The sequence below is a fragment of the Eublepharis macularius genome, chromosome 4, assembly GCF_028583425.1.
Source record: "Eublepharis macularius isolate TG4126 chromosome 4, MPM_Emac_v1.0, whole genome shotgun sequence".
NCBI classification, from domain to species: domain Eukaryota; kingdom Metazoa; phylum Chordata; class Lepidosauria; order Squamata; family Eublepharidae; genus Eublepharis; species Eublepharis macularius.
In genome coordinates, this window is record NC_072793.1 from 33,582,361 (window position 1) to 33,643,308 (window position 60,948).

Below are 60,948 nucleotides of genomic sequence, written 5' to 3' on the forward strand. Positions count from 1 at the left end.
AAATTTCCAGGTTCAGAGGGCTTATAGCACTCCACATGACTTTCTGGACACAAACGCTGAGGAAGATCATTTCCCAGAAATAATTGGTGGTGCGTTGTTGGGTACTGGACTAGATAGCTCTCTGCTGTAAAGCAGGAGGAATCGTCTTATACTGTGTTCTTGTGAAGTTTCTCATACATCTGGCAAAACTGGTCCAAGTACCTGAACAAACACAGAAAAACATGTAGGTTGGAGCTACAGTCATTTATCTTCCATGCCACAGAAATTTATTAGCACACTATTTTGAATGACTTCTCTGTAAACAGACTCCTTGTTATTTTGAAAAAGAGTAACTTCTCCATTTGTAGTAGTGGGTGAGAAAAAGAACAATTCTATTTTTTTTAAAAAAAATTATTTCTAAATATGGATTTCCTAACTCCTTGCTCAGTGCCTTTCTACATTTTTATGCTAAATGCAATGCAATTCATTATTTTTCCACTGTGATTTGACTCTTCAGATTTTCTTCCCTGGTTGCCAGGTACAACAGGAATTGTTGGGGTTAACAAAAAAAGGTAGCCTTACTTTGTGCAGGCATACACACCTGAGTCATACTCTCACGTGCAACACATGTAATGCCTGACAGTTTGGTATGGGCAGATTCTTGGCACGTTTTTTCTTTTCATGCTACTTTTCCATTAAAAAAAATACACTCAGAGTGAAATCCTAAGCAGGTCTACTCAGAATCCTATTCGGGTCTATTCAATGGGGCTTACTCCTAGGAAAGTGTTTTTAGGATTGCACCCTCAGTTTTGGAACAGTAGTTATAATGCTGTTAGTATTGCAGAGGTATTCTTTTCTCTTTTTTATTAACACGTAATGTCACAGAAAGATTTGTTTAAACAGAAGAATAATGTTCTTACGATAATATATTCTACCAACCATTACTAAAGGTTCACTTCTATTTGATTGATTAAAGGGTTCCATATTGCTTCAAGTTGTAATATGCTGGTAATGCAGTATTCTTGATTAACGTTCATCAGGTATGTTCATGTGACAGATCATTATGCTATCATTATCAATAGGAACAGCCTTTGTCACTTAACAGGAGGCAGATCCAGGCACACACACAATTTCCACTTCTGAAGTTCTTCATGGTCTTGTCTTCTTTAGCTCCTAGTCCCTTGTGTTCATTTTCCTCACTCTTTAAAGCTTTAGGAACTCTTCTGTTTGTATTTTTCTACCTCCCGATGTTCTTCCCATTTCCTTCCTCCCCCATAAAAAAGCCTTAAAGCATCCTTTCTTTTGTTTGAAATTGATACCCCACTTTTTAACACAGGAAGTCCATGTTTATAAAATTTTTAAAAATCAGAGCCAGTTTGGTGTAGTGGTTAAGAGTGCCGGGACTCTAATCTAGAGAACCAGGTTTGATTCCCCACTTTTTCACTTGAAGCCAGCTGGGTGACCTTGGGTCAGTCACAACTTATCAGAGCTCTCTCAGCTCCACCCACCTCACAGGGTGATTGTCGTGAAGATAACAACACACTTGTGAACCACTCTGAGTGGGTGTTAAGTTATCCTAAAGCGTGGTATATAAATAAAAATTATTACTATTATTAAAATAAAGCAGCAAAACAATAACTGAACAAAAGCAGCACCCAAAAGAACTGCGCTAATGTAATACTAGTTGATTTTTTAAAAGTTCCTTGAGCATTAGTTTCCCTTGTCTCCTAAAGAACAGCAATGTAGGCAGCAGATAGGCCTGCCTTAAGAGGGCCTTCCACCAGCACTGGAGCTTTCAGACACATGGCTCCACCTTCTGTTACCAACACTCAACAAAAGAGGCACCCACAGCAGAGAGCCAAGCTACAAGTGACGAATGACACTTGCCTGGCAAGTGAACAGACACGCGTGTATTCTTCCCTGTTCACTTGCCATTCACTTGCGCTCCACTTGAGCAAGTGAATGCCAAGTGAACAGGGAGGAATACACGCGAGTCTGTTCACTTGCCAGGCAAATGTCATTCGTCACTTGTAGCTTGGTTCAGAGTTTCAGAAGATGATCTCAGTGGTTGGGAACTCATGGGAGAGAAACTGCTCCTTTAGAATCCGGAGACAGACTCTTCAATGCTTTAAAGGTCAAACTGGCTCATTGCATCAGGCTCCAAAACCACTGCAGTTAAAAAACATAATACCCAAAGTTTTAATAGTTTCCCTCTTGAGCATACTTTTGTCTTTACCTGGTTACACTGTTTTGCTACTGCTGTGAATTGCATTCTTATGGAGTTTAAGTCTTTAAAATTAGCATTCTCCAACTTTATGGGGACAGCTTTCCAACGTAAAACAAAATATGAGCAACGTGTTTCTGAACATACATCCCTTTTGAAGTGGTTTTTATGTTTAATTGCTTCTGGATGCCACAGAAAATACTCTAAGTAGACTGAAAGCATTTTTGCCTTGATGAATAACTACTTGAGCCTAGAAACTTTTTTTGAAAAACAGATGTTACATGGATGGGAGCGCCCCCCGCCCCCAAAGATGAATACACAGATGAAAGAAACTGCCTGGATCATCTGCTTTGAACCAGAAAACAGTTAACTTGGAATTACTTTTGTTACTTCAAAATTAGAGCCCTGTGGAGCAGAGCGGTAAGCTGCAGTACTGCAGCCCAAGCTCTGCTCACGACCTGAGTTCCATCCTGGCGGAAGCTGGGATCAAACAGCCAGCTCAAAGTTGACTCAGCCTTCCATCCTTTAATGAGTACCCAGTTTCCTGGGGGTAAAGTGTAGATGACTGGGGAAGGCAAGGGCAAACCACCCCGTAACAGAAGTCTGCCAAGAAAACGTTCTGATGCGACGTCCTCCCATGGGTAAATAATGACTTGGTGCTTGCACAGGGGACTACCTTTACCTTTACCTACTTCAAATTACTTTTTAAAAACTAGGTTGCCTTTTATCTGTTGGATTTGAGTCCAGTGGCACCTTAATGACCAGTTTCTCACTTATAATAATGTACTTCCCAACAATGACATGGACTCTGGGACCAGAGCTTGCAAGAAACCAAGAGGCCAACTCTGTCCCATATTCACTCTGAAAAGACAATCATTCTTCCCTTTTCCTTTTATTCCCTTAGCTCATTGATTAACAAATCCCAAGCAGCAAAAAGTTCTTTTTCATCATTTTTTGGACGCAAGGGATAGGACTGAGACAAATTTTACTACTGCCAAAGTACTCTTAGGATCATTATCTCTCAACAAATAAAACAGTGTTTCTGAGGTGTAGGGAAGTGATTGATCAGTAATAAGTGGCTTCCCATATAGTAATCTCTGATATTCTCATACAAATGGCATTCAAGCAAGACGTGAAAGGATGTATCAATCCTATAGAGACCACAGGGTACATTCTGTCAGAGTAAGGTATATTCAAAAATTTTCTTTCTAAAATCATAGATGGTAGATAATATTCAATCTTGCAAATAAAAAAGCTCTGAAACAACATTGAATGGTTAAATAATACATACAGGGATGTAAAGACTTTGGAGGAGTAATGCCAAAGAACAAGGGGAAACAGATACGTCAAGCTCTAAATATCAAACTTCCATGGTCAATTTCTAAAACAAGATTTTTAAAGAGAAAGCTTTTGCCATCTATGTGCTATGTTCCAGCTGGGTTCCGGTGAATAATACACAGACAGCTTTGTTTTGGTTGGAATAGACACAACTTTATTGATTACAGCAGATTGGAGCATTGGCCAGACATATGGGCAACAGATCCTCCGTTGGCATTGAAAGGCCTCATGCTGTTCAATGCATACCACACCAGCCCAATACTGGCCCTATGGGACGGCAAGCCGTGTTCCACCACCAGCCATGCTGGTCGGTCCTTGCCTCCCTTTTCCACTGGCGTGAGCCGCCCAACTGTTGCACTCACCCTTTAAGGATTCGGCCCAATACCTCAAAACTGCCAAATCCTTAAAGTTGTGACAGGCCCACAGCTGCCCTAGTTGAGTGGTGGGTGGGCGGGAAAGCCTCCTGCTCCTGTCAGAGCATCTCTGGAATGGCGCCAACCACATTGCACCCCACTCTTTGGAAGAGGCCTCCTGCGTTCCTCCTCTTCCGCTTCTGACTGTGCCTCCACTTCAGCCTTGCCCTCAGTGGCAACCCTGCCCACGGTGAGTCTGCGAGCTTCTTTTGATCTGCCCAGTCAGTCATTAGTCAGTTGTCATACTGACTAATGACAGTTTCTCATCCAATGCTTTCATCCAAACTGATTTGAAAGTATCTTGTTTCAAGGCAGCTCCCCCTACCCCCCAATACCCTGCAATCACTGGACCTAACAACACTAGTTATACCATCTCAGGTTCATTCACTTGTTCATCTTCCAATGTTATATATGCTGTCAAGGGTCAGCAATGCCCTTCTATGCTATACACTGGACAAACAGGTCAGTCCCTGTGCAAAAGAATAAATGGACATAAATCTGACATTAGAACTCGCAACACTCAAAAACCAGTGGGAGAACATTTTAATCTTCCAGGAAATTCCACTGCCAACCTAAAAATGGCTGTCCTCAGAGAAACTTCAAGGGGAGATGGCAACATGAGATTGCTGAAATCGAGTTCATCAACATGAGATTGCTGAAATCGAGTTCATCCACATGAGATTGCTGAAATCGAGTTCATTCACAAACTCAGAACAATGGGGCCCTGGGGCTACATAGAGACTTAGGAGCCTTATCTCATTACTGATGCTAATTTCTGCCCTAATCAAGCTACATTTTACCTTTGCATCCTGATGCCCTCTCTTGTAAACTCCCCTCCCACTTTTTGCAGGGATATAAAGGGTCGGGGATCTCCATTTCAATTTGCGTCTGAAGACAGAAGTTCCGGCTCTCTAAAGCTTACACCCTGAAAATCTAGTTGGTCTCTCTGGACTCAAATCCTGCTGTTCTACTGCAGATCAACATGGGTACCCACCTAAAACTTCCCAACTATGGAAATTCAGGTGATCAAGTGTGCTGTTAGTCTGCAACCCAGCTGCAACTCAGCATTTCAGAGCAGATTATCTGCTGAACTTGCATGTTGCTCATTACTATGCCTATGTGTAAAAATGCTATTAAGCACTCAGGCATGAGAACTTCTGCCTTTCCATGTCCAGTGTTAGGAAAGGCTTGAATAAACCTAAAAAATGCAACATAATGTAGTTTATAATTCCAGAGACGTGACCCTGTTATTCTAAATTTTAATGTTGATCTATATTCAATAGTTTAAAATTCCTGTTGCCTCAGTAGAGTAGCAATCTACCATGGCATACCTGCATGACACAACTAGTTATGCTGTCAAAGTTCACATGTAACAATACGCTTTTATTGCCCACTAGCAAGAAAGCCCATTGCAGGGAAAAATACAACGGGTTCTAGAAAGGGGAGGGGGCCGATGGATATTGCCTCCACCTCCGTGCCTGATCCAGGCTGGGTGAAGCTGGGGAGTGGGCATTGCCACCTCCTCCACTCCTGATTCTGGCTGGGTGAAGGCAGGGGCGAGCATTGCCACCTGCTCTGCTCCTGATCCCAGTTGGGTGAAGGCAGGAGGCAGGTATTGCTACATGCTCCGCTCCTGATCCTGGCTGGGTGAAGGCAGCAGACAAACATTGGCACCTGCTCCTTTCCTTATCCTGGCCGTGTGAAGGTGAGGGGGGGGGAGGCATTGCCACATGCTTTGCTCTTTATCTCAGCAAGGTGAAGGCTGGGGCAGGCACTGCCATCTGCTCCACTCCTGATCTTGGCTGGGAGAAGTCAAGGAGGCACATTGCCATCTGCTCCGCTCCTGATCCTGGCTGGGTAAAGGTGGAGGGGGCAGGCATTGCCACCTACTCTACTCCTTATCCCAGCCAGGTGAAGGGCATTGCCACCTGCTCCACACTTGATCCCAGCCAGATGAAGGTGGGGGTGGGCATTGTCCCCTGCTCCATGCGTGATCCCAGCCAGGTGAAGGCGGGGAGCAGGCATTGCCACCTTCTCTGTTCCTGATCTCAGCTAGAAGGCTGGGGGCTGGCATTGCCACTTACTCCTCTCCTGATCCCAGCCGGCTGAAGGCAGCAGACAAGTATTGCCTCCTGCTCTGTACCTGATCCCAGCCGGGTGAAGGCCAGGGGTTGGCGTTGCCTCCTGCTCCGCTCCTGATCCCTGCTGAGTGAAGGTGGGCATTTCCACCTATTCTGCTCCTGATCCCAGCCGGTTGAAGGCTGAGAGGGGGTAGGCACTGCCTCCTGCTCTGTGCCTGATCCCAGCCAAGTAAAGTCGGGGGCAGGCATTGCCACCTACTCCACTCCTGATCCCAGCCAAGTGAAGGCCCTGGGTGTGTGTGTGTAGGTGCTGTCTGCTCCACTCCTGATCCCTGTCAGGTAAAGGTGGAAGGTGGGCATTGCCACCTGCTCCACTCCTGATCCCGGCTTTGGTTTCCTGCCATGGCAGCCCTCTGGAGGCGCACCCTCTGGAGGCGCACCAGGGTAGGAAGTGAGTTGTCTGGAATACACTCTTTTATATAGTAGGATAATACTTGTTATTACACCCCCAATGTTTTCTATTATAAGTCAGGCAGTATTAACTCTGGCCTTCAGATGTGTCTTCTGAGTGGACTTTTGATCCTGTTCAGCCCATGTTTAGGCTAAACAGTTGAGGCCTTTAGTAGTAGCCCCTGCTGATGCCTGCCCAGTGTTGATTTTAGACTTCAGTGAGAAACTGTCCCTTCCTGCCTGAGAGCTGAAGAGCAACTTTCACCTTCCATGGTTTGGTCACAAGTACAGGCTTAACATTAAGATTAGATCCTCCATTGTGTCATTCAGGTGGCTTCTACAGACAAGCCCTAGCATAGAACTAGCTTCTAAATCAAGCTGGTATAACAGCTGTCTTATAGATTACAGACCAAAAATTATTTGGGCAAGAGGGGAAACAATGCTCAGCCATACTTTGAACGTGGTGAGATAGTAGCTGCCACCTATCTGTTGCATTCAGACCAGGGATAGCTAACTAGATGCCCAAATCTGCCTCTAGTGATCCTAAGTGAACTGTAGCCAAGGTACAATGACTAGTTTTCTTGATTTTACATCCTTCAAGAAAATGCTTTTCAAAAGTTGAGATACTCTACACATTAATACTACATTGTTTTGGGCTTTATACATGATTACTTAGCACATTTGCCTTACAAGTGTGAAGCTGTTGCCATTAGGAATCTGGCCACATTTGGTAATTAAACAAAATGCTTCTAGCCCACTGTTGTCTGATGAAATAGTCTTAACAGTTGATTCGGTTTCGTTTTCGCAGCCATGTCGGACGCTCCTCTCGGCAGGTCCGAGAGGAAGCGGCCGAGCCGCCTGGCCGGGCGGCTGATCTGCAAAGGTTAGCCCCCAGACTCTCAGGCAGGGAGTCTGAGTCCGGGACGCAGCGGGAAGAGCCCTCTGACAGATCGAGGCAGGGGGTAAATCGCCCGTTTGTCCCTATGGAGGCTGGCAGACGAGCGCGGCACCTAGTGTGCTGCCGGGCTATAGAAAACGGCAAGGAGCAAGATTAGGCGAAAGCCTGCAAGTAAGCGAATCCCTTCTGTTACTACAAGCGTTGTGAGGAGTGGTGGGGTCTGAAGGTTAGAAGACTTGGATTTTCCCCCCCTCATAGAGTCTCGGAAGATTGGCGGTTCCCCCCCCCCCCTAAAATGGCAGCAAGAAAGCAGAGTCCTTCTCTTGGCAAGTCAGTTACGGCGGCCTTGCAGAGGGGCGAGACGCTTGAAGAACTGGTTAAAAGAGCGGTTATGGAAGCCATAAAACCCTTTGTTGACAAGCTGAATGAAACAGATCAAAGGGTGGGCTTAATTGAAAGCGATGTGAAAGCCATTAAAGAATCAGCGGGGGGGGGGGGGCAGAGAAGTCTGCCCGGGAAAGTGCGTCACTTACGAGAGCAACGAACAGGGAATTAAAGTTGGTGGAAAACCAGCTGATCGGACTGCAAGTGGAGCGAACACAAACCGTTTTGCGTCTCCAGAATGTTAAAGAGGAGGAAAAAGAGGATTTATGGGATCTTGCCTCGGAACTTTTAGCGACACCCGCGAGGGCAACTAAAGAAGAAGTGAAAAGCGCCATTTTGGGAGTCCGTCGGGCATCTTCAAAATATGCAACGAAGCGGCAGCTGCCTCGCGAGATTGTTATCGAGTTTTCATCTAGGAGGGTCCGGGACAGTATCCTATATAATTCATATAATGCGGAATTGGACTTTCTGGGAAATAAAGTCAAGATATTGAAGGACGTTCCATTTTTAGTGCGGAAGAAAAGATTTAAGTACAAGATGTTGGCAGCTCTTTTGAGGGAACGGGACATAAAGTACAAATGGCTACTCTCGGAAGGAATCGGGTTTAGTTATAAAGATAAAGCTTACAAGATTAATTCTGAAGATCAGCTAAGGGATTTTGTGGATAAAAATCCAGAATTTGGACCAGACACCAAGCAAAAAGAAGAGGATCTGGAGCCTGAAGGGAGGGGGGAGGCAGTGAGCGCTCCGGCGGTAGCTGCGCAGAGGGAATTGCGCCCGAGGCCCAGGGGAGGGAAAGATTTAATTTGAACTGTAATTTGTATGATCAACCACTCCGTCACTATTTTATTAAGCTATTTTTTTATTGTGGCAGTATGAAGGGAAAGCATTGAAACGTAGTGTTTAGTGTTTGTAGGTTACCTTCCTCTTTTTTCCCACCCCCCCTTCCCTTTCTCTTTTACCTTCCCTTTCTCTTTTTTCTCCCTTCCTTCCCATCCCTTGTGCTATTGTAGTCTTTTGTAGTTACTGTTTTGTAGGTTACGTATGTACGTAGTAGTTTTGTATGTTAGATATTGAAAAATAAAAAATATTACAAAAAAAAAAAAGAAATAGTCTTAACAGTTGTTCCACATCCCTGGCTGGCCAAGGCTAAACTGTTTGCAACCAAATTTACTGGTATCGTCACGTCTATTGTTTTATCATCTCTTATTTATGCTTCCCTTGAACATAGTAAGTAACCATGTTTTTTTCCTCTGGCTGCATTTTCCTAATAATCCCAGACCGCTATGATCAGCTTTAGAACCATATTATGTTGTGGGAGTAGCACAGGCACAGATAGTATCTAATATTTTTAGCTCTACCAAATCCTGTTTACCTTTTTAAACAGAAAAAAATAGATGCTGATGTCTAGACTACAACCTAATATAATAAGGGAGAAAAGACTAAATTGAAGAGGCAATGCATTTCTGGGTAAGTAAACAAGCATTAGGCCACACAAAGTTACAGGAGGCACCAATGCTCTTACAAAACCAACATATGAATTCTGGCTGAATTTGTATCATAGATAAACAGAGTAAGTACGGACCAACTTTTTAAATAATGAGCAATGGGAAGTTGCACACAATTTTTAAAAAGTACCAAATGAATCCATTGGTTGTCCGTAGTTTGAGTTTGTAATAGGTTTGTTGTTGTCAGGCATACCAACACTTGGCTATTACCACACGGTCTTTTTCCTTCTCTGATTATGTGTTATATGCTTCAAGTTGCCTCTGACCTATGGTGAACCTATGAAGGAAAGACCTCCAAAACGTCCTATCATTAATAGATTTACTCAGATTCCACAAACTGGAGGACGTGGCTTCTTTTATTGAGTCAAGCCATCTTGTTTTACGTCTTCTTCTTTTCCTACCATTATTGACTTTTCCAGAGAATCCTGTCTTGTGACCAAAGTATGATAGCCTTCATCTTTTCATTTTAGCTTCTAAGGAGGATTCAGGCTTGATTTGATCTAGTACTCACTTATTTGTCTTTTTGGCTGTCCGTGGTATCGGCAGAACTCTCCTCCAGCACCCCTTTTCAAATGAATCAATTTTCTTCCTGTCAGCTTTCATCAGTGTCTGACTCTCTCTCTCACACACACACACCCCACCCACCCCCCTCATTGGCATGTCAAACACAAAAGGAGATACATTAAAATTGGAGGGAAAAGGCATTAAACAAAAAAAGAGAAAAATGAAACAGAGCTATCATGGGACCAGCCAGAGCAATAAGTTAGTTGATAGCTTCCCTGATACAAATTGCAGATTGAAGGTAACAAGCAACGTTGGAGGTTATAGAAAGGTTGTGACCAGATAATAGTCGCTGGACCTTGACATTATCAGAAAGGCCGCACCATGAATAAAGGGGGTTCAAAAATTTGTCTCAGATCTTAGTAGAACATGAGAGACAGATTCAATGACACCCAGGCCACAGGGGCATTTTCTAAGTTCATAAGGGGTCTCTTTGACATATACCCACAAAGATGGCTGAAGGCAGTATGTTGAATCTGGCCAGCATTAGTGCCCTTCTTTGATGGGGATCAGTTAGAGCAAAAATAGGCAGCACATCAATACATAGTAATGGGGAATACCATAGTGTTGATTATCTTCATCTTGGTTCCTAGAGAGACATCTTTAAGGATCTTTTCTAGCTCCCTCACAGCTGCTTTTCTGAGTCTCAATCTTCTTCTGATTTCTTCATTGCAGTCTCTCTTTTGGTTGATGATCGAGCCAAGGAATAGAAAATCTTGAACAATTTCAATTTCCTCATTGTCAACTTTAAAATTGTGTAATTCCTCAGTAGGTGGATTCGTATCTCACACATGTTCAACTCTCTGTGAAAATGCTTACATCTGTGAGCTTGCCCACTGACCACATTTTTAGTAGCCACTCTTCAGTGTTTAGCATTCTATCTCCTGACAGGAACCCATTCTACAACTTCCAACACAAGGATCATCAATTTAGTTAAGACGAACCGGAGACTACACATTTTTACTATCTGCCAATGCTTTTATTAGAGCATTGCAGGCTCTTTTTCATTGTTCATTAATCCAGAATGGAACGCAGTAAGAACTGATGAAGAAATCTATTCATGATACTCAGTACGTCCTTTATCATTACTACACTCAGGTTCTGTGACCCAGGATGCTGGTAATGCAGGGATGAAAAAGAATTGTTCTGATGCGACACAGCTTGAAAGGGACCCAAAGATGAAAACTGTGCTACAGCAAAGGAGAATCTCAGCAGAAGGGTGAGGGCACGGGAATATGCCCAACATCACCTGATCCACAGCTGCCAAGTCCTCAACATTATGCCCCAAGATGTCTGAATGACTAGACTTAGGAGACAATAAAGTACTTCCTCTTTCAGGTATAACTGTAGGTACAGGACAACAGCTTGTCAACACCCAGGTATGTAAGGACAGGAGAAAGGGAGATTCTTTACTACAGTAACAAATTAATGTGGAAATTTTTCTTTGATAACTACATAAAGTGACACCGAAATAGAAGCTCAGCACCCCGTTCAATTAGTAATATTGACTGCTTGATATAAGCTACACCCTTAGAAGTCAGAACAAGTTTTTTTTTATTGTTTCAGAATTTTTTTGTCTGAGTAATATGCTTTGTGCCACAGGGTGTTTGACAAAAAGATTTTAAGTATTTGTGACAGCAAATGAAGACAAAAGCAGTGGGCGTGGAATGTGCTCGGCTGCCTGTAGGACTGAGATGGAAGGCAAACAAAAGTTGAGTAAGAGGAATTCAGTTTTCAGATTTAATTCAGATCTGAAAGCAGGAGGAGAGTCTTGAGCAAAGTACAATCAAACAAAATACCAACAGCATATGCCCAGAAAGGAGATGGTACCAGTCACTTGACAGATTTCTTGTTACCAAATTAGTCTTCAATAGAATCAACAAATCACTGGTTTAGCAGACCTCATCTCTGTGTGAAATTTCACCACTTGATAAATTAAAAAATATTCTTTAGCTTCCATTTTTCTTCTATAAAATGCCCCTCCCGCAAGACAGATTAGAAAGCACACTTCATATACACATTTTAAAACAGATGTGGCACCATTAGATCCCCCTAAAAGAGGCTGTTTTTTTTTTTTTACATAAATCCAGTAATTTTGGTACAATGAAACTCCGTATTTCTTTAATCTGAAAACTATAATCATCTGCAGTTTGACTCAATCATTGAGAAGTATCACTTCTGAATATTTTCAAATGGATCAATCCAGTTTTTCTACTATTTCCAACAATTCTAAGAGGAAAAACAGCAAAACCAGTGTAACAAAAATATAGTTAAGGGACTGTCTGAGCCAGCAAATACTCCAGACTAACTAGGATAAATATTTTAAAGACAAGTAACATAGTTCATGGTGAAGTCCCAAATACAGTATTTTGAACAATTGTGCCTACGAATAGTTCTGAAAAAAGTTACATTTACAAGAAGGATGGATTCCCACAGCACTGTTAAAAGCTTGCAGAGAAAATGCACCCTTGAATACACGGCAATGGTCTTTATTGCTTAGGAGTCCATCATTTCAGTTGTCTTTGCTCTAAATGGATTCCTTAAAACAACTAACTATAATGCCATGTTAATAAAAGAAACCCCCAATATACCAACTTCACCTAAGTTAAACAGAGAAAGAAGAAAACTGTAATCTGTAAATTGAAAATCATTTGTTCTCTCTGAAGCCGACGGCTTTTCAGGTTCTCCAGGAGGTTCTCAGAGAATTCTTTGTTCTGAGGAGGTGCTTCCAGCGTGCCACCAACTTAAAAGCATATTCTCAATTCGCTTTACCTGCAGATATTTCAATCAGCCAACTCTGACTTTTAATCAAAGTTTCCCAATGCTTCTGAAACATAAAAAAACCAAGCACTTTGACTATCAGTCAAAGTGGTAGGCAGCAGAGGGTATTCAAATTTGGGTTTCATACCCTCTGCTTTGGCAGCCCAACTGCAATCCTGTGCTTTGGTACCCTTCCGTTCCATCCTGTCCATCACAGGCTAGCTTTCTAAAAATCAAATGTATAGCATAAACTACGGAAAGAAAATTAAGATCAACCTAGCCCACATCAAATGGGCACTGGTTCTGCCTGGGTAGAAGTGGTTTCAGATTCTAGCTCTTTCAACAAAGAAGGATGAAGTTTCCATCAATTTCAGATATTACAGGAAAGAGACCATCCTATGCATGTTCTTAGTTTAGAAAGTTTCTAATAAACCAGATGTACAGACAAGAGAGAATACTGGATATTAAAAACCTCCCACATGGATTTCAGACACATTGGTTAAGGTCTAAATTTGCTGGAGTTTCCCCCAAAATCCAGAAAGAACACACTCCTGTTCTTGAGAGCTGCCCTGGTTAACTCCGGAATCCAAAGATGCCCTTGATATATCCTGTAAGACCACTCTTTGCTTTCTGCTCCACTTTGTCCTCCAGGGGCGGGAAAGTGACATGGTTGAGGGCCAGGTCAAAGAACAAAGGCTTGCATGGTATTGGCTGGAATTCTGGAGGAAAATGCACCAGACTGGCTTGCTTGCTGACCAGAGAAGAATCCAGACAGAAAGTCTCTAACCGTTCTGAGAGTGGCTTGATATAAAAAGAAACAAAAACAAAGATTAACTGAAAACAATGAGGATGCCTAACCAAATCTAGTAGAATGGCCAAACAGGAGTACACAATACTAGCAGAAACTTCAGGAGCCTTTCCACTATCTGAGACTTTATAAATAATATCTGCAAAGCAATGGACAATAAAAGTAACAGATGTCACAGATGAACAAGTATCAGGACCTAATGCCAAACCATTCCTTGGGACACCTTCTCCTTAGGGACAGAGAAGGAAAATATTCAAATTCTAAGAGTCAAGCTACAAGTGATACCTTACACAGGTTTGACACTTGTCAGTTTCTCTCAAGTTTTGATGGGAAATGTAGGCATCCTGGTCTTGCAGCTGTAATGGAGAGTCAAGCTGTAAAACCAGGACGCCTACATTTCCCATCAAAACTTGAGGTAAGCTGACAAGGGTCCAACCTGTGTAAGTCGTCACTTGTAGCTTGGCTCTAAATCTCTTTCAGAAAGAGTGTTAAGAGAAAGTTGCCCCCTTTTCAAAAGTAAGACTGGCTGTGATGTAGATGTACTTGCAGAGTTTAGCCTTCTTCCCATGAAATTCCTCTGAACACCTATTGAGCTCTGAAACTGACTACGGCTCACATGATCATACTATGTAGAATCTAGGTTAAAATATTTCTATTCCTCATGTTTGGCAAGACAATTTTTTTTTTTACAAGTAAGGCAAGGAAATCTAAGGACACATGGCATTATTCCCAGCTCTCTGATCACTGCTCTCAGGGTCCTTTCCACTATGTGGACCTCCCTACTTTGCCAAACTGATTCAATCAAATGGTATGCACTGCAATCTTATTTCTAAACTGAAAGAGGAAAATTAGGCATCTTTGTATGATTTGTACAGCTAGAAACATGGATTTACAGTTTGCAACAGTGGGAGCTGAGAGCAGAAATCAGGTTTGCTGATCATTCTGAAATCTCACACCAGCATGACTGAAACTTGCTTACCTTGCCATCCTTGACCTGGGATGGGGACTCAACCTCAGGGGTGTCTCCAGCATCTGGAAGTCACAGGGGAGCTCTGTGAAAATGCTGCTACTAGCAATACAACCATTTCTCTGGAGCCAGCTGAACGTCAAAGGCATTTTGTATGATACCTTGTACTTGAGAATCCACTCGCAATTACATAGACTAAGCAACAATTATTAGAGTGACCACGTGTCTAGCCCACAGCTTTCCCCTTCATTGTATTTTATATGATTACCACCTGCTATGGGTCCTTAGTTGCTCAGAAAAAAGGCAAGAATAGAGATGCTTCAAGTAAATAAATATATTTAAATGTTAAGATTCAAAATGCATATAAGTAGTGGGTCAAACCCTTTTTCATAACACATACGGTCACTCTACACGCTCAAGTTATGCATGGATATTTTATACTATACTGTCCAAGTACAGGCTGTCTAGTATAAAATATCCATTCATAACTTGGATGCTCCCATCATTGGTAATCTAGCATATGAATATGGATCTCACACATTTCAGGAAGCGTCTCAGATCGGCAAAAGTCAATTAAAAATACTTCATTTCCCTGTTCGGAATTGGACAGAGTCCCACCACTGAAAGCGGACGTGGAAGAGAGGGGGAAAGCCCTTCAGAGCCAGTGTGGTGCAGTGGCCTTAGCACTGGGACCAAACTAGGGAGAGCTGGGTTCATATCCCCCGCCCCAAACACTTGCTGGGTGACCTTGGAACAGTCACTCTTTTTCAGCTTCACCCACCTCACAGCGCTGCCAAATGGAGGAGGAGAAGTCTATGTACACTATCCTGAGCTGGAGAGAAATGTTGGATAAAAATGAGAGAGACTGTTTCCTTCCAGTCTGATATGACGACAGGCACTGCCATCATCATGTTCAGCAATGTCACCATGCTACTTCAAACGCAAGGGGGGGTATGGCACGAGGCCAGAGATGCCAAGGGCAGGTCAAATGTGTTGCCGTTACGGGCACTGGTTGGATTCCCAGAAGCAGGCCTGGGATGGATTTGGGGCTGTTGAGGTAGCGGGGAAATGGAGCAACTCTGCAGGAAGAAATCCTTGTGGCCATGGAAATGCTATGCTGGATCCAACCCTTTATGATGTACATTCTTTGAAAAACAGTAACGTGCAGAATGGAGTCAGAAAACTGGTAGCTCCAACAGTATTAAGATACTCACCTAATATGGCAGCTGCTTGCAAGGAATATTTCTCTGCATTAACTTGGGTGATCAGCTCTTGAACATCAGGCAGCTCCTACACAAAATCAGATCAAATGCCCAAAAGGCGAGAGGAAATTAAACAAGACTAGCATAAACAATGCACTTCTTGGGACCCTTTTTTAAAAAAAGTCCTAGCACCTGACAAAAACACTGAGATGCATATATTCAATGTACTTTATTCAGTACGAGAAAAAAAAACAGGAAAAAATGTGGAAACCACATCTGCAAATTGCACATCAAGCCATCATTAATTGTAATGATTGGCCCCTGAATGGCTGGCAAAGGCAACAAAAAAGGGGCACCCACTAACAAGTCACAGAGGGGGCTCTACATGCTTGGGAGACTTCTCAAGCAGGCACAAGGACATGACTTTTACCTAGAGAAAAATGAAAAAGGCCCGAGGTGGTCTGAAAACGCATCAGAAAGGAAGGAATGCTGACAGAAGCTTTGCTAGAGGGGACTGGGGGAAAGTTTGCTGAAGTCCTTGAGTTTAGAGAATGCTGGAGGGGGAGTCAGGGGTGGGGAAGGTTTCAAAATAGTTTCCCCCTCCTGTGATCTTTTCATGGGCCCCAAAGCTTACAAAGTTCATCAGAGCAAGACTGTACACAAAAGCTTAACACAGTGTGCCCAATAAAGAGTTAAAAACAGCAGTAAGTGCCTTCATTTTTTATTATTTTGCCAGAGGTGCCTCACCAGAAGAAGGATTTTCATGTGAAACAGTTAATTTTGTACCTTTAAGCTGTTTTTGTAAGTTCCAGCTTCTGCTTGGACTTCATTGGCATATTTCAGAACTCGATCATACAAAACCAGCGCTTCACTCCACTTCTTCACCAGAACATAGGACTGTGCAATGAAAAAACATCTAGTGGGATAAGACAACAGTATCAGATGCATTCTTACTAGGACTCAGTCAATGGTAGCGGCATTAACACAGCTGGTAACAAAGAACATACAATAAAAGCAATCCTGTGATAGGCTAATATAATTTCAGATAAATGGAATACAACATTTCCAACAACTGTGAAATCAGATGCAATTCCTTTCTTGGTTCCTGTTCTCACATTGAAGCCAATGTACTGAAATGTCAGCTATGTGGGGAATATTCTACAGCTTACTCACAACTTGTTAAGTGACTTTGTTATTTACTTGAGAATTACCTGTAAGCTTTATACACCAATGTCTTTATTCCTATCTCCTTTAGGAAGCTTTTATCCTCTTCTAGGCCAGGAAGCTGTGGCAAGTCTGCTAAATTCTTTAGAGAGATCAAAAAGAATTTTTTTTAAAAAAAAAACATTTTTGTATGTAAATTTGCATCCTTGTGATGTACCATCAAGTCACTTCTGACACAAATTTGCTTCTTGTCTAGCACTGCATAAAGGCATGCTTTATTTAATACCATTCAGATTCTAGACTAGGTCAGAAATCTTTGGGAAGGTTTACCAACATCTTCAACAAATAAAACAGGAGCTACCTTACTTCAAAGCATTGCTTTCTTTAAATGCTGATTTTCTTACAAGAGAGTATCCTTTCCCATTTGCTGTCCAGTGCATAACCTTCAATTATCAGAGTTATTAATGTGTCATCTCTAGTAAGTTCTCATCCAGGAAACTGAAAGAGTGTTCGATTTTAGTTTCCATGCAATCAATTAACTTTCTGTGCAAGGCCAAACACAAAGACTAATGAAGTCTACAACCATAACCAACTAAGAGAAATAGCTCACTTTGTCATGAACAGGAAAACATCCTTGTTTGAAATGGCATTAGATTCATGAACTTAGGCGGTACTCCATATTTTGCAAATTTTTCAGCAGAGGAATGTAAACATCTGTTACCAATCAAGCACTGATCTCTTCTAGTTTTAGTACTTGCTAATCTTCAATTTTCTGCATTTAACTTAACCAAAGGATTAAGGCAACAGGAACCAAAAGCACTCAGATCTTTTCTGCTATTGTTATTACCTGTAAGATGATGTCATAAAGGCGTATCAAGTCCTGAGGCCGAGGGGTACGCTTACCATCTTCCTCTGGCGGCTGCTGCTGCTGCAGAAGTGCCTTCTGCAAAGCTTTTGCCATACTCTCATTGCGCTTGATTGCTGTGGACAGCTTGATGTAAGTCAGGTAACTAGAAAATATTATTTCAAGAATTTGGTATACTGTTAAAAGCCGTATGTTAACACTTAAGTTACCACTATCAACTAGCATGCAAGCTAGGTGAGAACTATGGTGAAAAGACTGCCAGAACTTTTCAAAACTAGTGTGGGAAAAACGGGACCAATGAGCATCTCTGATTTAAAAGATTCAATGAACGTTACAATGACAAAGATTCTTGCACCACAAAATACTCTTACCTGTGAAGGTATTGGATATTTGAGACTTTTCCAGAATCTGCTTCCAAAGAATGATCTCGTTGTTTCTATAGTAAACAGAACAACAGTTGCTTTCTTTGAGGAAAGACACATATAGCCCAAAAGCAGCTGCAGGCAATATTATCTCATTAAAAAAACCCTCCTGGGCCTGCCCAAATGGTTTCTTCAAGCAGGCCTCAGTTATAAAAAATGCCAACCATAAACAAGGCCCTCTACAATCGTAACACTTTATGCTCACCTGGTCTGGTTTCAGTTCTTCACGAACAGCCTGTATTGCATCTCGACACTCACTCAGTAAGGACTCAAACAAACGTTCTTTCGTTTCTTCTTCTTCTGCCTAGATACAGAAGCGGTACACAAACGTTCAAAATCTTTGGGCTGCTGCCATTTGTTAATTAAATCACAAGCTAGGTAAAAATGCACCTGTTAATCGCAACCACTAAAGAGTATTACAGACACGTAGCATGACACATTGAACTGGTCATCTTCCCTCACTAATGACCCAAAAATGCACTATGAAATAAATCAATGCAAGAAGATTTCTGCAATAATTCCTCTTGAATAATTTATACATGACTTGATAAACTGGTTTTTTTGCCATTTCCTCAGTTTAGTAACATAAGAATTCAGCAACAAAAAGGTGAAAAGCAATGTGACTGAACAGATAAAAGCAGGCATGAGGAGATCCTCGTTATTTTGAGAAATAGCTAGTTATCCAAAGACGCAAACTCACACATGACAATAAAAAAAATATATATAAAGAATTCTTTAACTGCCTTGTATTTATTTCTCCATCAGGGGCACTAGGATCTTCCTAAATGCTAGTACCTATGCTATTCTACATTAAACCGTCTAAACGGCAATTCCTATTCCAAACAGCTTGTTTATAAGAAATGAGCTTCTCCTGCTTGAGATCTAGTGTTTTATTTCCACCCCACTTCCTCCGAGACGACCATAACTAGAATTTAAATGTTGGGGCTTGTGGAGCTAGGCATGATCCCTAGAATCACTCAGTGAGTGAATTTTTTCCTATGTTCAGAGTTTGCATGGTTTAGGATTGGGAAAGGAACGTTCCTTGAGTCAGACTGGCCAAAGGATGGTTTGGCCGGCTTAAAGTTTGGCTTGACTGGCATGGATTGTCCATGCATGGACAACAAGCAATCCTCAAGTTGACTGCACAGCATTTTAATTAACCCAAGAAGCCCTTTAAAAAGCCACTCTAGAGGAACAGGTTTGCGGATAGCTGCTTTAACTGTTTATTCTACCAATCTAAATTAGATTAATACATTTCATTAAACATGCACTCTAATCTTCAGGTATGTATAAGGAGATCTTAATAATCAAATTAAGAAGTTTTCTAAATACTAAGGAGGGACCATTGTTACTACCACAGAGGCTAGTCAAACAAGTCTGACAGCATTCTGAACCACACCTGAGAGCCTATTTCAGCATTAGCATGCAAAGGAAAGCCAACAGCAATGAAGTAACAAAGAGGTCCCCAACAAATGCAAAAAGTATAGTTTTAGCCTTTCCTAAGCATCTCCTGAGGAGAAACAAACATTAGTAGTAGTTTAGATCAGGGGCATGCTGAACAACGACACGCCCTACTATTTCGCTCAGCATGGAGGGCCAATTCTCTGCCAGAGGAACAAAGAAAAGCTCATGAGGAGCTTGCAGCACCACTGGTGCCACTACCTGCTCCCATAACATCTGGCCAAGCCTTACCCGTATCTTGACCCCTACCCTTTTGTTTATTAGCATGCCAAAATATTAAGAAGTAGACAGGTGAAAGCTTTTGCCATCTGGGACACAACAGATTCCTACCTGTGGTTTATGCCATATATGATTTCTTGTTTAACTCGTGATATGCCTAACTACACAAGTATAAGCTGACAGGGACAAAGAAACTCCTGTTAAACAGAGTTAAAACACTTGCACCAAGGTTCTTAACAGAACAGAACAAGGGAGAGATGGACACAATTTAAAATGTTTTAATAATAGACACTGCAGCTGTTCAATCATGTCATGTACAGGTGTCCATTCTCAGCTTCATGAAGTCCCGAAAGTACTGCTCTGCCTTTGCAGCATGGATTTGGGAAAGACTGGTATGGGATGCATTCATAAGAAGTACTGATCAGAGTAGGCTATCCTTACAAAGATGATCATGAGACTGGGATTTGTTTGCTCACCAGGCTTCAGCTCATGGGACATCCTGGGACAAAGTACATGCACGATTTATTCAAAAATAAACTTCCATATGCTTATTTAGAAGTCGTTTTTCTCTCGAAACAGAATTCAAGTCAATTATCTGCATCAATTTTAAAACATACAGTATTTTAAAACAGCAAACATATATTAAAACCCCAATTTGGTAGTAATTTTAAAACTTTATCTAAAACACTAACCAACTGCCCCTCTTAAAAAGCTCAGCCTTTCATAACTTCCTCAAAACTCAGGAAAGCCATTCTGCAGTAAAAGTTCCAGTTATGACATGGAAGTGTAAAGTGCCTTGAATTACACCCAACGGTCCCTCAAGTAGGAAGGCCCCAGGCCATGGAAGGCTTGAAAGGTAATAACTCGAACCTTGAATTAGATGCATAAACAGCTAGCCAGAGCAATGTTCTCAAAACAGGTGCAACCCATTCAAAGCAGTTCACAGTAGATAGCCACTGTGCAGCTATGTTTTGCAGTGCACCAGCTGAAGGGTCCAAATTATTTCAAGGGCAGCCCCACACAAATCCTGTTATAGTAGGCTAGACTTAAAGATAACATTGCATGGATCAGCAAAGCCCAAATATGGGACCAAGCCCTATGCTTGCTGGAGCTGATAATACCCATTCCTCACCACCAAACTTATGCAAGAGTGCTTACACAAACACATTTTGCAATGTACGCATCAGAGGAAATCATTCCAGATGTTATTATATAGATCAAATTGGTTGCATGCCTATTCACAGCAGGTTTATTTCACACCACCTGTATCTTCTCAGATTTCTGCCTAAGCCAGAAACATAAGCAGTTTTGAGCTACACCACCTACTGGTCACTGAGCTCTATTACACAATGTTATGCTCTTTTTATACAGGAGAATGTGAATGTGCTGCTATTTAGTTATACACAAGAACACATTATTCACAGTAAAAACAACAAAGTGCAGCTTGCATGGATTTTCCACTCACCTGAGCAATAGCTGCTTCAGTATCTGCCAGCCCTAGTAGGAAGATCCTCACTTTGTCTATCTTCACGGGCACAATTCTTCCCCTCCATTCCACTTCACTCATAGTGGCTGCCTGCTTTGCTCGAGTCTGGGTGATGAGTGCCTGAAGAATGGCCAAGTTATTAGTGGGAAATATGAAGAGAAGCTCTTACTTCCTAGGCTAAGTTTTGTTTGTTTGGTGTTAAGAATCATGAAACAAATGTGTCAGTCTTTTTAAAACTTATGACATATTTAACTTGGGTTTTTTTTAGCCTTTTTTAAAAGCCTTTATAAGCAATCAACATATTTACTTAAAACATTTACTTTTTAAAAGCCCCAACAACTAAAGGACTTCCCCTTTATTCCTGGCTAGAAAATGCTTCCCTGTATAAAATGGTCTAAACCTGGGCTGTGGTGTTGTCAGGCCCTTTAGGGAGTTCCAATATGGACCATGGCTCCTCTATCATTCTACACTCAAAATACTGAACCATCTCTGGGTCTTGTCCATATCAGGGATAGCTGTTCAAATATCTCTTTTGTTATGTGGCTGAAGAGCAGGGAAGTTCGCTGCTAGGATTTCCAGGACAGAGCAAGCCAAGTGTCCAAACATACACATACACACATCATAACAGCGCATGCAGATTTGCATATATTAGTGTCTAACTACGGCAGAATTCATGATGTGGTGTAGAAGCTAGGAAATACTCTGATTAAAAAATGATAGGTGTGATCGTGAGCATCTATCGGAGGACAAGTTTTGCTCTGCAACCTGAGCCTGACACTCCTATACTAAGCTAAAGTTCACACAGCTTTCTGTAGAAAGAGTCATAAAAGCAGGGAGAAGGCTGTTGGGAAGGGCACTTTATAAGCCTCACAGCTGAAACTTGATGCAAGGATGGCACTGCCAAGAGTCTGCCAACAAGAGGGCGAAATGAAAGAAGGGGAAAGGGACATCTTGATAGGCTCATATGCTAAGGATTTAAAACATGCACTTGGAAAACAAACCGGTAGCAACACTTCTTCCAAACGCTTAGGGTACAAGTACCTCCAGTTTTTCAGCAAGAAGTCCCTCAGTACCTCCAGATCGTAGCCTCATTTGCATTAACTCACTAATAGCTGACTGGTCACCTAAGAGGAAACAGAGCAAATACAGTTAGTGTAAAATCTGGGACAATGCTTGTTACTTAATGAAGCCTGGGTTTAGATGCTGAAAAGCAATGAATTTTTATCCTTTTTTTCCTTTAACTGTCGAGAGCTCAATCCAGTGATCCATCTGTGGAAGGTACTCTTTGTAATAAATATTAGACCAGTGCAGATCCTTCCCCTGATCCCTTCCTCCTAGAAGCATGCTGAGAGAACAGGGAAGACAAGGGGATGTCACCTCTTTCCCCCTCCTCAATGCAGCCCCCCACCCATGTGGCTATTAGTTCCTTTGGATCCCACAACAATAGGAATCACCTTCTAATTGCTGGAAAGGGCTGCTGATGGAGAGAAGCAAGGGAAAGATTTGTGAACCTCCCACCCACAGATCACTGGATTGAAGCCATAAATAAAATTTAAAAAACTCTAATGGTACAATGTAAAAATCAATATGCAACTGAAACAAGAGACCAAAGATGGGATTTACTTACCACTTAATTTGGTTCAAATGGCAAGCAACTACCATCTTGGTCTCTTTGAACCACCTACTAAGACAATAGGAAGATTTTTTTAGCAAAATGATCCAAATTATGAGCCTAAACACCGGCTGTTAAGCACAAACTATTGTGAGGTGTTTCTCCGTTTTAACTGGCAACAGAAGAGTGGTACAAGGGGCAGGGCTTCTTAACCCTGTCCTTTCTAGCTATTTTTCATTTAAACATCCCTGCCCCAAGCTAGAGATACAGAACAAGGAACAAAGTGGGGGAGATGGGCAATATTAATAGAAACTGACAGATACGAAAGAGTTCAGCATCTCCTCCTCTGCACTCATCCTGCACTGTATTGTAATCTCTGCAACTGCATTTTTAAAAGCAGAAAAAGAGTCAGGAAAACTACGTAGAACAGAACAACAGCCTTTATTTCAATTACTAGATTCTGGCCTGATATTTTTGGCACAATCAGGAAAGGGATGGAAAAGATAGGAAGGGGGGGGGGTTGATATAGACCAAAGCTCTGAAAGAAAACAAGGCTTTCTGATCGTCTGAGCCCTGCCCTATCATTTTTTGTCATCCTGTACTTTCAATAGATTCTTGCAGGCTTTCAAGCTCTTCTTGGCAATTGTGATAGGTGTGGTGGTAGAGAGTGCCCTCAAGTCAAAGTTGACTTATGGTGACCCCTGGTGAGTTTTCATGGCAAGAGACTAACAGAGGTTTCTGCAACCCTGCCTCTGCAACCTTAGACTTCACTAGAGGTCTCCCATCCAATTACTAACCAAGGCCAACCCTGCTTAGCATCTGAGATCTGATGAGATCAGGCTCACCTGGGCTATCCAGGTCAGGGCAATTATGATAGCTAGAAATGCTGAAATGAATGTTGAAATTATAGAAATATCAAGCTGAAAAAGATTTCTGGATTCTAAGCTGTGCAAATGTAGGTGCCCGGAGTATGTATCACCATACTCTCATTTTAGAAGAGAACTAACCAAGAGAGATATTAAAGCACTCATTCAAGCTGTTTCTATCTGGTTTACTTACCAATGTTATAGGCACAGTAACGAATGTTGGGAGAGATCTCCTCTACTCGCTGATTATATAGTACAGCCTGCTCTTCTGTGAAAGCACTTGCCAGCTTTTCATATATGGTTCTGTAGCAGGAAGACAACAAATTAATTATTATAACAGGGTAAGCCCCTCTTATTCTGAAGAATTACTGTGATCAGTTTTCAAGAAGGCATTTTAACTTTACTACTATTCTTCTTAGTAGGACACTACTGAGTCTAAAATGTATCAAGGAAAAAAATCTTCTGGAGTAGTTCAGAGTATTTGCTTAAAACCAAAGAACATTGCTAGACAATGCATATTTTATGTGGAATCTGTAATACCAAAAACGTCTCCAAGAATTTGAATGGATATACTCATAAGCCTAACTATCATACTGTTTAGCTTAACAAGATTCATACAAATACGAAGATAACACGGAGGACAAACTCACTTGCATTTATTAAAAGCCTCCATGGCGGCTTTCCATTCCTGGTACTCAAAGCGGAGCATACCTGTGAGGTAAGCTGTATATGCCTGTATAAAAAAGGCAAGATGAATAGTAGTCAGTGTAACAGAAATAATCTGTGGCCATCAAGAACATCTCAGTAGAGACTGGCAACTTCAGTGTCGCCCTCTCTGTCTCATCATCACAAATACTGTTAATAGCCAAAAACAAAAAGCTCCAGAGTAGACCTGACATTTAGATCCAGTTCTTCTACCCTATGGTGTACAGATACTCAGGGCTTTTTTTCTGGGAAAAGAGGTGGTGGAACTCAGTGGGTTGCCCTCGGAGAAAATGGTCACATGGCTGGTGTCCCCGCCCCCTGATCTCCAGACAGAGGGGAGTTTAGCTTGCCCTCTGCACCGCGGCACAGAAGGCAATCTAAACTCCCCTCTGTCTGGGGATCAGGAGGCGGGGCCACCAGCCCTGTGACCATTTTCAAGAGGTTCCGGAACTCCGTTCCATCGCGTTCCAGCTGAAAAAAAGCCTTGGATACAATTATTATAAAATCCATGTTTCAAGCACTAAGAAAACGCATACATGTATGTATGTTGGAGTGGCCTCAGGACACGGCTACCAGGCAGTTAAGCAGTTCTATGTGGAGGGACCTTGGAAGGGGAACTCCACTAAGATGCACATAACCCCACATTTCCATGTTACCCACTTTACTTTAAAAATCCAAACACCAAACTGCAGAATATTTTAACAATACCAGTTACATCAACCAGTATGCACAGTATCAAACCTTCTTTTAAATTCAATACACGGCCTCCAGGCCCAAACTAGCAAAGACGTTAAGATCTCCACTGCAACATTCAGATGACCGATATGGCCATACAAATTTCAGATCTCTAGAAATCAATTTTAAATTTGTGGGCACCCTGGAACTAAACTTTCAGAGACAGAGATTACAACAAGAAATTTTCTTTCACATTAAAGGTTGTATTTCCATTGTCAGGACTATTTTCCAACCATGCAGACAAGAGTCCCAAGAACCTACAAAGTATCAGTTATAATCAATAGTACTTTTACTTTGTTATTAGTCTGTCCACAATTTTCTCCTACTTCTCACTTGAGAATATGAAAGAGAAGTTCTCCGAATCCTGTTCCCCAATACACTTGACGTGTATGTTTCGGTTTTCTTAAGAGATTCACTGGCAAGTAACTTCAGTGGTTGCTGTTCATGTCACTACACGCCATAGTTTTAAATGAATGCAGGGAAATGAAACCTCCTGAATAGAGTGGACTATATATTCAGTTTGTCACACATTCAAAGACCAATATGGCCTAGATTTTCTGAACATTCTGTTCCACCTCCACATGATACCTATCAAAATTCTATATACATCTCTCTCATCTTTCATTATGGGATACTACCTAAGCTCCTTCAGTGCCAGCAGGTCAACACAAAGCAGCCGCGGTTTAAGATGCAAGTGAGCCAACTGGAAACATTCCACAGGCTGAACCAAAGTTAACCATGCCGCACTAAGGCTGCAGTCCTATGCACACTTACCTACAAGTAAGCCCTATTAACTAAAACGAGTCTTCTTCTAACATGTCTAAGATTGCACTGCAAACAGTCTACCATAAGCTGCCTGTTTTCTTATCCATTTTGGCTGCAGCATCCAATCTGCTGCTCAGGCATCTGCTTGAGACAGAATTTTAGCTTAAGATCAACCACTGTGGTGAACCAATGTATTTTATAACCGAGGCTTAATAAGTCAGCTTCATGCATACTGGACATTCCTGACCTAATCTCCAAAAAGTTTTAATGTCATTTTATAATTCAGGCCCATTTGTTCAACAAGAAAAGAGTTAATTTATATTCTCTCTGCTACGAGACAGTTCTGAAAGCTAGCAGTAACCTGAGCTTCCAGCTTGGTCTTGGCATCCACTCGGTTGCTTTCACACAGGCGCTCCAGCTCCTCAGCGTGTTTTACAGCTTTGCGCAGGCGAGATAACAAGTGGAATCGTTTGCGGGGTTCTGTGTTGGCTTCCTGCTTAAGCTGCATAGCATAGCTCCAGGCTCTTTCGGCATCCATAAGAATCAAAAGCAAGTATCTGTAGTATAAGATAACATTATTTCTCATCCATTTGTTCAAAAGATGCATTCCAGACATTGTGCCATCACTCAAACAGTAAACTCCACTGAACTAGAGAACCGCTTTAATCTGAACAAATGCATTTATCTGGGCACTGTCAAAGAGCCAAACACAAGTCCTGTCTGAAGGCCTTCCCTTATGCATTAGCAAAACAATACAAGCTCTGCACGACATCTAAACAATCCTGCATTGTACTTGTTTGTATACCAAGAATATTATAGAAATTAAAAAATTTCTCTGATACTGTGTTCAGGCTGCAGGCTGGAAATTAGGGTGGGGTCCATTCAAGCACAGTGAGTTTGTGGAAGGAGCTCTCACTGTAGCCCTTTGAAAAACTGCTGAGCATCACTAGAACCTGAAGAACAGCATGAGAGCAGCACAAGGGACTGCAACGAAGCATAAGTTGTAGAAATTCTGCCAATTTTTATGCAAGCTCTGGCTCCACTTGCCGAAGAGCTTGTGCAAGATGAGAGAGAGGCAATTCTTGCTAGTTCCTTTCTTGCTGAAACTCTCATGTTGCATCCCATGCAAATTTTGAGGGCTCCCCGACCCTTGGGAGTGCCTTTCAGCATAGGGGGATGTAGTGAGAAGGGGGAAATGGCAAAGATCCTTTCTGTGAATCTGGTCATTTCATGATTGTATTGTATTATAATTGATAGTATTATAACATTGTAACAGAAGTAGTAGTAAAGGTTAACTTGAAGAAGAAGAATGGCTGTAGTCACTGCTCTGGACTGCCAGCCACACTGATTTTGTTGGATTCTGCACCCTATTCTTACTGTGGTGCAAGGCTAAGAACACAGGCCGAACCAGACATTATGACTTTCATAGATTGTGTTCGGGTTCCTGATCGCACTTTCAGTCCATCAGTTACATGTTGTGCTGCTGGAAGTCATTTCCTAAACACCTGGGCCCAGCTTTGGATTGGGATCACAACAACCTAGGCTACCCTCAGGTAAGACAGAAGTCTAAAGTGGTAAGTAGCCAGAGGGTAAAGAAATATTAATAATCACTCTTGCTCAAGAATTCATGAATCTCTTATTAAGACTATAAGTCTAATAACACATACAACTCATACACATGACTCATACATCACTTATATACTGATAACTTGTATCACAAGAATAATACATGTATATCTGACAGAGTCCCCGTCCGAGGACTCGGGCGTATACGGGCAGATGGAAATCAACTAGGTAAGTCCTAAGGTTGTTATTGAAGAATTTCCAAAGTAGGTATTGCTTTTCCTTCCGTTTTCTCTTTCTTCTTTACCTACAGAAAGAGAAAACAGAAGAAAAAGCAATACCTACTTTGGAAATTCTTCAATAACAACCTTAGGACTTACCTAGTTGATTTCCATCTGCCTGTATACGCCCGAGTCCTCGGACGGGGACTCTGTCAGATATACATGTATTATTCTTGTGATACAAGTTATCAGTATATAAGTGATGTATGAGTCATGTGTATGAGTTGTATGTGTTATTAGACTTATAGTCTTAATAAGAGATTCATGAATTCTTGAGCAAGAGTGATTATTAATATTTCTTTACCCTCTGGCTACTTACCACTTTGGATTGGGATCACAGCACGTAAGGCACTGTATCCACCCCTCTTTTCCCAACCCAGAACAGTCTGAGGAGATACTATTTGGTTGGAAGGGGGGGAGAACTAAATGTGAAGCCCTCCCCCACAGGACAAACAACCCTCCTGAGGCACTTTAGACCAGAAAAATGGCATGAGCAGGAGGCTGAAGCCTCTTCTTCCATTGTGCCATGGTCCCAATCCAATTTGAGGCACTGAGCATTTGGGAAATGAGTTCTCGGCAGTGTGACATATGACTGAGGCTCTGAAAGTCAGGTTAGGGAACCTAGACCCAACTTATAAAAAATCATGGCTTAAGATACTGGAGATCCAGGTTTAACTCCTCCTTCCCAGGCCGTGAACCTTAGCGGGCAACCCTGGGCCATCACACACACTCAACCTCACAGGGCTGCTAAGAAGATAAAAAGGGAATCATATATGCCAACCTGAGTTCCTTCCAGAAGTCTGGAAGATGGGATATAGATGGTTGTTGGGGGTTTTCCGGGCTGTATTGCCGTGGTCTTGGCATTGTAGTTCCTGACGTTTCGCCAGCAGCTGTGGCTGGCATCTTCAGAGGTGTAGCACCAAGAGACAGAGATCTCTCAGTGTCACAGTGTGGAAAAGATGTAGGTCATTTGTATCTACTCAGGAGGGGTGGGGTTGAGCTGAGTCATTCTGTAAGAGTTTCCCAGGGTGTGGAATGCTAATGGCGGGAGGCTTCACTGTATCCTGAGGAGGTTCTTTTGCATATGGATTGGTGCTTGATGTGCTAATCTTCTCTGCAGGGCTATTGTCGGGTGTGGAGTGTTTTGTTGGCCTGGTGTTTTTCAGAACTGGAGCCCATGCTCTGTTCATTCTTAAGGTTTCTTCTTTCCTGTTGAAGTTTTGCTTATGCTTGTGAATTTCAATGGCTTCCCTGTGCAGTCTGACAAAGTAGTTGGAAGTGTTGTCCAGTATTTTGGTGTCCTGGAATAAGATACTGTGCCCTGTTTGAGTTAGGCTATGTTCAGCCACTGCTGATTTTTCAGGCTGTCCAAGTCTGCAGTGTCTTTCATGTTCTTTTATTCTTGTCTGGATGCTACGCTTTGTGGTCCCGATGTAAACTTGTCCACAGCTGCAGGGTATACGGTATACTCCTGCAGAGGTGAGGGGGTCTCTGCTGTCTTTTGCTGATCGTAGCATCTGTTGTATTTTTCGGGTGGGTCTGAATACTGCTTGAAGGTTATGCTTTTCCATAAGCTTTCCCATCTGATCAGTAATTCCTTTGATATATGGCAAAAACACTTTTCCTGTAGGTGACTGTTTTTCCTTGGTTGTTTGAAAAGCATAACCTTCAAGCAGTATTCAGACCCACCCGAAAAATACAACAGATGCTACGATCAGCAAAAGACAGCAGAGACCCCCTCACCTCTGCAGGAGTATACCGTATACCCTGCAGCTGTGGACAAGTTTACATCGGGACCACAAAGCGTAGCATCCAGACAAGAATAAAAGAACATGAAAGACACTGCAGACTTGGACAGCCTGAAAAATCAGCAGTGGCTGAACATAGCCTAACTCAAACAGGGCACAGTATCTTATTCCAGGACACCAAAATACTGGACAACACTTCCAACTACTTTGTCAGACTGCACAGGGAAGCCATTGAAATTCACAAGCATAAGCAAAACTTCAACAGGAAAGAAGAAACCTTAAGAATGAACAGAGCATGGGCTCCAGTTCTGAAAAACACCAGGCCAACAAAACACTCCACACCCGACAATAGCCCTGCAGAGAAGATTAGCACATCAAGCACCAATCCATATGCAAAAGAACCTCCTCAGGATACAGTGAAGCCTCCCGCCATTAGCATTCCACACCCTGGGAAACTCTTACAGAATGACTCAGCTCAACCCCACCCCTCCTGAGTAGATACAAATGACCTACATCTTTTCCACACTGTGACACTGAGAGATCTCTGTCTCTTGGTGCTACACCTCTGAAGATGCCAGCCACAGCTGCTGGCGAAACGTCAGGAACTACAATGCCAAGACCACGGCAATACAGCCCAGAAAACCCCCAACAACCATCGTTCTCCGGCCGTGAAAGCCTTCGACAATACATGGGATATAGAGTTTTTGAAAAAACCTGAATTTTTGAGGAAAACAGAAATCTGCTGCAAAACATTTTAGTAATGTTTAATAGAGCTAGCCCTAATAATTATGCTGCCAAAAAGGGGAAATCTGGCTTCCCCACCAACCGGCATCAGTATCATGGCACTCACACTTCCTCTGCTGCACCACTTGGAAGGAGAACAAGAACTTCCAGAGTGGTTGAGCATTCACCCCAGAGCTGTTGTGTTCAAAAGCATGTAGCACAAAGCCCCGTCTCCACTACTGGGCATTCTGCTATGGATTTATGGGTGAATGTTTGATCTCACTAGTCATGCACGTTATGCTCAGCATAGCCATTAGCCCTCCCGATACCTGTTATCAGATAAAAGGTCTTCTGTTACTTTCTTTCCTGTGAACTTGTGCCTATTTCCCATCTTGAAGTTAAGAGTTTTTCTGAGCCGTCTCAGCCTGCGGGAGCAGTAACCCCTGGTGGGGGAAAAATTCGTAAGTAACAGCTCATACAAAGAATACAACTTTTAATGTCACATCTGAACAAAAAAGAAAAGCTGGTTCCAGGCACAACGCATCTATACTAAAACAATTTCAGAATCTGAAACTTCTGCTAAAGATGAGATATGCTCAAGGACAGCGAGGCAAACTCGCTCCCATAAAAAAATAAAGAACTTTCTTATACTGGAATGCAACACCCATGACAGATGCTTCTTTCTTGACTGTTGAAAGAACTGGCAACCATTATTGTCTGGCAAGGAGCTTCTATATATTTATGATAGCAACTCACCTGTATCGCTGAAAATCACCATGCCGTAACCCATGCTGCTGCTGCGATTCTTTAACAATCTGAAGTACTGAATGACTGGTTAAGGAAACGTTAAGTTCATTACAGGCATGTTATAAACATTTTAAAGATATACTCATGGATTTGTTCAATTCACTGAACTTTTCAAGCTCAGAGAAAGGTATTTAGCAAAACTTTCCACAAGTGGCTATAGCAAAAGCTGGTTAGACGGAAGACATTTTCCCCCTTAAACCAATTCACACCTTTGAAGTTTAATGAACATTTGTGGCATGTTTGGCCCTGGGATAAAAAAAATGAACAAGAACGAACAGCTATATATAGCAACAGTTAAAATATTAGATTGCTGTTTCGCAAATTTCTACCTTTGTATTGGGAACTCATTTAAACAAAATGCATGCCACCACAAGTAGAATTCTGTGATAAGCCAATACAATTTTGCACATTAATTTTAACATTTCTGTAGAATGGTTGTTTTCAAACTGTGCTCTGGGGAACCACCCAAAGGCATATTGTAATAAGAATTTCTCAATAATATGATTAATTGTAGCGGACAAACTTCCTTAACTGCTATTGCTCTTTCCTTCCAGTGCACAGTTCCAAGAGAATATGGGGCGAGTTCTTGATCATTCTCAGTTCACAATGATTACGGGTAACAGACATTAACAAGTGTCCTACATGCTCTGAACATGTTTGACACATCCCAGACACCACGTTGCCATGGCGCCTAGAAATTTCACAGTGGTGCCAAGTGTCTTTAGCACTCATTTTATCATAGTGCCTCTCAATGAGAAGTACAAAACTTACCATTTCACATCAGAATATGTTTTGTTGTATAGCAAAAAAATACATTGCATGAAGTTCTTGTCACTGCTTGTTAACTTTACACCATTCCATGGTGGTGGATGAATTCATTTCTTAACCATCTGTTTTCTGTATTGGCTCCAATATTCATTTAAATGGAGCTTTTAATGCCATACTGAATTACTAGAAATGTCAAAGAAGTTAGGCTAGAGTTCAGCACTAGCTTTTTGTTGTATTTGTATACAAAATTTCTGACAACAGCTTTAATAAAAATATGTGAAACTGTGAAGATGTTAGGTTTTGTGATAGCAGTAATTAGAAAATGTGGTAATAAGACTGAAAAAATAAGCCTGGATTCTAAATTTTTAAGCTTGCTCTTAGGACCAAAGAAAATTTGTCAAGGTTTGCTCTAAACCACAATCCAGAATCTTCTGCATTTTATAAAGCTTACACAACAAATGAGTTCATGTAGAAAGGATTTCCTGAAGGCAAGAAGTTCTGAAAAATACTAATTTAATATTCTCTGTCCTCTAAGCACATCTACTAGAACTAGTCTGGAAGTTCCTAATATATAGCAGCATGAGGAAAGACTGAAATGTCTGGAACTTTTAGTTAGGACAGAAAAGATGACCGAGGACAGTATGATAATTCTGTAAGTTATGCATGGAGTGAAGAAAGTGGATAAAAATAACCTTTTCTCCCATAATAGCTTAGTTCAAGAGCACCCAGCGAAGTTGGTGGGCAGCAAGGCAGACGAAAGTAATTCCATTTTGAAATTCACTATCAGTGGACGTATTGTCAGCCACTAGGATAAATGACTATAAAAGGCTCATCAATGGCTACTAGCTGCGGTGCCTAAAGAGAATCTCCACATTCAAAGAAAATAGATCTCTGAATACCAGTGCTAGGATGGAACAACAGGGGAAGGTGTGGGGCTTTATATCCTGTCTATTAGTCCGTCAAGGTACCTGGTTGGCCATTCTTTGAAAAAGGATGCTAGAGCAGATGGACTACTGGTCTGATCCAGTAGGGGCAGTTCTTATGCTCATATATGCATGGTAGAAAGTCTATGGCTAAGATATTGTTTATTGAGCACATCAAAAACCACCTTGGGAAAACCTTCATTTACTAAATTTTTTGTTAAAATGAACGTAGTTTTAAAAAATCTCTTGGAAGGGACATACAACTTTAACTCACATCATTATGATCTTTCACTCGTAAATTCATTCACTTGAAGTGAATTCCCAACACATCAAGAAATTCCTAGCAGATTTGTTCATATAATAAAATATTGTGCATTAGAAAGGCAGAGCTTTAATTACAGGGAGGTCAGGGCACCGTAATATTTTGATGCTACGATATTCAAGCCCTCCTCTCCTTATCTACTATATTCAAGACCTTCCCTCACCACCTAGATCTCTCTACCATGTTTCTCTGTGGCTATGTGCATGGCTGCCCTGACCTGGATAGCCCAGGCAAGCCTGATCTCATTAGATCTCAGAAACCAAGCAGGGCTGGCCTTGGTTAGTAATTGTATGGGAGACCTCCAAAGAAATCCGGGATTGCATGGGCAGGCAATGGCAAACCACCTCTGATAGTCTCTTGCCATGAAAACCCCACCAGGGGTCTCCATAAGTCAGCTATGACTTGAGGGCATCACACACAGATAATCACACTTTATGAAGAACATAGCCTTTCTTTCCACTCTCCCAATCACATCTCTCTCCCACCCACATCAAGCTCTTATTTGGGGTGCATAATTCAAGGACAGTACAAAATACTAATACCTATGAAGTAAGTATGCAATGCATTAAGTATTTGTATATATTATGTACAAATGTACATTTAGAAACTAATTCACTGTTATTCACTAGTGTGACAGATGCTTGCGCAGATGCTGGCATGGCCCTTGCATCATTTTCCACTTACGCTGAATCTCATTTGCCATTTGTTGCCCAACCAACAGCCTGGAATTATAGTTTTGGAGCTCTTCAATCAACATGGGATTTTATCACCCTGCATAAATATGGAATCAGCAGCACACCAGGTTTAGACCTTCTTGCTTACAACTCCCGTCTCTGTATTATAAATGATAATAGCATAAGTTCTAGCAGAGATTGTCCAAGGACCCTACTGTTTACATTCTTTGACAGAGAAAATTACTTTATTTCCATATGTTTATTTCTACATTTCTAGATTTCCCATTAAAAATTTTCTAATACCTACTCATTTAAATACACAATACCAAAACCTGTAGTAAAGTATTTATTAGCTATCTCAACATTAAATGGTTAGCAATATTTACTGGCAGTTTTGAGGAACCACGGCAGGCCATATTTTTTAGAATATTAATGTTGCATTTTCTGACTGTATTCAGGACTACTGCTTTTTAAAGTTGTAATAGTCACAGCTTGTCACAGACTTCAACCCCCTTCTGTACCCCCCACAAAACTTAAGCTTTATGTCTCCCTACAGCTTACTTTGCTGCCCCAGCCCACATTACTTCCGTAACTTGCCAAAATTTTTTGCTCCTTTAAACAGCCTCCCTTTTGACCCACTGGCACCTTTAATACTTGGAATGCCTTTCTAGAACCCATATGCCATGCTGCCTCTTTTGTCAAAATCTCTCCTCAAAACCCACTTACATCACTTGGAAGTGACATGTAGCCTAACAGCACAAAATTATAATCCTCATCAAGAGATCTATAAGTCTTAACCTATCAGGGATGTATTTCTTTCCAAAGCATCAACTTCATTTTGATTTAAGCATTTTTCGGCATACTTTCCAGAAAGTAAAAAGTCTGCTGATTCACTCTCAGAATATCTGCTTCTTCAGGACTAGGTGTTGGTCCAACGAGTGCCCCAAACAAGGCATATCACACTTGTTTTGGGAAGTCAGATTCTGACTAAGTTGTTTATCTGTATCAGGCAGTAGAGTACAGATTCCAATGGAAAGACTAGCAATTCAGAATCCACACAGTTTTTCCCAGGAAACACCGGCAAGCAAAAAACTCATCCCCTGGTCTCAGATCCTTCCTGAGACTGCACAGATTTTACGTTGTAATGCTAATTATTTCACACACAGACATGTTTGCATGATTTCCCAGGAAAGTATGCCTTGGGCGAACTCCAAAGAACAGATTTCAAACAGAATTCCAACAATGGGATCTCTCAGCTTTGGAAAGGCCTCTTCCTAAACATGCCATATGTCGCTGGACCCTAAACCCGAGTGATCCAATTCTGTTCTGTAACATTTCACGGCGAGGAAAAAAAAATTCATGCAACAACGGTTGAAACAATGTGAGGGGAAGCCGAATTAGCCCACATTTCTCAGACGAGCGTGCTTAAGCGCCCCTGCGTAAAATGTGCCATCCTGGCCCCATCGCTCCAGTGACCCCTTTTGGGAGCCGGCCAATGGCCCCTTCCCCAGAAGCCACAGACCCGTGCTCGAGGAGAAGAAGCAACCGCAGAGAGCTATGTGGAGCGGGAAGATACCCTGGGCTGCCTCAGACCCGAGGCAGCACGGAAAGCTCAACCGCAGCCCCGCGGAGCCTAAAGTGACACGTCCCCATTAGCAGTCCCGCCCCCGTCTGGCCGTCAGGATACTCTCCAGGCCCAGGCTATCCCCGAGGCCGCCCGCCTTCGGCTTTTCATTCTCCTTGTTCTCCTCGGGGCCAGCCGCGGAGCCCCCGGCCCCGCCGCCGCCTCCGCGGCCGCCGCCACTACCGACCACCTGCCGCTCGGCCGCCATCTTCAGCCTGTTCCGCTTGGGCCGCGAAGCATCATGGGGCGGGAGGGAGGTGGCGCCTCCGCCGGGACCGCCACGCGCCGAAGCCATGGCCGCGGAGGATGACGGGACAGAGGAGGGCGCGCAGGGGAAACGCCGGCGTTTTAAACCGAAGGGCCGGGAGTGGAAGTGGGCGGGCGCTGAACTCAGCCTCGCAGGAGCCTTGCTCTGGCCACCCAAGCTCGATGCAGTAGGCTCTGTAATGTGGCAGCCAAATTAAACTCAATGGGATTACTTCTGAGTAAATTAAAGCACCGATTAGGCAGCACCAGGTTGCAGCGCAGCAATTGCCTGTTCAGAGGGGACGTTATGGAACTATAATGGACCCTCTCTTTGTGAAACTCGATCTGTGAAGCGTCTAGGGAAGGCGCATTGGTTTGCTCTCGTTACTGTATTTTTATATATTTTTATTTACCTTTAAAACATTTTAATTTGAACATCCCGCCCCCCCCCAAGCCCCACGCCTACAATATAGACCAAAGTCTAAGGACATAAATAAAGCTGATACATTTTTCTAACTCGCCTTTCCTCCAAAGAGCTCAAGACAGCGTAATACGGTTCACCTATCTTCACAACCCTGTGAGATAGTGTTGCACAAAAAGTGCTCTTTCCCTTTGCCCCTTCCAATCTTCTGAGCAAAAGAGAGATGAGACAGACAAGGGCTGTTGTAACAGAGTATATTTGAAAATATAGGGTACCAGCTTACAAAATGAGCTTAGAATGTACCACAGAACAAAGGAGCACATGCTTCTTTTAAGGGCTTGTGACATCATTTTGGAGAAACGAAAGTCACATTCAGAATAAGGCACCTGATCACTTTTATACCTTTACATTGGACTATTGTCCACCGTTCAGTCTCGCGACAACATCATGTACCATCCTTTCTTGGTCTCCATAGCAGCATCTTCCTTCATTCCACAACTGGTTACTTTTCTACACAAACTCTCTTCTCCAAAAAGGGGGAAGGGGTGGAACTCATAATTCTCCCTTTGTTTCTAGCTTTGCCCTGTTCATATACTGGCAGGAATGTCCAGTTATCTATCTTCAAGGATAGACATTCTTTCTTTCCATGTACAGCTAGGGAGAAGAAGGGGGGGTGGCTAAAGACAGATACCAGTTACTTTAAAACATAAAGAATCCATCTTATGCTTCTTGCTAGCTTACTATTATTGCTATGATTAATCCATAGTCTTTACTAATATTTGCTAATCCCACAATAGGTTAGGCTGAGATGCGCAGTGGGAATTTGAATCCGCTTCTCCAAGAATCTGGTTCAGCGCTCTGACTGCTACACAATATTTTGGCTCATGCCAAAATAATTTGGAAACCTATTAAAGACTTGGGTCTTACCTAGAATTTCCAAGATGGAGGAGATCCCCCCCCCCCACACCTGCTCCAAGATCCTAATTGCAGAGCACAGTTTGGGCTGCTGCAAGTGAAAAAAGAACTGCTAAAATTCTCTCTTTGTACTCAAGGAAATTCTAGGCAGGATCCAAACCAGCATCCTTAAGGACAAAATCAGTGTCTTAGCTTGTAAATAAATGGTATTATGGGACAATGATTAAATAAGATACAATATTGTGTGCACTTTCGACAATGCCGATACATCACAGAATTAACAGAGCGGGACCACAAGTGACGCCTGACACAGGTTGGACACTTGCCAGCTTCCCTCAAGTTTTGATGGAAATGTAGGCAGCTTGGCGGAATGTTGGACAAGTGACAGTTGAAAAGTCCATTGGACAGCAGTCAGAGAGTCAAGCTGCAAGACCAGGATGCCTACATTTCCCATCAAAACTTGAGGGAAGCTGACTAGTGTCCAACCTGTGTCAGGCGTCACTTGTGGTCCCGCTCTGAGAAGCAGATACCACAAAGGTTTCATAGATGTGTGTGTGCTGTGATGCTAATCTACCAAGATCTTTGACATACTTAACAAATTGACCCCTGACACGTAGAAAGGCCTCTCGGGTTTCACTCTGCCAATACTCAGTTGATAAAGCCTGAACAAATAAAATGTCTTATATTTTGCCACACCACTGAAGAATGGAGTGTGAAGAATTCCGCTTTTTAGCCAGCTCTAGTTTAGCTTGTAATGATGATAAGAAAAAGAAGATCTGGTAGTCACTTCATTGACATCAAAATGTAGGCTGGAAATAAGATGGTTCTTACAGTACAGCAAATCTAGTCCAATATATGATGACACCCCACCATTTAATACAATTTCACATTCAAAATCTACTTTGTTTTCCTGGCAGGGCTTCTGTGCCTCTTACACTTTCCTGACAGGTAACATTTTCACAGCTATAACTTTCCCTTCATTGTTGCATCCTCACGCTGGGGTACACCACACTTGGTGAACTTCTTCCTGTCATACTGCTGTTTCAAGAGTCCTGTCAAGAAAAAAGGCCACAATTTTAGTTTGATCAAGGGTGCTCTTACAAAGTTAGTGGATATATTGATCATACTCTGTCACAGTAATTTTCAACCTGTCAGTTGCAATCCTCAGATAAGTCACAAGCCCTTACAGAGGTGCCTTTTTTTTGGCTGCCCTTCTGGAACAACTTTGTCAGTGCACATAGGGCCCTATACTTCCTGCCTCTTTTGCCTGCACACACAAAGACACTGAGGTCAGCTTACTTAGAAGTAGAGGAGGTTCTTCTATGACTCTGACCCTTGGCTTGTTCCTTATTACTTCCTTCTGCTCAGCTTGTGCTTTGTGTTCGCCGTCCACAGTCCTAGCCTCTCTGTTGTGCCATTCATGTCTGTAATTCCAAAACTATGTGCCACTATTGTGCTATTAGAGAACTAGCTAATGTACCATTTATTTAATAATATATCTTATTAATAATTATTTAATATCAAACAATTAAAGCTTCCTCTGAAGAACCTGCACACATAGGAGTCCATCTTCTGTGGCTCTACATGACTGATGTGTTGCCTTGTCTATGGCTTCTTCTAGGCTGTCTCTGTTGCGGGTAGGTAATTCCACATAGGGAACACAGCACAACTGCCTGCTCTCAGACGAGGGTGCCTTTTGAGTCTCTGCATGACTCACTGAACTAGTCTTGTTTCCTTCTGGTCAGGAGGCACACCTGGAACAGTTCCTGCTATAATGGCCTATTATTTCAAATTGTTGTTATATTTTACAAGATTTCTATTTCTGTTCTTTTTTTTTTTTTTTGAGTTTAAATAATTTTATTAAACCTTTGTTGCAACATATAACTTACAATCATAAACATCAATCCAGATCAAGACAAATAATTCCATATACAATGCATTTTTAACCTTGCATTTTTGCGAATTAACATTAACATTAACATAAACTTCTGATGACTCGAGTATATTGTTGGATTAATAGAATGAAAGGAAACCATTGTGTGTTATAACTTGAAAAATTTTTGAGTTGGGCTGCAGATTATGTTTTTCTATATAATCCAAGAAAGGGAGCCATTTATCAATAAAACCGGTATTTTCTGTGAAATGTTCTGCATTTTGTATGTCATTACTTATCTTTTCCATAATAAAATGGTTCCAAACTTTTGAGAACCAAGTCTCAATTGTTGGCAGTCTCTTAGATTTCCATACTGTCGCAATTGTGCTTTTAGCTGCAATAAAAAGTGAGTCAATGAGTTCTTTCCTGATTTTGGGTATGCACAGAGTTCCCCATATGTCTAGAAAAATTATTTTCGGGTCAAAAGGGAGTACATAATTAGTGATATCTTTAATTTTCATTAGAACCTCCTCCCAGAATTGTCTGATTTTTATACATTCCCACCAACAGTGGGCAAAGGTTCCCTCCTCACCGCAATCTTTCCAACATTTAGGGGACGCTTTGGCTGACATTAGTGCTAATTTTTTGGGAGTTAGGTACCACCTATGTATTACTTTAAATGTTTGGAGCCTAGATATAATAACTTTTGAGGTAAATATGTTGGATGACCAAATGTCATTCCAAATTTCTAAGGACTGTTCAATTGAACAGTCTTTATTCCAGCTATTTTGGCAACTTAGGCATTTATTCTCCATAGTGTTTAATAGAATTTTGTACAATTTAGCTATCATCCCTTTTTTTTGTTGTGAGGATGAGTTCAAAATTTGTTCAAATTCTGTCAGAGGTTCTTTCATGATGTTCCTTAGTTTTATTTTCTCTGCCATGTGTGAGAGTTGTAAGTAGCTAAACCATTGTAATTTCTGTTTTATTTTTCCCTCTAACTCTAGCTTCCTTAATAGTCCTGATTGTGTGGCAATATCTATTAGTCTAGTAACTTTGGCCTGTCGCAATATTTGGATGAGTGACCGCTCCCACCCCTGTGGGGACCATTCTTGATTTATAAATGTCGAGAATCTAGACAGTTTTGGAACAATTTTGCTCTTAATTTGGTCCCACGTCTTTAGTATGGATGATATCACAAAACTGGTTTTGATACCTTGTGGTCTATTTTTTGGGTTATCCCAAACTGTGTCTGCGATGTCATAGTGATTTAAAGATGATTGTGTGATCTTAATCCAATCTGGCCGGGTAGAGTTAGATGTCAATTGCAAAAGGTTGACCAATCTTGCTGCTGATTGATATAATGCTAAGTCTGGGTAGTTGAAACCTCCATTTACTGATTTCCTCCTCAAGGTATTAAACGCAATTCTCGGGTGTTTGTTTTGCCAGAGGAGCTTATTGAGCAGTACTTGCCATTGTGCAATTAGTGATCTGTTGATGGAAAGAGGGATCGCTCTAAATACATAAAGAAATTTCGGCAGTATAAAAGCTTTTATCAAATGAAATCTGTCATACCACGTGAGTTTTAATTTATTCCAATTAATAATGTCTGATTTAATTTGGTTTGTTAACTTGAGGTGATTCAATTTTATCAGTTCATTTAATTTAGGGGAGATATTAACGCCTAGATAGGTTAAGTGTGATGGTGACCACTGAAAACTATACAAGTTATTTATTTGTTGGATCATTTTGTTGTGCATATTAATGGCGAGGTAATATGATTTTGTTTGGTTGATTATTAATCCTGAGATCGCTCCAAAATTTGTGAGTAGAGATGAGAGATAGGACAGTGAATTTATTGGATCGGTCACATAAATCAACATGTCGTCCGCGAACAAGCTTATTTTGAATTCTGTGGAATTAACCTTTATCCCCTTTATCTGATTGTTTTCTCTGAGAGCTGTCGCGAAGGGTTCTAAAGCAAGTGCAAATAAAAGGGGGGATAAAGGGCAACCTTGCCTTGTGCCTCTTTTGATGTAAATGGTTTCTGACTGCATAGCGTTTACCTTAATATTTGCTGTTGGTTGGTGGTAAATTGCACTGATTAAATTTAAAAATTTTTCTCCAAATTCCATGTGTGACAGTGTTTTTAAGAGGTATGATAGTTCTACCGAGTCGAAAGCTTTTTCGACATCTAGTGAAAGTAAAATAGCTTCCATGTTGTTGTGAGTGCAATGATCTATAAGATTTAATGATTTATAAATGTTATCTGTAATGTCTCTTTTTGGTATGAATCCTGATTGGTCTGTATGTATGTAGTTGGATATAAATGTATTTAAACGGTTCACAATGATGGAAGTGAAGATTTTATAATCATGGTTGAGCAATGATATGGGACGGTAGGATGCTGCTTTCAGGGGGTCCTTTCCTTGTTTGTGAAGTACTATAATGTCAGCTCTCTCCCAAGTAGGTGGCATTATACCCTTATCTAAAATTGAGTTGGCTAAGTTAGTTAGGTGTGTCGCTAATAAATTTGTGTATTTTTTAAAAAATTCTGCCGGGTAGCCATCCGGCCCTGTGGCTTTATTATTTTTAGCATTCCTTATTGCATTTGTTGTTTCCTGAATAGTGATGGGTTTGTCAAGAAGAGTTCGGTGTATTTCCTCTAGTTTCTTAAGACTTTTTATTGAGTTTAGAAAATGATTTATTTTAGCTTGGTCAGGATTATTTGAGGAGTATAGTCGCGTATAAAAGTCTTTAAAGACCTTGAGAATTGATTCTGATTTATACTGTATTACGTTTTTACTGTTATAGATTCTATTAATATTATTTTGTGATCTTCTCTGTTTTACTTTGTTTGCTAAAATACGGAGCGATTTAGGCGAGTTGGACCAGTGAGTCTGCTTAACAGCTAGCAGTTGTTTATATATCGTATGGCTTTCTAAGGTTTCTAAAATTTTTCTTTGTGTTAGGAGCTCTCTGTATGTTTTTTTACTGCCTGTTAGTTTATGTTTGGTTTCTAAAGCTTTAATATTACTAGTTAGCTCTTGTTTTTGTTTTAATTTTTCTCTGTTGATTTTAGCCGTAAGGGCTATTATGTGGCCTCTGGTCACTGTTTTAATTGTATCCCAAAGTATGTGCTCTCCAATATCTTTAGATATGTTTTCTGCTATAGCTGTTTCTATTATTTTCCCAATTTCTTTAGATGCGATTTGATTAAATAATAAGTGCTTTGGTAGGCACCATTGTTTGCTATTCTGTGTTTTGTCACCTAGATTAAATGTCATTGTTACCCATGCATGGTCTGAGATTGTATTATTTCCTATTTCAATTTCCTCTACTTTATCTATAGTGGTATTGGAGTTTAATATGTAGTCTATTCTTGTATACGTATTGTGTCTTTGTGAAAAATATGTGAAGTCCTTTTCTCCTTCGTGATAGTACCTCCATGTATCTATTAAGTGATATTTTTTTAGAATAGCTGCTAGTTTTGTTGTTTTATGTATATTTTTTGATTGAGGTTTATTGAAATTCGATTTGTCTAATTGATGTTTTATTATATAGTTTAAGTCTCCTCCAATTATCAGACCTCCTTCTTGGAATTTAATTAATTTCTGCAATATTTCCTCTATAAAATCTAATTGATTTGTATTAGGAGCATATAACGAGGCTAAGGTAATTTTGTGTTCCCCTATTTTCCCTTTAACGAAGATATATCTACCTTTTTTGTCTTTGAGAGTTTTGGTTTGTTGGAATTGTATATTTTTTGCTATAAGGATGGCTACTCCCCTTGATTTGGAATTACCAGTTGCATGGTATTGTGCTTGCAGCCACCTAGCTTTCAGTGAATCAGTATTGTTATGCCGCAAGTGGGTCTCCTGCAGAAAAATAATTTGCGCCCTAGTATGGGCTAAATTCGAGATCACTCTCCTTCTTTTAATTGGATTTCCCAAGCCTCTGACATTGAAAGTTAAAACTTTGATTTTAGAACACATTTCTGTTTTAGGTTGTAATAATTATTTGTGGCTAACTCTTATTTTATTAATATTATTGATATGTCACTCTGGGACTTCCAATTTGGATTTTTTTTCTTCTTAATTTTATCTTATTTTCTCTCACTTTTTTTAATTAGCAATCTGATTTGCACTATAATTTGAATATTCCCAATTAAATGCAAAGTACACTATGATACCGGTTTTTTTGAATGGCCCACTACAAGAAAAACAAAGGACAATACAATATCTAGGTCTTCTTTCTTTCTCTTTTTCCCCCTCCCCTCTTCTCTTTCCTTTCTCTTTAGACGGTGTAAAGGCTGACTGAGTTGGGCTTAAAAGATCAATCAATTTTAATCTTGTAGCACCACTTGTGGATTCTTAATAAAGTCTTGTAGTATAATTATTAAAGAGGTGTTACTGATATCACAATGTTTTCCTAATATGCAGTTCCAAGATGTTATATTTAAATCACACCCTTCAAATCGGTATATGGGTAATATAGATTCAATTCTTTTTTCTCTTTATAACAAACTTTTCAGATTTAAAAGTTCAAACCAGTTAAATCAAATATATCTCATCAGTTCCTGATCTGGTACAATTCCTTTCTATATATACACCTTTTACTATTATTCTTTCCTCCTGTTATAACCTTTCCTACTACTTCTTCTTTCTTTCTTGATTTCCTATCATCGTTGCAATCTTTAACCTGTTATGTATTTGTTCTATTCCCCTCACCACCCTTTAGTCACCCCAACCCACCTCCCTTTACTACACACCCCTCCCTCCCCTCCTATGTTGGTAAACTAAAGCAATGAACTGTATTATTTTTTTTTATTCTAGTTGTTTTCTCTCTTTTTTTAAATTTTTTTTATTTTTATTTGTTTATTTGTTTTTTTTTTAATTAATTTTTTTATTATTATTAACTATATAAAACTGGTAAATATTTGCAGCTAATTAACTAATCCCGCTTCCTCCCCTTTTCCCTTACCTTCCTCCCTCCCTCCCTAAGACCCCTTCCTTCTATAATGAATTGAAAATAACACTGTCTCTTTTTTTTTTTTTTTTACTTAAAGTCAAAATCCCGTTTCCCTGTTAAGATTTACTCAGGTTTAGCTCTCTCAAACTGATGAGTTAACTTCACTCACCGGTTGTGGAAATCAACCTCCCTCCCCGTCCACTTATGAGAGCTAAATAAATCTGTGTGAGCTATGTTGAGAACCCCCCCTCCCCCCAAAAAAACCTCTGAATTTTACCTCTATTTACAAATACACTACTTCATATACTGACAAACTTCCATACTGATGAGCATTTACCTATACATTGAAGAGCAACGCTAGGGAAAATTAAGTGTCTCTGATGGGGATCTTGCTCCCTTTCTGTGGGGATAGTAGATCAGAAGATTTTCTTTTTTGGTTTTGCTTGTTCGTCTCCATTGGTGTTTCAAGCCCGACTGCGTTCAAAAGTTCTAGTCCCGTGTCGACGTCCGTTGCTATATATTTTTTGCCTTGATGATAGACCATTAGCTTGCATTGATCCAGCCATTTATATCTTCTATTCGCTCTTTGCAGAGTCTCTGAAATTGGTTTAAGTTCTCTTCTTTTGGCTAGCACTTCCTTTGGAAGATCAGTGAAGATATATATCAGTTTGCCTTCACATTTGAACGATCCTCTTGCCCTGGCTTCTTCCATTATCTTCTTTCTTGTCCTTTGATCTGGTATCTCGACAATTATATCTCTCGGGCGATCTTTATTTTTGTTTTGGTGATAAGGTCCCACTCGATAAGTTTTTGTGATGTAGGGATAGACTCCTTCTTCCAGCTTTAATTGCTTGGCTAGCCAGTTAGCGATGAAGCTTGTGAGATCTGTATTGTACGTGAGTAGTTCATCTATCCCCCTTATTTTAATCTGATTTTGTCTGGCATTTAATTCGAGTTTCATTAGTCTGTCTTGTTGTTCTATGATTGTATTTTGCATGTCGTTAATGTCCTGTTGCGACTTCACACTCACTTCCATAGCTTTTTCGGCCTTTTGGTTAACCGATTGTAAATCGCGTTTTATGTCTGCGAGTTGTGTTGTAATTGGGCTTATTAGTTTAGTCATTTGCTCTATAATGTCTTGTTTTAGTTGTATTAGTTGGGGATCCAAATAGTTTTCTGGTTGGCCTACCTCCGCCGCGCCTTCATTTGCGACGAGCTCCGCCATTTTATTTTTCTCCGTGCTGCTGCGTTCCTTCCCCGTCGGCTCTCCTGAAGCCGCGAAAAAAGTTTGTAGGTTTTTCACCGATTTCAAGTTGTTCTTCTTTTTCTTGATGGAGTTCGTAAGCATTATTTTTTGATTTATTTCCCCTCGTAGTGTTTTTTTGGTGAGGCTTTGGGATCGGGAGGGTCGGAGCGTTCTCAACATGCGTCCATTCCTCTCCGCTGCGACGCCACGCCCTTCTATTTCTGTTCTGATTTCTGTTCTATAAATGTGTTAAAGGTGGTTTACGAACCGGGCAGGCAAGAACCGAGAAAATGGCAGTTCATTGCAGTTCATGGTTCATCACGTTTCATGAACCACGAACTGCCATAAACTTGCCCAGTTTGCAAACCGGTTCGTTTGGTTCATCGTGTCTGCAGAAGGTCCCCCATGTTGCCTAGTTAACAGATTGATTAGTGCCAGGCTATCTTCAGTGATGAACTGAAAAACGAACCGTATGAACTGCTCTAAAAATCATAGTGGTTCATTGCAGTTTGTCAGAAATGAGCTCCAACCGCCAGTTCACGAACCAAAAACTGGTCCAGTTTGAGACAAACTTTGGTTTGCATTTCCGTTTGTGCCCATGTCTATTTACAACCCATTACAACCATAGTCACATTAAAGTATAATAATAATTACATTAAATATAAAACATAAGTAACATCAGCTACAAATTCAAGTAGCACAGTTTCAGATCTTGACCAGTCTCAGCTTTTGACATTAGAAGTCAAGTTAAAAAAATATGGTGCCTTTTGCCTGTCCCCTGAATGAAACCAATAATGGGGACGGATGGGTGTTTGGGGTAGAGAGTTCATTTGTCAAGTAGAGATGATTACTAAGAATTTTAACAAGTAGGAGCATTCGTATAGAAGTAGACACTCTCCAAAGTATCTCGAAACAAAACCGTTTAGGCCTTCAAAGTCAATACAAGCATGTTGAATTGTACTTGGAAAAGCAGTTGATTAGGTCTCCTGCTTCAGTGGGAGATCTCTCACTCCCTCTTTATGCTGCCTGCTGGCCCACTAAGGGCTGGTGGGAGAAATTTTTCTTAAACGGCACTGTACTGACAGTGCAACATCACTTCTGGTGAACACCTGGAAGTGATGTCACATCACCAGTGGAATGACAAGGTTATGCTCTCGGATTTGGGCAAAACTCTGGATTTACCACAGAGTTTTGCCCAAATCCTAAAGTGTTGCCTCAGTGTCATGCTAGCAATGTGATATAATTTCCGGTATTCACCAGAAGTGATGTTGCACCACTGGCACAGCACTATATCTGTGCCCCTCCATCCTCTAACTGGTTGCCAGCCATTGGCTGCCAACCGTATAGCCACTATATGTCTCTTAGAACAGGTGTAATGGAGTAAGGTGACTTCTCCTTCCTCTATCAGCTGCTTCCTGGTAATTCCAGAGATCTTCTCCCACTTCCAGATATGGAGCAAAGGTGGGATAAATATTCAGGGATGTTCATAGCATCTATCCTTTTCTAAAGTGTATTTCACAGACATACACTTTGCCTATCTAACAGAGACCTCCTAACCTTGCAGGATATAAACAGGGCTCTCCTTCCAAACTGTCATAATGCTGACCCTGTACTATTGGGAAATATCCTCCGAAACACAGGAAGAAAGCTTTTTCTCCACCAACATAAAAGGTTATCCATAAAAGAACACTGCGTCACTACCTCTGAGTATTCCCAGGCTGTGGCACCAGCCTGCCTAGTCTCTCCCACTGAACAGAGCCATTTCACTGTCAAAAGGACCATAGGAACAGAGGGGCTCTGTATATCCAATGTTGGGTGTCTTCCGAACCTAGTCTTCCCCTCCAAAGGGAAAATTTAGCAAATGTATTATCCTACCCTTCTACTCCAAAAGGGCTGCAAAGAAAGTGCATGGAAACTAACTGAAAACATCAATTAACCTATAAAACCACAATAAGGTCTGCTTTTTCCTAGGAATATAACATTTCCCAAAAAAGAAGTTCAAAACATAAAAGCACACATTTATAAAGTTGTAAAAATATAATTTAAAAAATCAACAACAGATTCAATGAAGGTGAACTGTCTCTGTTGCCAAATGACTATGAGGGAAAGGAGAATTACCCACTTCGCCATGAATCTTCACTACTCCCTACTTGTTCATTCTCAGGAGTTTTTTGGTTCATGAATTTGCCAACAGTAAATTAGATTGCTTCTTTAAACATTTTTAAAGCTGAGGGTGCAGGAGAGGCATTTTACTGTGACTAATAAAACATATCTCACACATAATTGCTGCTTTACTTATTACAATTCCCATTTGGAGGGCTGTGCTGCATTATATTTTGAATGAGAGGGGTATGGCCCCATATGCGTATACTCCTTTTCCAATCTTGACTAGTGAATTTCATATTAGTAAAGAATTGGTAAGATTTGGCTGTAACTTATTGCTCTAGTTGTACCGCTTCTCTCATTTCTGTGCAGCTCTCTTAAATTCACAAGGGCTCTTCCAATCTCCCACCACTACCACATCTTGTAAGACCTAGTGAGAATATTGACAATGAATCACAGACTAATTTAGCGTGCAGTAAATAGCTACATATCCCCTCTATTATTCTGTGGAGTAACTGGGGGTGAAAGGAGTTCTCCCCACCTGTTCTCTCCTGGTATCTATGTTCTTCTAAAAAGTTGAGATATATTTGCTTGACAGTATAATGAGAACAAAATTACTCATTAGTTATATGATTACATAATTCCAACTTTTCTTTAATCCTTCCTCTACTGTCTTGTTGCGCTGTTTCCCCTAACAAAATTTGTCTCCCTGAGTTGCCATGAGCTGTACTTGTGTGTGTGTGCGTGCTTGCGTACATGCATGTGTGGAAGGGCAGACAAATAGCTGATATTACACACTCCCCATTTCTACAAGTGACAAGAAGTTGTAGGGGCAGCACTCTCTTGGTTGGTTTCTTTTGTCACTGTACGTGTTCCTTGTTTTACAAGTTCTCCACGGAGTCAACCCGTGCTCTGCACAGTCACACAGCAGCTCCAAGAATGGCTTCTATTAAAAAAGGAGAGTGTAAATGGGCTTGGAAAGCTGCCACCCATTTCTGTTGATCTATGTGAAGGTATTGTGATGTGCAGCAGCAGGAATGGGAGTGCACATGCAGCAGCACTGTTTTTAGAAGGGAAAAACAAAGCTTGGGAAAAAGGCAGAAGTTCTCTCTTCCTCAGCAGCAGCTTTTCAAGCCCATTTGTTGTCTCCACAATTGTCCAGCCACCCTTCCCTGTTGCTGTCCTCTCTTCTCTGTTGCTTGGTCCCACTCCAAGACACCCTTCACTGTTACTCTTACTACTGCTCAAGGACTCTCGGCCTGTTCCTCCCTCCCTCCCCAAAACCCTCAGCCTTCACCGCCTCCATTCCAAACACCCTTACTCTTTCCCATTCCCTCCCAAACACCCTTTGCTTCCTCTCTCTGAAACATCTCCTGGCCTCCTGTGCCTTATCTTTTCCTGGAGCAGTCCTGTTGTGGCTTATGCTGCCTGGACGCTGGGCAGCCTAGGGGGCCTTTCCACACCTCGCTGCAGCACTGGGTGGCCCTGAGGTGGCTCACCTCACCACAGCACTTCCCAGCCCAACTTCAGTGGCCACGTAGTGGTGCTGGACTGGAAGGAAAAAGTGCATTTTAGTTTGGGCTTTTGGGGTGTGTGTGTTAATGTGATATGTATGTAGGTACATATGTACTCTAGAGATAAGGCATAATTTTCAATATTATGTGTGGCTGAAAACACAAAATTTTTTAATCGACTTTAACAATTGATAATCATTCTTGGTGGAATTCCTGTGCAATTTTTAAATTATATTATTGTTTCTTTCTTTTTCAAACTCACTGAGGACCACCACTTTGAGTAACAGTGTTGTAGGATTCACCAACAATTCTATGGTTTAACGGTGTGGAGTCTCCTTTAAGCAGGGCAGCTGATTCCACCCAGTGAGCTGCTCACATGCAAAAGCTGAAAAGGAAAGTTCGGAAAAAATATCTCCATCTTTAATGATGTGGCTGAAACCACATAATGGAGACAGCTCTTATTTGAATCATAAAACATAATTACAAGAAAGTCACCCTGTTTTTATACAATATTTATCTTGTTTGCCTGATTCTTATATTTTTAGGCCACTTTTCAGACAAAAATTCTCTCCCAACACAGCTCACATTCAATACTTTATATATAGTGTCAGTGGCATATAAATGGAAACAGGATTCAGGGTTGCATACTACAAGACAAGCCACACATGTGAAGGTCACAGAAGATTTGGGGCAAGGTGATATTGCCTTGGTAATAGGGTTGCCAGTCCTCCATCGGGGATGGGGGGATCCCCACTCCCACCCTCCATCCCCCCGCCCTCACTTACCTGGCTGGCAGAGCGCTCCTGCATACTGCAGCGGCCCAATTTGAGCCCAATTTAGGCTGGATTCAGCCCGAATCAGCCCTGAATCAGGCTGGATTGGGCTGCTGTGGAATGTGGGAGCACTCCTGTGCTCCACAGCGGCCCAAATCGGGCTGAAACAGGCCACTGAGGAGCACTGCAATGCTCCCACGCTCTGCAGTAGCCCGATCTGGCCCGAATTGGTTGTGATCCGGTCCGAATCAGGCCTGATTCGTCCCCCTGGAAGTGCTGTCATCGTGCTGGGTGGGAGCGCATGCACACTTTGTGCATGCACAACGGGACATAGGAGGGTAAGTACCAGGTCTCTCACCTCCCACCAGGAGGGTAGGGGGACCTGGCAACTCTACTTGGTAATGTTCTTCTGGGATGGAGGTGGGGCAATTCCCCAGTGGTGTAAGCAGCCAAATTGTATTAGGGAAAAGTCAGTCAAAGGACAACTACCAGTTGGAGACTGACAAAAAGAAACACTTATTTACAGAATGCATAATTACCTGGTGGACCTCACTGCCAAAGGATGATGATGGCTAAAAGCTTAGGTCCATCAAAGGGTATTCACCATGCTGGCTTATCGGGATCTCCATGTTCAGAGGCAATATATCTCTAAAAAATGCCAGTTGCTGGGGGCAGCAGTGGGAGGAGACTTTGGTCACTAGGGCATCTGGTTAGCTACTATTGGAAATGGGATGCTAGACTATATGGACCTTTTGTCTGATGGAGCAAATCTCTACTAGTGCTTTTAGGGAGCACAACTTTCAGAGATGAGGGAAACAAGTTTCTGGCATAATAGTTCCAGAGTGGTTGATGCTTGAAAAGAGAACACGGATCTCTTGAGCGATTCAGTTAAATTCAAAGAACAAATTCAGATCCCAATAGAAACACTGCCTGGTAACTGAACAAAGTAAAAACAGAGAATAATAGCATTTTAGAGGGGTCATCTAGACCGACACATTTTAGGCAACTTAAAGCAATCTCCATGGGCCAATCAATTTGCAGACATCCTAGGGGTCCAGGATGTAAGACTGAATTAATGTGTGTGCCACTGGAAGTGCTTTTCAGCCCTCTCCATTTGTTGGTGAGCACGTAGCAAAACAGAATGTCAGTTTTAAATTAATTGTATCTGATTTTGAATGGATTGAGAACCATAAATGAAGGCTTCATTTACAATCGCATTTCAGCCTTGAGCCATATATCATGCATAGTGATTTCACCCTGACTTAACAAATCCTCAGGTTCAGCATTGGAGAGAAGGTCTAACTTTCTTCTCAGATAGCAGCATCGTTACACCCATCCAGACAACCCATTGATTCCTTCTGGCCAAGGTACATGTACTTCTGAATCAGGCCCATGTCATTGCCTAGGATCAGGGGTAAGACTTTCAAAGAGTGAGCATCTCCACTTAAAAGGATCAAGTGATAAGAATGACCACAGGCCAGAGACCTTGGAGAGCGGCTGCCATTCAAACAGGACAATACTGAATCTGATAGACCAATGGGCTGACACAGGGCCAAGCTACAAGTGATGAATTAGACTTGCCTGGCAAGTGAACAGACTCACGTGTATTCCTCCCTGTTCACTTGCCATTCACTTGCGCTCCACTTGATCAAATGGAGCACAAGTGAATGGCAAGTGAACAGGGAAGAATACACGTGAGTCTGTTCACTTGCCTGGCAAGTGTCATTCGTCACTTGTAGCTTGGCTCTCAGTAGAAGGCAGCTTTGTGTGTTCACAGCTTGTCAAGCACTTAACTTTTCCCAGTTTGTCTCTCTGCCTTCTGCTAAAGATGCTCAACATCTTTCTCCAGTCATACTCCAAAGATCTAGTCCCATTTCAGCCTCCTAATTTCCCAGCTGCCCGTGTCCCAGTGCTGACAGGAATCAGCTTGAGCAGGGTGGCACATTTTTCAGCCACTATGCCTCTGGAACTTGTCACAGTAGAATAATGTTTAAGTATCCGAATTGGCCACCTGATCATTTGAGCATGAGCCCAGAAATCCTTGGATGAGAACTCCCAGCATTCTGCCCCTTCCATGAGCCATCCAATGAGGAGGGAAGCCTCTGTTGCATACAATTCATCCCTTTCATTATGAAGTTATCGACAGAGGAATGTCTTTTTGCCTTTGAAAAGAACTAAAGCAATTTTTTCCCTTCTCTTTAAAGCACACTGGCAAACCCTACACTTCCAAACTTCTCTTTAAAGCACACTTCCAAATGGTCAGCAAGTGTATATGTGGGGAGGGGGCTGTGTTTCCATAGACACGATTACTTTTATTGTAGCCGTTTGTCTCCCTGGAAACAAGAGGCGGGCTTGAATACATCAGTCCTCCCCCAAATACTCCATACACAAGCATTCAGAGCACACGGGGCTCAGTGCAGGGATAGTTAAGCTACCAATAATTTCAAGTGGAGAGAAGTTTAGTCCCTCAGCTTTGCACACCTCTGAGGGCAGCAGCAAGCACTTTCAGTCAGTGAAGAGGCAGCCTGAAAGAGAATCAGAACCTGTTGGCTACCGAAAGAGCATAAAGACGGAGCTCTAAGAGTGTGATATTAATTTTATGACAAGCAGCATTTGCTAGCAGGAGTTGGGGTGTAATCTTGAGACAAGTGGGAGAGGAGCTATGCAGACGATCTGCTATGAAGGAAAACTCTTCTCAGAAGAGAAGTTCTGCCTGCAAGTGACCACCATGGAAGCGATGTGGGTGCTCCTGGCGAACCCAACCTGGTGAAGGATCTGTTTTCCATCATTTCTTCCCAAATGACAGCATGAATCTTGCTTCCAAGATGAACAGATCAGTACACCAGCTGAACTCTTCTGGCAGCAGTGAAAGCAACAGTTGGCAGCTGGTGCCTATCATCATTCCCCTAGTGTATTCGCTGATTTTCCTGGTGGGCACAGTGGGCAACTCTCTGGTGCTGGCAGTGCTGCTGAGGAACAGGCAAGTCAACAATACCACCAATCTCTTCATCCTCAATCTGGGAGTGGCCGACCTATGCTTTATTGTCTTCTGTGTGCCCTTCCAGGCCACCATCTACACCCTGGACGACTGGATCTTTGGGCCCTACATGTGCAAAGCTGTGCATTTCTTCATCTACCTGACCATGTACGCAAGCAGCTTCACCCTTACAACTGTATCCCTGGACAGGTGAGCAGGCTGGTGGGGGGCAGGAGACAGTTTAGCTTTTGTCTCAGAGCAACATCACGCCATTTCGGAGACCCCCAAATAACTCTGTCGCGGGTCACGGCTTCATCTTTTCCCATCTCCCTGCATGCAGGCACAACTTGGTCTCATTATCAATGATTGAAAAGAAGGGAAATAAACCAGTAATGGCGTCTTAAAGATTAAAAAAAGTATTCCAGAACAAGCTTTTGTGACTCAGAGCCTACTCCAGCAGATGCATGTTGTAATGTAGTGCACGTACCAGTTTTTGATGAACTGACCTCTGACGCACAAAAACTTAAAAATGGAATAAATGTCACAGTCTTGAAGGTGTCACTGGACTGTTGCTTTATTTTGCTGCTACAAATCCAATCTGGGATTATCATCAAGAAAAGAAGGGAGAATCGCATGAAGAAGTCAGTTTTAAGCTGTCATTCCATTAGTATGCATTATATAAGTTCAGGAGAACAGATACTGAAGGGCTAATAGCTAAACAAAGTACACTCAAAACAAGAACATTAAAACAGGCCATCTAGTCCAACATCCTCTTAGGAAATGGGAGAGTCCATTGAGGCAACCCTCCTGGTAGAACTATTCATGCAAGGCAGATCATAACGTGCCCAACCCAGAGAAGAGGTGCAGGGTGTGTGTGGAACAAAATGCTTCCAAACAACCTGAAGTATGAGTATGTTCTGTTACTGTGCTGAGCCCATAAATAAGTGAGAGAGAAGATAGGAAGCAGAGAGGAGGCATAACATTATGGCTAACCGTGCAAACTGGGTCCAGAAGAATCAAGTCTTTTCTCAGTCGTGTGAACTCATTAAAATAGCCTCGGAAAGCCCCTCTTTTGGTCTTGGCACCCATCTGCACTAAGGGGATGATTTTACTTATCTACTCTGCAGGGTCGTTGCCCTAATTACAGAGCTAGTATTTTATGGAACACTTTAAATACTCAAAAACAAGCTACACAAAAGTGTTGCTACTGTTACACCTAATATTGAGCAAGTAATTGTTGTAAAATGCTGCAGTCTTTGAAACTCCCAGCTTCTTTTATTGGCTATATTGGTATACAGTAGAAAAATGAAATTAATTAATGAAATTAATTTTACGTTGAGGTGCTAAAGTCCCAGGCAGCTGACCAGAACACTTGGACATATAACAAATCCTTATTTCAGTTTTCTTTTATTTAATATGGCCAATGAAGAAATGGTTATGCACGATCCATAGGTAGTCATGCACACCACTTATGTTCGACTAGTAGCTGAAAGCAGTCGGAAAGGAGTAAACATTCGCACCTACATTGCAAGGAACACTATTTACACCCTGCAATGCTGATGAGGACTGCTTTGTCTGCACTGCATCCAGATGTGTATCCAATCTGCATGAGCAAAACTCGCCTTTTAGTCTCTGTCTTGCTGTTTAGGCAAACTAGTGAACATGGAATAGAAAGTAGAAGAGAGGCATTTATAATTCTAGGGCACATTTTGTACAATGTAGGGATTTTCATTCATGCTACAAGCAAATAACAGCAAGAAACACACAAACTTCTCAGAGATTATGCTAGAGCCCTTTTCAGTTATTACATTTTACCACACGTAGGGGAAGAACACGCTACATGTGCTCTTGATATGTGTGATTGCCAGGGCTTTTTTTCATCAGGAACACAGTGGAACGGAGTTCCGGCACCTCTTGAAAATGTTCACATGGCTGGTGGCCCCATCTCCTGATCTCCAGACAGAAGGGAGTTGAGATTGCACGTGGGGGGCAATCTAAATTCCCTTCTGTCTGGAGATCAGGGGGCGGGCCCACCAGCCATGTGACCATTTTCACCAAGGGCGACTTAAACTTTAAAAAACTCCCCCCTTGTTCCAGCTGACCCAAAGTGACATCATTGTGCGGTCCTGGGAGCATGTGTGCACTTTGTGCACGCGCATGTGGTACCAGGGGCACTACCTCCCACCAAGAGTTGCCACCTGTGCTGGCAACCCACTGAGTTCCACCACCTCTTTTCCCAGAAAAAAAGTCTTGGTGATTGCCATGCATATGTCAAAATGGCGACCACCCATATTGGAAGGATCACATGTTCTCCCTATACACATGGCATAATATAACAACTACAAAGGAAGAGAGCAGGAGGAATCAAAATGGGGCAAAGTAGATGTCAAAGAGGAGGGAGATAAATTAGGATAACCCTGGGCATCACAACCGTGGTCCCAATCCAACCAAGGATCTTCCACACAAACTTTATGTAAAAATGGTCACTGTGGGGCATGAGAGCTAGGTGGTGGAGAGACCAGTGCGGCCATCTGTTCATAATCCTATTGCTATGATCATGCCAGGTTTTGGAATGGTATAGTATAGCCCAGTCTTATCAGATCTCAGAAGCTATAGGCTTGGTACTTGGATGGGGGACCACCAAGGAGGTCTCTGCAGAAGAAGGCAATGACAAACCACCTCTGCTCCTCACTTACCTTGAATGCTCCTGGCTGGGCTTGCCATAAGTCAGTTGCGACTTGACAACACACATATCCATATAACCTGGCCATATTTCCAAATTTTATTGATTAGCATTTTTGGTTTATTTACTTTATTTATAGTCTGACTTTTTTGTTGGAACTCAGGGTGGATTACATAAGCTTACTCTCCGTTGATCCATCTATTCATGACCTGTAAGGTTACTTTACTGCCCAGTCCTGGGCTCTGCTGGGCACACATAGCAGTTGGCTCATCAGTGTTTCAGCTCCCAAGCAGAAGGCACTCAGTATCTTTGTGCAAGCTCTAATGCCTGTCTTATTGATAATGTGTCAAAGCTTGTCCACACCGGCAAAAATCCCCACATGGAAGCAGCCCAGGACAGGCTATTTCAGAATAAATAAATTCAGCGTGCTGCTGGTGGAGCACAGCCTTCAGCAGTGAGGGATCGGAGATGGAGCTCAGCCAATGACCCTTGATGTAAGAAGTGGGCTGTTAACAAATACATAAGCGTGTCATTTTTATACATGTTGTTTGAGCCACAGCAGTGAATGTGAATGTACAAGACAGAGCTATTAAGGAATACAAACCAAGAACAACTGTGCCATATGCTTCAGAGAAACGTAAATGCTTTTCTGACAGGAAGAATATGATTAACCCATGTTAGTAGGTGTGTTGGAGAAATGCCATTCACCCTTTCCTGCTGTTAGGTAACAAACCAAGTTGCACCTCTCCTAGAAATAAAGCCAACTATTGACTATTTGCATATGTCAATGCGCACGCTTGTGCAAAGAAGTAAACAAACGGACATTACACACTAACAATTGGATTTCTGAGGGAGCAGTCCAAAGCAGGTCTACATGGACACGAGTCCCATTTTATTCAATGAGATTTACTCCTGGGAAAGTGTTCTTAGGATTGCAGCCTGATTTGCTACAGGGAAGTTGTACTATGTCGGGGGGTAAGGTTTGGCCTTGAGGAACCAGAAATTGTGAGACTTTTGTGGCTTTAGTGGAACAGGTTATAGAAAAGTAAGATTGTTGGAGAAAACTGGGAGGGGATCACGTTTTTGAGCAAGAGATCATCAGAGACAGATACAATGAATGTGGAAGGAGACCCTTACTCATTTGAAAGAATTGTAGAAATCGCCCCGAATTGGAGTGAGTTTTGTATTCCACATACACAGCAATTTCATAGCTAGAAACATTTACAATAATTTATTTGTTTCAAGTATACCCCACCTTTCTGCCCAATTGGAGACCCAAAGCATTTGCAATGTTTTCCTCTCTTTCATTTTATCCTCATAACAATATTGTGAGGTAGGTCAGGCTGAGAGTGTACGATTGGCCCAAGGCCCAAGCTGCTATGACAGAGGGGGGATTCGAACCAGGGTCTACCAGATCCTAGTTTGCCACTCTGACCACTACCCTCCTACAAATGACTGTATATGGAGGTACCTTTACGTATTTTAATTCTGATTAGAGAATGGAATTTTTGTCAGTGTCAGGACAAAAGAGGTCCTATACACTTGACACTTTATTAACAAAAGGATGAAGGAACTAAGTCAGCTGACCAATAGAAGCATCTTATTTTTTCTCTACATCTATGAGGACCAGAAACGTTTGCTTATTTTTTAATGAAATGTGAAATTTTCACTCTTGAAAAAGCCACCATTCTACAATGACAGGTTCACATTGATTATTTATTTATTTACGTCATGTATAGTCCACCTTTTCTACTAAGACTCCAGGTGGGTTACATAGTGTGAGTCAGTACAAGCAATATCAAAGCCATTTATTATATGAAATTCCCTTGAATTCAGAACTGGATTTATAGATAACAACAACAACAATATGCTTATATATCACCCTTCTGAACAGATGAGTGTGCCCAGTCAGAGCAGTGAACAAAGTCAGTGTTATGATTAGCCCTACAATACAACTGGGGAGCTGGAGCTGAGAGGAGTGGCTTACCCAAGGCCACCGGCAGAGCTCATGGCAGCAGTGGGATTCAAACCAGCAAAGTGCTGATTCTCATCCCAACCACTTAACCATTATGCTACAGCATAATGAAGATATTTTAACAATTTTTTTAAAGCCAGAAACTAAAATGCAATAAATTTAAAAAGCGAGCACCTTTAAATTCAAGTAACCAGGCCAATGAAAACATGCCACTGTTATCATATTGAATTTGTGGGTACACTCTTGCTGTATGCCTATTTGCATATGCAGGGGTCATTTCCTAGAAAAAGAGCTGGAGGAACTCATTAGCATAACTCATTAGCATATGCCACACCTCTTGCCATCACTGGAAGTGTGTCATTAGTATAACTGATTTGCATATGCCACACCCCCTGATATCACCTATCCTGGCTGTTTTGGACCCAATTCTGGCCATTCAGGACTGAAATTGGGCCCAAAATGGCAAAAAGGGGCTGAAAATGGCCGAAAAGGGGCCCCAAATGGTCAGGATCAGGCTGCTGATGAGTGGGAGAGTGATCCACTACCCGTCAGAGGCCCGATCCGGGCCGTTTCGTCCCCGATCCGGGCCGAAACAGGCCCAAAATGGCCAAGAGTCAGGTGGGCAGGGCCACCTGACATATGACCTCTTTGGGGAACTGCCGGAACTACATTCCTGTGCGTTCCCCCTCGAAATGAGCCCTGTGCATATGCAATAAATGACCTGCATTCACAAACATTTTTCAGATGAAGCTTTGTGTGTGTTTGTGTGTGGGGGGGTGGGCATTAAACCCGAAGTTAACTGCATGTAGCCTGGCAATATTTCAAAAGCAAAAGTAATAGGCATTTGTTGTAGCTGCAATTCATGTCCAGTTTATGAAGTACATCCTCCATTTTGAATTCACCACTTGAACACTACCCTACCCATCTGTGATTGGGGCTTGTGAACCTTCCAGCCATGAAGTGATGGTTTACATAATCTGACAGCTGGAGAAGTTCCCTCCACTCCAGCAGAGAAGCTGCCAGATATTCTTCCCCTGTGAGAAAGGTGAGAAGATACCACATGTTTCTAAACCAATGTGACTTGATTGGGAAGAGGTGTTGCCTCCATGCCAGAAGCAGTGCATGAAGTGGCACTTTTGAGGGAGCAATGCACCTCTGAGTAGGACATGGAATCATCCTAGAGCTTCTCCCCACACCCTTTCACAGATCTGTCTCTCTGCTCCCTCACATTTCTTCCACTGTTCTTCCTCACGTTAGAACCCCCTTAACCATGCACCATTCCAGTTAGCTTAAGCAACGCCTTTACATCTTACAAACAGGAGTCTTGTGATAATTTAAAGACTAACAAATTTTTATTCTGACATAAATTTACCTGGGTTAGAGCCTGCTTCATAAGATACCATTGCTTCTATTGTAAACGGTTGTTTTATTGTTCTTTTATTTTATTCAGTACATTTTTACATCAACCCTTCTCCAAGGAACTCAAGGTTGTATATATCATTCTTCCCTCCTCTTCACAAGGTTAGGCTGAGAGAAACTGACCGGCTCAAGCTCATGGCAGAGTGGGGATTTCAACCTGGCTTTCCTAGGCCATTGTTCTAACACTACCGGTTCTCTACTTTTCTTTATCTCTATTCTTTTCTTGACTGTGTTTAAATTTTTCATAATACCATTTCACTGTACTTCCTGCATTTCATAGTCTTTTAACTCTGCTGTTTACAATTATTTTCCCCTTCATAATTCATAATATATGCCTGTCTAGTGAGGAGCTACTACACACATCTGATGAAGCACACTCTAGTCTATGAAAGCTTCTGCTGGGGAAAAAACCCTTGTTTGAGATGTCAAAGGACGTCTGTTTATTTTTGCTGCAACAGACTAACATGGGCATTCATCTGGAATTATATACACATTACGTTACGGAATTCAATCATGTGATATTTTATTCCAGTGCTCAGAAATTCCTTATAATGATTGCTATTCAACTCCTGCAGCTCCCTCTCTATCACTCAAGATACTATCCTAGCTGTTGCGTATATCACTGTAATTGTGCCTTATAAATCTGGTTTCTCCTCATATATTTTGATATTGTCTCGGTATAGTACTTGCTTTTCTTTTGTCTTCCCAGGTACTTGGCCATAAGGTACCCATTGCATTCACGAGAACTAAGAACGCCCAAGAATGCTCTCATAGCCATTTGCCTCATCTGGGGTCTGTCTTTCATCTTCTCCGGACCATATCTCAGTTACTACCAGGAATTTCAGATAGTCAATGTTACGGTCTGTCATCCCATTTGGAAAATCTCTCAGCGCAAAGTCATGGACCTCTGCACTTTTGTCTTTAGTTATGTCATTCCAGTGTTAATCTTGAGTCTCACCTATGTGAGGACCATCCGTTATCTCTGGACTTCTGTGGACCCGATTGAAGACATGTCTGATTCCAAGAAGGCCAAGCACAAGGTCACCCGAATGATCATTATTGTGGCTGTTCTCTTCTGCCTTTGCTGGCTGCCCCATCACCTGGTCATCCTCTGTTTTTGGTTTGGCTATTTCCCACTGAACAATTCCACCTATATACTTAGGATCCTCTCCCACCTGATTTCATACGCTAACTCCTGTGTCAACCCCATTGTCTATGCTCTGGTCTCCAAGCACTTTCGTAAGGGATTCAAGAAGATCTTTAGTTGCCTCTTGCACAAGAGAGTAGCCAACAAGGTCCATGTGGCACAGGTGACCCGTACTGTTAGTACCTTGGAAGCAGATCTGACTGAGGTGACCCAGGTCAGTGAGCCCACACATGCCAGGGCTTCCTCCTGCTGTCAGTTCCCTGTCCAGACATGGGGTGAGACAGAGCAGCTAAGAAGACAAAAGAAAGTTGCCAATTCTTTCATCACCTTCAACGTCACTTAGGCCTTTCACCTGGCTCTGATCAAGGGACGAATCCTTCTTGAGCATCATGGTGATTGAATTTGCATGGATTAAAGGATGAAATATGAGATTCGAAAAAAGCATGAGTAGCCAGATGTTTTCAGCCAGTGATCCATATCCTTCATTGTCCATTGCTCTTAAAAGTAACCTCTGTTGGAAGCTTCAAAAAGGCAGTGTTGATGCTTGGTTTCACTAGATGTCTGAATGCTTCCAGCCAATATAATCACAAATAAAACAGCAGTTGACATTGTAGCACTAACATTGTAAAATCCATTTTATGGTAACATAAGCAGGATGTATTTTGTTTCTGTCAGCCTGTGCTGGTAGCACTATAGATACGCCTTTCCCTACCTAAAAACTTGAAATGATCTGGGATGAGACTTCAAGACAAGAGACTCGGCTCTTTTTCCAAGAGACACTGGACAATTATCCACCCCGTATAATCTTTTCAAGTGTCTTCTTATTCACAGCCATCTAGATGACACTCATGCTGTATCAGGCTTGCAAGTTACTTTTGTGTGTGTGTAGAATCATATAAGTGTAATTTAAATTAGAAGATCGTGGAAGACGGACATCCCAAAGATGGAGGAGCAGCTACTGGCAGTGTATATCAACTTGCCCTATAAGATTCGTTTTGCTAAGCAGTGGCTCACTATTCCAAAGCTTAGATAATTGTATACATTCCACTTGGAGCCTTTCACCTTGCTGAATTGAGATTAAAAGAATTACCAGATGTATTTGAATAGTTAGTTTGTTTTGTATTAGGAAATAAACTTGTGCCTGCTTTCGACTAATGCGCGCCATGTATCAACAAGGGAGATTTGTAGTAAAATATTGAATAAGGGGTTGAACTACCAGTGCTTTCATTGATAATAAATTTGAAACCACTCCCCCTTTTTTGTGCTACAGAGTACTGTAGAAGACCATACATGGTAAACCTACGTTGCAATACCTCAAAGATTCACTGAGGATGAGGGGCTGTAGTTAATTACTGTGAAAGTTGAGTCCGTAGCTTTTG

General features: G+C 41.7%; 2 protein-coding genes across 2 annotated transcripts; one reads left to right on the forward strand and one right to left on the reverse strand.

Annotated features, from left to right (window-relative positions):
• Nucleotides 1–11,373: 11,373 nt before the first annotated feature.
• Nucleotides 11,374–35,514, reverse strand: SRP68 (signal recognition particle 68). Its single transcript, XM_054977303.1, has 16 exons — nt 35,370–35,514; nt 30,945–31,011; nt 30,518–30,631; nt 26,235–26,430; nt 24,319–24,401; nt 23,862–23,971; nt 22,232–22,314; nt 21,170–21,310; nt 18,230–18,328; nt 17,974–18,038; nt 17,585–17,747; nt 16,785–16,879; nt 16,360–16,489; nt 15,586–15,661; nt 14,384–14,436; nt 11,374–13,397 (listed from the first exon to the last, which is right to left on the reverse strand). Exons 1-16 carry the CDS (start codon nt 35,512–35,514, stop codon nt 13,170–13,172), a joined length of 1,848 nt encoding a protein of 615 aa, XP_054833278.1. The 3' UTR covers nt 11,374–13,169.
• Nucleotides 35,515–52,175: 16,661 nt separating this feature from the next.
• GALR2 (galanin receptor 2) lies at nt 52,176–59,912 on the forward strand. Its single transcript, XM_054978655.1, has 2 exons — nt 52,176–52,555; nt 59,132–59,912. Exons 1-2 carry the CDS (start codon nt 52,176–52,178, stop codon nt 59,910–59,912), a joined length of 1,161 nt encoding a protein of 386 aa, XP_054834630.1.
• Nucleotides 59,913–60,948: the final 1,036 nt, after the last annotated feature.

What these genes read in the sequence shown, in the direction of transcription:
- SRP68 (XM_054977303.1), bottom strand. Translation starts at nt 35,514, where the DNA reads ATGGCGGCCGAGCGGCAGGTGGTCGGTAGTGGCGGCGGCCGCGGAGGC. An exon ending in GGATAGCCTGGGCCTGGAGA is followed by an intron (nt 31,012 to 35,369) that starts GTATCCTGACGG and finishes CCAGTCATTCAG; the next exon opens with TACTTCAGATTGTTAAAGAA. An exon ending in GCAAGCAGCTGCCATATTAG is followed by an intron (nt 14,437 to 15,585) that starts GTGAGTATCTTA and finishes TGTGACTTCCAG; the next exon opens with ATGCTGGAGACACCCCTGAG.
- GALR2 (XM_054978655.1), top strand. Translation starts at nt 52,176, where the DNA reads ATGAATCTTGCTTCCAAGATGAACAGATCAGTACACCAGCTGAACTCT. An exon ending in ACAACTGTATCCCTGGACAG is followed by an intron (nt 52,556 to 59,131) that starts GTGAGCAGGCTG and finishes TTGTCTTCCCAG; the next exon opens with GTACTTGGCCATAAGGTACC.